Source organism: Phaseolus vulgaris, chromosome 8, assembly GCF_051622355.1.
Source record: "Phaseolus vulgaris cultivar YP4 chromosome 8, ASM5162235v1, whole genome shotgun sequence".
NCBI classification, from domain to species: Eukaryota; Viridiplantae; Streptophyta; class Magnoliopsida; order Fabales; family Fabaceae; genus Phaseolus; species Phaseolus vulgaris.
The window spans coordinates 55221062-55291440 of NC_143505.1; the positions used below are offsets into that span (position 1 = coordinate 55221062).

General features: G+C 30.8%; 9 protein-coding genes across 21 annotated transcripts in view; 4 read left to right on the forward strand and 5 right to left on the reverse strand.

The window, feature by feature from the left end:
* The first annotated feature begins 5903 nt into the window (after positions 1-5903).
* On the forward strand, positions 5904-11125 carry LOC137826678 (homeobox protein knotted-1-like LET6). Of its 2 annotated transcripts, XM_068632749.2 has the most exons (5): positions 5904-7059; positions 7225-7490; positions 7747-7999; positions 9985-10214; positions 10645-11125. In XM_068632749.2, exons 2-5 carry the CDS (start codon positions 7260-7262, stop codon positions 10840-10842), a joined length of 912 nt encoding a protein of 303 aa, XP_068488850.2. In that variant the 5' UTR covers positions 5904-7059; positions 7225-7259; the 3' UTR covers positions 10843-11125. The 2 variants fall into 2 exon arrangements, with proteins under 2 accessions (XP_068488850.2, XP_068488849.2); XM_068632748.2 differs by lacking the exon at positions 5904-7059 and having other exon boundaries at positions 7218-7490.
* Positions 11126-13060: 1935 nt separating this feature from the next.
* On the forward strand, positions 13061-14550 carry LOC137823331 (ribosomal protein L30 family protein). 3 transcript variants are annotated; one of them, XM_068628414.2, is made up of 3 exons: positions 13061-13284; positions 13890-14089; positions 14182-14550. In XM_068628414.2, exons 2-3 carry the CDS (start codon positions 13898-13900, stop codon positions 14311-14313), a joined length of 324 nt encoding a protein of 107 aa, XP_068484515.1. In that variant the 5' UTR covers positions 13061-13284; positions 13890-13897; the 3' UTR covers positions 14314-14550. The 3 variants fall into 3 exon arrangements, with proteins under 3 accessions (XP_068484515.1, XP_068484516.1, XP_068484517.1); XM_068628415.1 differs by having other exon boundaries at positions 13112-13284; positions 13896-14089; XM_068628416.2 differs by lacking the exon at positions 13061-13284 and adding an exon at positions 13664-13682 and having other exon boundaries at positions 13896-14089.
* Positions 14551-14767: 217 nt separating this feature from the next.
* On the reverse strand, positions 14768-19366 carry LOC137823330 (Major facilitator superfamily protein). 2 transcript variants are annotated; one of them, XM_068628413.2, is made up of 5 exons: positions 18833-19366; positions 18604-18727; positions 18296-18513; positions 17399-17946; positions 14768-15798 (listed from the first exon to the last, which is right to left on the reverse strand). In XM_068628413.2, the coding sequence occupies exons 1-5, from the start codon at positions 18833-18835 to the stop codon at positions 14925-14927; spliced, it is 1767 nt and encodes a 588-aa protein (XP_068484514.2). In that variant the 5' UTR covers positions 18836-19366; the 3' UTR covers positions 14768-14924. The 2 variants fall into 2 exon arrangements, with proteins under 2 accessions (XP_068484514.2, XP_090150321.1); XM_090294195.1 differs by lacking the exons at positions 18604-18727; positions 18833-19366 and having other exon boundaries at positions 18296-18525.
* A 6275-nt stretch (positions 19367-25641) lies between these two features.
* Positions 25642-26898, reverse strand: LOC137825378 (uncharacterized). The gene is made up of 6 exons (XM_068631050.2): positions 26845-26898; positions 26625-26683; positions 26310-26430; positions 26054-26224; positions 25891-25968; positions 25642-25818 (listed from the first exon to the last, which is right to left on the reverse strand). The coding sequence occupies exons 1-6, from the start codon at positions 26896-26898 to the stop codon at positions 25642-25644; spliced, it is 660 nt and encodes a 219-aa protein (XP_068487151.2).
* Positions 26899-27784: 886 nt separating this feature from the next.
* On the forward strand, positions 27785-31156 carry LOC137823685 (Tetratricopeptide repeat (TPR)-like superfamily protein). The gene is made up of 3 exons (XM_068628911.2): positions 27785-29527; positions 30318-30495; positions 30966-31156. Exon 1 carries the CDS (start codon positions 27907-27909, stop codon positions 29512-29514), a length of 1608 nt encoding a protein of 535 aa, XP_068485012.2. The 5' UTR covers positions 27785-27906; the 3' UTR covers positions 29515-29527; positions 30318-30495; positions 30966-31156.
* A 425-nt stretch (positions 31157-31581) lies between these two features.
* On the reverse strand, positions 31582-34285 carry LYK5 (Protein kinase superfamily protein). Its single transcript, XM_068628910.2, has one exon. It carries the CDS (start codon positions 33761-33763, stop codon positions 31781-31783), a length of 1983 nt encoding a protein of 660 aa, XP_068485011.2. The 5' UTR covers positions 33764-34285; the 3' UTR covers positions 31582-31780.
* A 1284-nt stretch (positions 34286-35569) lies between these two features.
* LOC137823688 (Calcineurin-like metallo-phosphoesterase superfamily protein) lies at positions 35570-39950 on the reverse strand. Of its 2 annotated transcripts, none has more exons than XR_016514960.1 (9): positions 39431-39930; positions 38345-38572; positions 38067-38188; positions 37720-37780; positions 37337-37477; positions 36921-37028; positions 36553-36795; positions 36214-36468; positions 35570-36042 (listed from the first exon to the last, which is right to left on the reverse strand). XR_016514960.1 is itself a non-coding variant. In XM_068628915.2 (9 exons), the coding sequence occupies exons 1-9, from the start codon at positions 39590-39592 to the stop codon at positions 35960-35962; spliced, it is 1389 nt and encodes a 462-aa protein (XP_068485016.2). In that variant the 5' UTR covers positions 39593-39950; the 3' UTR covers positions 35570-35959. The 2 variants fall into 2 exon arrangements, 1 of the variants encoding a protein (XP_068485016.2); XM_068628915.2 differs by having other exon boundaries at positions 36553-36781; positions 39431-39950.
* Positions 39951-44457: 4507 nt separating this feature from the next.
* LOC137823686 (endoglucanase 11) lies at positions 44458-48039 on the reverse strand. Of its 2 annotated transcripts, none has more exons than XM_068628912.1 (5): positions 47656-48039; positions 47325-47537; positions 46918-47118; positions 46383-46637; positions 44458-45300 (listed from the first exon to the last, which is right to left on the reverse strand). In XM_068628912.1, the coding sequence occupies exons 1-5, from the start codon at positions 47908-47910 to the stop codon at positions 44629-44631; spliced, it is 1596 nt and encodes a 531-aa protein (XP_068485013.1). In that variant the 5' UTR covers positions 47911-48039; the 3' UTR covers positions 44458-44628. The 2 variants fall into 2 exon arrangements, with proteins under 2 accessions (XP_068485013.1, XP_090150324.1); XM_090294198.1 differs by lacking the exon at positions 44458-45300 and adding an exon at positions 46103-46227 and having other exon boundaries at positions 47656-48023.
* A 15361-nt stretch (positions 48040-63400) lies between these two features.
* The window catches only part of LOC137823687 (nucleobase-ascorbate transporter 1), a 7121-nt gene continuing 142 nt past the window's right edge, over positions 63401-70379 (forward strand). The window contains exons 1-14 of one of the 7 annotated variants that reach the window (XM_068628913.1): positions 63401-63723; positions 65580-65677; positions 65776-65955; positions 67262-67362; positions 67445-67520; positions 68073-68132; positions 68216-68403; positions 68483-68579; positions 68860-68946; positions 69046-69104; positions 69200-69291; positions 69409-69486; positions 69571-69731; positions 69936-70379. The exon at positions 69936-70379 is cut by the window's right edge and continues 142 nt beyond it. In XM_068628913.1, coding sequence (XP_068485014.1) covers positions 63648-63723; positions 65580-65677; positions 65776-65955; positions 67262-67362; positions 67445-67520; positions 68073-68132; positions 68216-68403; positions 68483-68579; positions 68860-68946; positions 69046-69104; positions 69200-69291; positions 69409-69486; positions 69571-69731; positions 69936-70148 — 1566 coding nt within the window. In that variant the 5' untranslated portion in view covers positions 63401-63647 and the 3' untranslated portion in view covers positions 70149-70379. Of the gene's footprint in view, positions 63724-65579; positions 65678-65775; positions 65956-67261; positions 67363-67433; positions 67525-68072; positions 68133-68210; positions 68404-68482; positions 68580-68859; positions 68947-69045; positions 69105-69199; positions 69292-69408; positions 69487-69570; positions 69732-69935 lie in introns of those variants that run through there. The other 6 variants (XM_090294199.1, XM_090294203.1, XM_090294200.1 and 3 more) reach the window with 6 other exon arrangements.

Below are 70379 nucleotides of genomic sequence, written 5' to 3' on the forward strand. Positions count from 1 at the left end.
TACCACAGTATCACTTGTAAAGAATAAAGTTTGTGTTGGTGTAAATTCGAGCGAGGAAGTTCCAGATCTTGAGGCTGAAGAATGAGTCGAGAGGGCAGAAGAAAATTGGAGTCTTCGGCTTGGTTATGAATATGAACGGGTTGATTATAGAGTTTGTGAGTATTTTCTCGATATTGTTATACTTCAACCCTTCGTAGTTTTTTTTTGTCTAATGTCTCTATTTATTCTCCTGAAGCCATTGAGAAAATTATTTCTTCTAAGCGTTGTCGGACTATTGACAATGTTTGTCATGACCATGAAGGTAAAGGTGAAGCCTATGATTTTTTATTTTATTTTTATGAATGTCTTTTTACGAACATTCACGTCAGATGATCTCCACTCGATGAATTTCAAATGGGTATTTTTGTTTTTCGCTTTCTTAATGTCGCCCCTACTCAACTACATCCTAATAGTTGGACTTCCATGCAAACCTTTCGCGTTGTATGTAAATTTCTTTCCTTATCTCCTAATTTGTTTTTTCTTCATTTTTACATACAACACAAAAGACTTCCATAGAAGTCCAACTATTAGGATGTAGTTGAGTAAGAAGAAGGCGAAAAACACACATTTAAAATTCATGGAATGAAAATTTAACGTGCATGTTCGTAAAGACATCCATACAAATTAATTCACAAACTTCCATTCACGGTCATGACAAACATTGTCAATAGCCCGACAACGATTGAAAGTTATAAATATATATATATATATATATATAACTTTTATATATAATTAATTATATAAAACTTTTATAACATAGTTTCATAATATATAATTAATTATTAAAATAACATATATATCAATTTTTTATAACGTCTCATAATATATAGTTAGTTATTAAGATCATATTTATATCACCCCTTTATAACATATGAATTAACGTTTCATAATATATAATTGGTTACTAACATCATATATATCAACTTTTTATAACGTTTCATAATAAGTTATTATAACTTATTGTTAACATCATATATATCAACCTTTCATAGCCTACGAATTAACGTTTTATAATATATAATTAGATGTAAATATTTTAGGAATCAATTTTATAATATTAAATGAAGTTAAATTATACCTATTAGAATTTAATAATATCCTTGGAAGAATACATTCTTAGTAACAGTAAGTTTAAAAGCACTTATGAAACGTATATGGATATCCAATCCAGTATCTGTTGGAAGGGAATTATGAATCAGATTTGTTGAGAGAAGTTGACATTATTATTATATTTCTACATAATTTCACCTTTCATTCTGCCTTATTCTGTGGACCACATGCCATTGCATGGTTGGCTCAGAATAATCAAAGTAAATTCACTATAAACATTATCTAATAATCTTAATTTACGAAAAATACAAAAAAAGTCTTATAAAAATCATATAGGAAAACTCATTTAAATATACATATAATATAATAAACTATATTAAAATTCCTTGAAAAAATTAAATAAAAATTAAAAAAGTGAGTTTATAGTTAAAAATGAGTGGTGAATAGAAAAAACTGATAACTTGACTAATTAGATTTTATGTTAAATATTGTTATTAGTCAAAACCTTGACAAATGTAAGTTAATAAAGAATAGTTATTTATATAATTTTTTGATGTAAACTATAGTTTTATGTTAATCAGTGTAATGCTTAAAATATTGTAAATATAAAATATTAACAGTAGAGAAACTAATAGTTCTATTTTGGTTTAGAAAAATGAGTATAAATGCATATACTGTACAAAATGTAAACTTTTTTTATGTAGTTAAAATTACTGATAAAATAAATCACGTTTCAATGCAATTACTAATAATAAAAACTTTAACATTTATACTGTAAAATTAAGTTTTCATGCTGATTATAATACTAAAAGATATAAAATGTCTATATTTGTTGTAACCATAATTAACATAGAAAATTGATTTTTTTTAAAATTAATTATTGACTTTAATTATTATTTTCCTAACAAAATAACTAATAAAATATACAATTTCGTGTATAGAAACTTGCAATTTATCATAAATATTTAAAAAAATGTTATATAAACCTACCAGCAACACATGGATAACTGTTAGATATATTTTTTGAAAAATCACATATCACATGACATATACTGAGAAGATATAACTTTTTTATTTAGAGGTCTATATGTGTAATTTTGATAATCTTTTGATATCTACGTGTGGCAATTATAAAGGGGATCTGATCCAATAATTTTTTAAAAGATGTTTTTTGACTAAAAAATTTATTAAGTAAAAATAATTTTAAAAATAAAATAATTAATTATAAATTAACTAAATTAAAATTATTTTATAAATTTAAAAAATTATTAATATCTAAAATAAGTTTTTAAATTAATATTTAATTATTACTTATTAAAATTTTATTACTTATTATTTTATATTTTAAATTAATTTTATTAATCTTCCAAACATGTAGAATCTAAATATTAGTAACTAAAATTAAAATAAGTAATTTCAATAATAAAAATATTTTATAATTTTTATTAATAATAAAAATTATTTTAAATATAAATAATTTTTTAATTTTTAAGTTAATATCTAATTTAGTCAATATAAAATTAATTATTTTTTTATCTTTAATTTAATTATTATTTAATATTCTTTTTTAATATAAACAAGATAAACATCAACTTTAGATATGTGATTTTGGTCATCTCCATCTAAAAATGCATAATTTTTAAGTAGAAAAAGATTTAAAGATAAATGTTTTTGTAGCTTTAGGTTTGAAGGATAAAAGAGAAAATATCTATACTTTTGATCTTGATATAATGTGTTTTTATAATTTTTTATCATGTTATACATGATTACGTAAAATGAGTTTTTTTAAGATATATTTTATATGATGTGTTGTAAATACGATAATTATATGGGTTGGAAAATCGAAGTGATCATCTAATGAATTTATTATTGTTGATTAAAAAACAGGTGTGAAATTGTGAATTTTTTTTTCTCGACTCAAGATTTCAGATAATATTTAATTAGTGATTATCAAATTCTGCAGATGTGGTGGTGATTGGTGGAGTTGCAATGGTGATTGCGCCATCATGTGGGGCGGATTATGCGGGTCGGTCCATCATCTACGATAAAAAAATACGAGATTGATCCGTTAGTCCGAAAAAAAGAAATTAATTGACTTTTGACAACAATGACAATGACGCATTCTCCTTTGCAGCGTCGCCGTTAGCTTCTTGCGACTCCGCGTGGCTTGCGTTACTGTTTTCACTCCTTCTTTGCGTTAAAAAACAAAAAAACGAGTCATGAAAATCAGTCCGTATTTTGTATGTGGGGCGGGCCTATATGCAAGTCGCCCGCTTTGTCACCCCTAATTTTTAGTTTTTGTATTTTTTTCATTAAAAATATATATTTATTTATAATAAACAAATTATATAATAATTATTATTATAAATATAATAATTCTATTTACATTTTTTTCATCAAATAACTTGTATTTTTTCAAAAATTAATTGTTAAACTATATCGAATTATACTACTAATAATTTTAATTCATCCAAACTTATATAAAAATATCTAATATTTGATTATTTTATTGTTTTAAAGACAAAGATAAATTTTTAATATTATATTTTACACAATAAAAACATTTTCACAATTTTCACATCACACACTTTAATAAATTTTTCTTCCAATCCAAACACATTAACTTTCTTCATACTTTCATCTGAAATCCTCACACATCCACTTCTGATACTTCCAATCCTCAATTCAAACACAATCTTAAAAATAAAAAGAGAATAAAAAACTAAAAATATTAAACACAAAAATAAATATCCTAACAATATTTTATATGTCGATTTTATATTTGAACTAATGTGAAATATATTTTATAATTAAATCTTATTTTTTTTAACAAAACAAAATTAATAGTGTTACAATTTAACTAATATATTAATTAACATGGATAGGATTATATAAATAATGGAAAATAATAAATATTTAGATTTATTAGTAAAATAATAAAATAAATATTGTAAAATTATAAGGGTTAAACAAAATATCTCTTTTGGAATTATCAATATCTTATTGAATAAAACAGTGGAAACAATTATTGAAATAAAAAATTACATTGGAAGGAAAATAAACAAAAAAAAACATAATAATTCTTGCACATGTAAAACATGGCTGAAAATAAATTTTATACGTAAGTCAATGATAAAATAAAAGTAAAAATAATATACTAAAAGGTGAAAGTTAACGTTTTTCAAAATGTTTGCGAAACTAGCATGTGAAAAACGTTGTGGGGGGAGAAAAATTTCCATACATGTTTCTAAATGGAAAAAGTAAAATAAATAAGTTATATATATATATTTAAATATTTATTTTTAACCTGCACATCAAGTAATTTTAATTTTTGACCTTTCTTTTATTTTATTTTATTTTTCTTGTACCTTTTGAGAAATTAATCTCAATTACACTCTAAAACTATTATGAAAAGTTTGTTTTGTACACATTATAACGTAAAATAAATAAATTTTTAATGTAATAGAAACAGTAGTAATTAGCTGAAATATGATTTAAAAAATGAACTATGAAATACGAACTTTTGATCCAATCACGAGTTTATAGATAAAGTTAGCCAATTGAAAACTATTAACTTGTGTATTACATTGACAGAAATGGATCTTCATATATTATTATTATTATTACTATTAGTATTTAAATATTTTAATATTAAAAGAAAACATATTATATTTCACTTTTTCATGCCCTATATTCATGTCTGGAATGTTTAAGAGATACATTTATGATCTGTGTTGGATAAGGATGAACAAAATATGAGATTCTAAATGAATGAAAATGGAGCAAAATATAATTATTTTAAAAAATTAAACAGAGTAAAAATATGAGAATGATTTTCCATATTGCTTTTGTAGAGGATTTTTTTTTTGTTATTTGTATTTTTTATTTCTCCTGTTATCTTTCTTCTAACAAACACACTTATTTTTCATTTTTTATTTTTCACGGATTTATTCTCTTCTGGACCTATCTTCAACTGCACCAAACAAGCTTTAAATCTAAACAATAATTTATGATTTCATAACTCTTTTAATTTAATTTGTAGGTATAATGTATCAAAAACATTTTTTTAAATTAATCTTATAATATAAAATTCAAATTAATTAATTAATTAATTAATTCACTCAAATTCACTAAAAGTGTCTCACAATGGTAACTTTTAATATTTATAAATGTATATACTCAAATTCATCACCAGAATCTCTCATGATATATACACATGCAGTTTCTATCTTAACATAACAGTGTCTTATGAAGAAAAAAAGTGTATTACATCTGTGTTGTGACAGAAAAAAATTGTATACTGTTAACTGATAAAAATGATGTTTAGTATACATTCCAGCAATTAAGAGTTAATGAAGTTATTAAGAGAAATGATAGTTTAGAATTAAACGAGATAATATGATGATAAAATGTGTGAAATGGAGATTAGTAGATGATAAGTATATGCAGATGATTGAAAAGAAAAGAGCATGCACAAGCATAACACAAAAAATGTCAAATTGTGAATGATTGGTGTAGGGTAAGGCAAGAAACGCAACAGTGAAAAAACTGAAAGGAAGGGACGGAGGGAGTGTCCCACAAAGAGGGCAACATCTTATATAACATGGCCTTCTTTTGCTATGTGTACCTCTTCCAACCCACTTTTCTCCCTCTATATTTGATTAGATTGACATGACCCCTCTGACATAGGTGTGTCTCTGCATGGATTCCAATTTACAAAACGGTGTCGTCTTCCTCTCATTTTTCCCACCATCCTATTCCTATTCCTAGTGCCTAGCTAACATATACCAATTCCATCATAGTAAAGCAAAAGTGGTGTTTGTGTGTTGTATCATTGTATGCTGTGTGTGAGTGTGTGAGTCTGAGTCTGATAGAGAGAGAGATATTACATATAGATCAAAAAGATCCAATATCTCCCCAAAGGAATATCACATGGGTGATAGATGTCCATGGAATGGACGGTTGATGTTTGATTCCTTTCAATCACACCCACCACTACCCCTACAATTTCTAAAGCCAAACCAAAGACTATTATTATATTACTTTCATCACCAAACAACAGCTTTTTGCACTTTGTGTTATATTCTCAGCCATTAAGTTTTGCTAGGGTTCCAATCAAACAATCTCGCCAAAAATGTATACATATCAATCTACACAGTACTTATTAAAAGGTTCTTAGATGGTCACAGATTAATCCTTTTTTATATCAAAAGTTATTTCTTACTTCTTATACATATCTATGTGTAAATCCTGCCGATCTTTTCAAGAATATTTTGATACTTAAGCATGTTAAAAATGGAGCAGATATAAGTTAATTAAGAAGCATAGCTATAAGTACGTGCTTAGTACTACTAATATGATTAGCATAGATGATGATGTATTATTCTGTGATTTAATTTTTGTGAATGAGTGAAGCACTTTTTCTCTCTCCTCTATTCCATGATGTGAGTGAGAGATAGCCAACAATATAGTACGCATAAACAGTGGTGGTGCATAGACCTAAGAGGGTGAGTTTCACACAGATACATCTTTCATTGGGAAGGAAAACTCTGAGTTAAGTTGCAGAGACACACGTTAACCCTGTGTGTAGCCTCTGTGTCTCCACCTGCATTTAACACACAGCACTGGTAGTGTTTGAGTTTATGTGTGAGATGGAGAGAGAGAAAGAGAATGAGACTAAGAAGCAACACTGTTGATGCACAGAAGGAGGAAGGTAGACTACACATTCCCAAGGGAGGACTCTGAATCTGAATCTGATTCCACTACCTTTTACAGGCTATAGAGCCAAGAGCCCAAAAATCCCTATTGTTCTGACTGACTATCCATTTGGGTTCTTTGGAGTTTTCTACAAAAAAAGACTCAGATTTTTTAGCTTCATTTCCGGGAGTACTCTCTGGACAATTATATGCAGTGCTCTTTTTGAGAAAACAGTAAGGTGGGGACTAGGAACAACTGATCCAAGCCAAAGAGGTAGAGCTAGATACAGCTAGTGGTATTACTGTTAATATTACATAGTATTGTAAATAAATAAATAAATGCATTCTATATCTACCATGTGATTGGTTTTACAAAGAGAGACGAAAAGAGGTCATTCCTTTCAAGGGTTTAACACAACTTACTTTGTAACAATGATAGGGTTTGGAGGGAACAGCTGCAGTGAGCTTTCTGAGATGGACATGATGAACATGGAAACTAATAGGAAGTTTCTTTCTCTGCCTCTTAGTAACAATTCTGGTGCTCAAATGCGCAGTGATAGAAGAGTACCTGTCGCTACCAACAGCATCGCCCAGGATCATCACTACACCCACCACAACCCCACCGACACTTGCAGTGTGAGGGATAAAATCATGGCACATCCTCTTTTTCCTCGTCTCTTGTCGTCTTACCTCAATTGCCTAAAGGTGATGAATTCTAAATTCTTCTTACTTGCTACATATTCACATAAGTACTCGCTTCTTTCCCTTTCTTCTCAATACAAGTTATCCATATATGTATACGATCATGCACTCTTTAACTTGGAAACTAAAACTGCACTAACATCTATTTCTGTTTCATGGATTATGAGATCCAGACCTTCTGTTGTGGTTTTTCATTTCGAGATTCTTTTTTTATTTTCATGTTTTGCTTGTTTTGATGGCATGAGTTGAGTGCTTACAGGTTGGAGCGCCTCCTGATGTGGTGACTAGCTTAGAGGAGTCGTATGCCAAATGTGAATCCATCAATGCATCGTCAGGAAGGACAGGAAGTGGTTCCATAGGTGAAGATCCAGCCCTGGACCAGTTCATGGAGGCCTACTGTGAGATGCTCATTAAGTATGAGCAAGAGCTTACGAAACCCTTTAAAGAAGCCATGCTTTTTTTCTCAAGAATTGAGTGTCAGCTCAAAGCCCTAGCAGTTTCATCAGATTTTGGTGATTACCCTTAATTCATTATTTGTTCCTACAAATCTATCAGTACTGTAGAGCAATTATGGACGATTTCTTGTTTGGGAAAGTGGGTGCTGGTGAGCTACCCAGTGTGTCAGTGTGAGAGAAGATAATTCACTTCTTTTCCATCTTTTCTTAGTACGCGTGTACTTATAAGGGTGTGAAGGGTATTTCTTGTCTTGATGTTGGAAGCCAAACTAGTCTTTATGCTTCACCTTCCTATCAAATTATCAAATTGCCATACTCTTTGAAGAAGTATAATGGTTAGCTTCTATGGGACCACATCACCTCATCCTTGTACCCAGAATACCATGCGTGTGTGGCCTATGTGGAAAAAAAGTAACATGAATGATTTATAGCAGCACAGCCACGGATCTTTGTTTTACTATGAAATTACTAGAAATCAACTCTGTGGACAGGTTTTAGTCAGAGTCTAAATTAGTAGTGATGAATCGTGGTTTAACTTGCTATCCTTAGACTAGTGGTAGTTTTATGTGTCTCAGAATCTTTAACCCTCCGTGGAAAAATGCTGCTAGCATCGAAGGGAACGAGTTACTAGTCATAATTCTGATCTCCGCCAGCCATGTCTTTCAAAGCTTAATGTTGGTATTAAGTATCAATAGTTGGTTGGGTAATGATAACCAGAAGTTGATGGTGCAATTATAATGCCAATAAAAAAAAAGGAAAACCACACCTGCGTCTACTAGAAACTGTTTTTTCAGTAAGACTGATGTGATACCAAAAATTATACTTTTATCATATATTATCTTGTGAATTAGATGAAAAAGAGTTAGTCAAATGACCTTTCTCATCACAAACAGTGATTAGTTAAAAAAGAACTTGGTTTAAAACCTTTTACAGTATTTTTAAGATTGTTATATGGGTCCAAGGTCTTTGAATTAGGTCAAAAAGTTTGAAAAAGATTATGAGTCCAAATTACTGCTTGAGGGGAAATCAAGAAAATTGAGATTTTGTTTTCTTATTCTAATGATGAAAAGTTTATTCAAAACCCCAATGCTGCTTAAGTAAGTGACCCATTGATTGATAATCTTGATGGGTTTCCGGATTTATTTAAAGAGATTTTTCTTTTTGGTTCGTGTGACCTTAGTGTTATTCATCATTTCACTCATACTCAGTGAGTTGTCACCTCTTCTTTCTTCTGTTTAATTGCTCTCCACATTTAGATGCATGGCTCTCTCTTTCAAGACCCCTTTAAGAATTTAGTAGAAAAAGGAAACTCCTTGTCTTATCTGTTGCCATATGTTTTCTTGTCAATTAATTTGTTCCTTCTGTAGCTCAATTCTAAAAAACCAGTGTAAATATTATGTGTGCATGATTATTTTGTTATTTCCCTACTTGGTATGCTCTCTAGTGATGAATGATAGGGTTACATTTATAGTTATTGGTGAACCATATCTTATATATTATAACTTGTTTGAGTAAAGGTTGTATGCACTTTGAATGGCCTTCTATGCAGTTGTTTTCTAAGCAGGCTTCTCCATTTAGTATATAACTAGTTTGCAGTAAAGAAAATATTGTTAATCAAATTTAGTTCTGAGCATGTATTTAATCAATTCTTAGGTAATGCTTGCATTTTATATTTCAGAAAAAGAAAATATATACTTAATAGAATGGTTTGTTTAGCTTACATATGTTAGAGTTATTATACTATAATATTATTCTACTATTGCTCTTAATACTTATTAAAAAGCATACTTATTAAATGAATAATTAATATATTTAATATCTAGGATATATAAAATGAAAACGTTATATAGCAAGGGAATTGGTAATGAGATTTAGAATGATTTGATATATTATTCTTAAATTAATATTCAGTGTTACATGTCAGTAATCATGACTTCCATGCAATTTCTGATGTCAGTATTTGGTGATAGTTCTTGCATGAACTATTTTTACTGATAGTTCTTAATTTTTCTTCCGTTTTGTTGTGGCAATTTGAAATTAAGGTCAAAGTGAATCATCATCACAGAATGAGGTTGATGTGCATGAAAACAACCTAGACACTCAAGCTGAAGATCGGGAACTGAAAGTCCAGCTTCTGCGCAAGTATAGTGGATATCTAGGGAGCCTCAAGAAGGAATTTTTGAAGAAGAAAAAGAATGGAAAGTTGCCAAAGGAAGCTCGGCAACAACTGCTTGATTGGTGGAACCGGCATTACAAGTGGCCCTACCCTTCGGTAACTAGGCTCTACATCCTTTATAAACAATAATATATACCAGCAAAACTGTTTCAAACAAACTCTTAATTAATCATTGAAACTCACAAATTATTAGTCATTTATGGTTTTGTATTTTTCAACCAATGTTAATCTACAGTACAAAGTGCAGGTCTGTTAGAAAGAATGTGAGTGATGCTACTTCTTTCTACAGTATGCCTTTATAGTGTTGTACAACATAGTGAATAACTATTCATATCATTTCATTGCTTTGTTTCCTTTATATTTTCACCAAAATGCGGACACATTTGATAGTGCTGTAGCTTTTGGTGTTAAGTAGAAAACAATTCTGGCAATATAAATTCTACTGTTGAAACCTTAAATTGTTGTGTTGGTTAATCATAAGGTTTATTTACCATTATATGGTGAATATGATGGGATAAATTTGCAGGAATCACAAAAGCAGGCGCTGGCAGAATCCACAGGCCTAGATCTGAAACAGATCAACAACTGGTTCATCAATCAGAGAAAACGTCATTGGAAGCCATCTGAGGATATGCAGTTTGCCGTGATGGATGCAACTAACTACTACATGGAAAATGTTATGTGCAAGCCATTTCCAATGGATGGCATGCCCATGCTTCTTTAACACAATCCTCTACTATAATATCCAATAGCTGAGCCAAAAAACCCTATCTATTTTTAAGTTGTTTAGGTCTCCAAGTTGGTATGATATATGTCATGGAAGCGTGTTTTACCTTAATTAAATTGTAGAAAGCAGAATGAAAAATCTACGTTATTACTGAACTGCAAGCTTGTAAGTGTGCATGAATCTAACTATATCCTCTATTATCTACACTGTTTGTGGAGATCACTAGAGATTTCTGTATGTGTTTATTTCCTAATTTAATGAAAAGTATATTTTATTTTCATACGTGTGCATATATAAATGTACATGAAAGAAACCAAAAGGGTATTTATCATGAAATAGCAGTGTGTTTTTTTTAACAGCATATTGTCTTGTGTGTGTGTCATATTGTCTTGTGTGTGTCTATTCATCTATCAATATTCATGTTTATCACGTCACTTGGGGTAAGCAACACTAATGAAAGCTTTACCTGTTCTTTTTGTTTAAGTTTTGCAGTAAAATTTCTGGATAGACATGCCTGCTCATGATGTCTACTATGAGATAAATTAGATAATATGTTTGTGTTGGATATGTTGTGGGTGTACCAAGTTGGTATGTGGGTCCTCATCTCTTGTTGTTGCCTAATGCAACAAAGGTTTCTCATCCTTGTTGATTTGATGATTGAGTGTGGTTGTTGCTTGCAATAAGGAAAAAAAATTTGCACACTCAACATATGTCTACACCTAAAGAGAAATAGGAATAGATATATCAGTCAAGCAAAATGTGACCCTTTCACATGTTTGTGTTCCTGCTATTGGTATTATGTAGGAGTTTCACATGTGTTAAATGATTGATTCACATTTTGGAGAAAGTAGCAGAATAGCTTATTGGGATTCACATTTTGGATTGCAGCAGTTTAGTTGTGTGTGTGTTAATGTACTCATTATATTACTGCCTTAAGTAAAACTTGAGAACTCTGCAAAATAATATGAACGAAAAGTTTGGTATGTGCTTTCATTCATGAGCACATGCATTTGGTTTCCTCAGGTGAGTTTTTACGAAGTTGCTTTATGTAGTTCTTCAGGTAAAACGTGTTTATTTTTTTAGTTTTTAAATAATGCACAATTTCTTCATTTAACATTGAGTTATTGTTAAATTGTATTTGAAAATTAATAATTAAATAATCTTTAATCAATTAACTAATGAGTTTAATTTTTTAGAATCAAGAGTTTTAAATGTGTAATTTTTACCCTTTAATTTTATATTTTTACACTAACAAATTATGCAAAAAGTATTTAGAATATATATATAATAATAATTTAATACTCAGACACATTTTATGTTATTTCTTTATTTAAATTTATAAAAATGCGTGTTTCAAAAAATATACCTTTAAAATATAGTAGAATATTTATATAATTAATATAATTTATTTAAAAGATATTAGTATTGACGTATTTTAAACTAAATTTTCTAATTATTTTTTATTAGAAAGATCCATTGACATTTATTGTTAGTATTAAAGCTTTGTTAATTAATTATCAAATGTATTTATCTTAGTCTTTAAACCTATAACATTTTCCCTTCAATGTCACCCATCAAAAATATGTGCTGCTGAATTGAAAATAAAGAATATTATATTAACATTATTAATACATTTTGCATTTTTTTAGATGATATTCATGTTTTTCTAATTTTCTATTGTCTCAAGTTTATTGCTTTGCATTCTCGAGATGTATCTTTTGTAGCAACAAATAAAAGACATTTTATTTAATCTGTAAAAATATGACAGATAACAAGTAGTAGATTGATAGTGCCTCTGGTTCAGCTTAACTTCCTTACCTGACATAACTGCATTACTTGTTTGGAATTTAATATTACAATAATCGTAACTATTTCTTGCCATTTTCTCGTTAATTAAATATTGTTCAAATGGTTTATCACACACAAAAAAAAAATCTATATCAGGGGTAGGGACAAGAATTTATCATTTTTATTAATAACTAAAACATAGTAAAAAAAAACCCAGTATTATTGAGTTTTTACTATCGCTTGTTTTCCAATCTTCTAACACTGTTTTTAGATTTTTCTTTTTCTTTTTATTTAATTTTATTCAATTATCTCAATTGAATATACAGATTTATTAGTAGCTTAAAAATATTTAAAATTAATATAAACATTAAATTAAAATTTATTAAAAAAAAAATAACATAAGCGCTCTACATGCCTTGTCGACTTCTATTGATCTCTTTACCTTTGGAAGCAGCCACGGTGTGTAGGTTTTGATTCTTCTTTCCTCACCTCTGCTCCGCCACAACCGTCAGAACCTTCTTTCCTCCACGACAAAACTCATCCTCCGATTCCAAGATCAAGTTCACTCTGCAATACGCGTTCGGCGACTCCGATTTCTCCGACGCCGGCAACTTCTCTGCTTGCCTCAAGACTTGGAGCCGGGGTGGCCAGGTTACTTTTCTCCTCTCTTTTTTTTTTCTCGCATTTTCATTCTTTATCTGAAGCTATTCACCACTTAGCATCTAGTTGTCTGATTAGTCCGTTCCCTCTGTTGTTTCCAATTTGTTACAATCATCTTCTGCTCTGTATCTATGATTGAGTCTCCCTGTATTGCATACATTGAATGCTAGTTAATAACTCGTGTTTTGCGGGATGGGGGCAATTCTCTGAATTTAACCTATTTGCTTATTTGCCTACAACCTATTCGATGAAATGTCTGAGCTAATATCACTGTTTAAATATATTATTATCATCTTCATATAAGATATATATATCTTATCTTTCGTTCACTACTTTATTTGCATATATTTTGTCACACTTCAGTGGTCTCTTCGATGTAATCATACAAGGTGAGATTTTCTGTTCTGCTCACATAACGTAATTTCGAATGTTCAGTTGAATGAAGTGTGAGAACTTTGATTTTTTTTTACTGGTTTTTATTTAAGTCGGTTTTTATTTATATTTGTATTATAATTGTTAAATTTGGGTATGTAGTTAGAGAACGAATGAAAGTCATATTAACTTGATTTGTTTCTTAATGGTGTTCTGACTTTAAGCTGAAGGCATGAATGCATTCAAGGCATACAAGGCTTGCGTGCCAATTGCTTGGAGCCCAAATCTCTACATAACTTTGGTGAGGGGTATGCCAGGGACCAGGAGGCTCCATAGGCGCACTTTGGAAGCACTTCGCCTGCGCAAATGCAATAGAACTGTCATGCGATGGAACACACCTACGGTTAGGGGAATGCTCCAACAGGTTTTAGCACAAGATCTACACATCTCTATTTTCTGCTTGAAATGACTTGTGTCTGTGGATACTAACTTTGCTAAACATTGTAATTAATATAGGTCAAGAGGTTAATTGTTATTGAGACAGAGGAAATGTTCAAGGCCCGCAAGCAGAAGGAGGAAACGCACCGAGCTCTACGTCCTCCGCTGGTCATAAGTCATAAACCTCCTTCCCTTACTGATGCTTTATGAAGTCTACTGTGTTCTTGTGTTCTTGCTATTAAAACTATTGAATACCATTGTTTAAAGCTTTCGTATCCAATGGACAAAATTTGTTTTGAAGGTATGGTCATGGTTTGAATCTGTAATTTTGTCGTATTTTCTATCGATAACATTAGTCAAATTCAGGCTTCTGCTCATGAGACCTGCCTAGAGTGGTTCATTTATTTATATTTTCAGTCAGGGAATCAATTACATTTTATCTCTTAATTGCCTTTTTCTTTAGGATACAACTCACAATGCAGTTTGTCTTTTTTATATGCACCTATATTGACATCCCACTTTTGTTTTACACCCACTTAACAATCGTCTATACTATTATTTTAATAATTTTTCAGATCATTTAATTGTAATTATCCCTTATTTTATATATGTGCATATATATTTTGTTAAAAGCATTATATCAGGTGTTGTATACAACTCCGGGTCAACAGCAAATATCTGTCAATACTTAATAGTACATCGCAATTGTCCACGTTAAATGAGGTTGACACATCCCTCAAAATAAACAAATTCTTGGCATAATGTTTAGGTCTTCCACACTATATATTCGGTCAAACAAATTGAGATTTTAAGACTTTATCCTATGCTTCTTCCTTTCCATCAACTCCAACTATCACATCATTTGTACTCGCAAGCTCTTTTTCTGCACCGTTAGTAGGCTGTATGCCGTGTTGAGCTTTGTACTGATGCTTCGTTGCTAGAACAAGAAAAAATATATAATTCAGCACGCCTAGCACTGCAAGCAACCAATAGAAGTAATCTAGCCTTCCCTTGTTCAGATTGCTCCTTAACCATCTCTTGTTACTTGCCTTGTCCACAATTGACACCAGTAAGCTACTGACAAAATAGCCCATTGAAAGGGTAGATAGGAAAAGTCCAGTGCTCATTGATTTCATTCTCTCTGGAGCCTCCCTAATGAAAAATTCTAGTTGTCCAACATAGGCAAATGCTTCCCCCGCACCCACCAGAAAAAACTGAGGGACCAGCCAAAATGCGCTTATTGCAGTACTGTTTTTTACTGCATTCTCCCTCCTTTCTTTCTCAACAATTGCAGCAACCACCATGGCAACTATGGAGAAAGCTAGTCCAATTCCAACCCTCTGAAGACTTGTGAGCCCCTGGGCATTGTTTGTGAGTTTCCGAGATAAGGGGACAGTGAGTTTCTCATTTAGGGAGGTAAAGAGGAGAATGGTAATGATGAGAAAAGCTGATAGAGATCCTGCTGGAACTTCTAGAGATCCAACTTTTCGGTTCATGAATGTAGCTTGCTCAATGGTGAAGGTATTCATTTGAGAATAGATTGTCCAGAAGAGGATACATGTAGACCAAATGGGAAGTAGCTTGATTACCATTTTAACCTCCTCAACTTGAGTCACTGTGGAAACTATCCATGGATTTTCTTTGTTTTCATCCTTTGAGCTGTTCTCATCTAGAATTGCAGCTTTGTCGAGGAACCTATCGGACCAAGTGCCAAACAGTGAAAGTACCCGTTAGTTTATGTCAAATCCTTCATATATGATTTCAAGTATTGCTGACTAGGTTTGAATGGAGATGAACATCAATGAATTTCTCAGAATATTTATTTCACTTTACTACATCCCTAGGATTTGAACGACACCTTTATCATAAATTGTTCCTCGTGTTTTTGTCGAAGAATAAATTATGCGTACATATGCTGATTCGAGATGATAGCAAATTAAAATCGTATAATCCAAAGTTTGAGTCAAGGTTACACTTCGATAATTCAGTCTAATGTATGACATTTGGGTTCTTTTTTATCTTGTAAAATCTTTTTTGCCTTATTTGCCATCAGTCGTTACAAGTCGGTGCAATTCGTTTACAGGAATTTCGTAAATAGTTCAGAAAATGAATATAGAACATAGTAAAAAAGTAAAGTTCCAACCAAATTCTAGAAATTATGGATTGGTCATGTAAAGCTTTTCATAAATTAAAGCTAGTTTATTCATCAGCTAAAAAACAGGTTCGGAACAAGTTAATTAAAATAATTCCTACAAGGTCGCTTATAAATTAGTTCATCGAAATTGCTTTAACCTTTTACTTATCTTCTTTTTCTGTTAAAATTTATGAAAGGATGTCGAGTGGAGTAAAGGATGTAGCTCTTTAATGTATAGAATACGCATTCAATATCAATCTATTAGGATGGGCGTATGTGATAAAAATACGAGTTGTGTCTAGAAATGATGAGGTATAAAATTATTATTTTTCATAGTATTGTATTAAATATTTCGAAGATTTCACGCTTAAAATATAAAATAAAAGATACATTTAAAATATTGAAATAAATATTATATATAAGTTAAAAAATTTAATTGTATATATAATAACAACCATTGCACCATCAATATTATTTTGAAAGCTTGTGGCTTACACCTCTCTAGTAATTTATTTAAATTTATGTTCAAACTGTATTATTATTTAGTGTATGAAAAAATAATTGTATAAAGTGATTGTTTGAAAGGATGATAGAGAGCAGTGTGTCGATGGAAAAAGAGATCTAAGTCTGCTTTGTTATTATTGGAGTGAGTGAGAGAGATGTATCAGCATATCATTTTCTAGTTCTCGTAGGTGACAAAGATGGATGAAGAACAAAATACGTGTTCATTAGCATAACTAGTGAAAGTTTTCAAAAATCATTCTACCACATGAGTTTTGGTTATAAAAAGAAGAGCAAAACACTATTCCAACAAACGCTGCGTCTTTTTTCTTTTTCCAAATTCCTTTTTGACAAACTGTTCAATCAAACGTAATATTTGTCCTTTTCTAGAGACAACAAAAACACTCATGTTGTCCCAGATATTAATAGTAATAGTAATCCCGTGAAAGTAAGCAATCATTATTAGAACCACACAAAATAAGAACTTTTTTTGAAATTGCTGTGCAATAATTGAAGAGAAAGACCACCGTGTACAAATTATGAGGAAACTACGGTTACGGTTATAGTTATTGAAACCAATTTCTTTAAGGAAAAACTAATTTTTTTACACTTAATTAACCACATGATGAAAATGCTTGAAGAAGAGGATAGAAAATTTACCTGAACCTCTGAGTATGTGGCACCTTGGCTTGAAGATAACCATTGAGAAAGGAGGGTTGTGAAGGGATAGGAAGAGTCTTGTTCTTCCAAGCCAAAAACAACACTCTCCATATAACTGTTAAGGGGCTTCCTTGTGGCCTCTTGAATCGATAAAATGGTGTGCCAGCAAGCAAAACAGCAACAGCAACCAACATTGTTCCTGCTGAAATCCCATAACCCCACCCTCTTCCTATGTCGTCTTGCACATACACCAGAACAACTACAGAAAATAAGGACCCAATACTGATGAAGAAGTAGAACCTGTTGAAGAAAAATATCATCATTCTTTCCTCCTTCGGGTCTGTTGTATCAAACTGATCAGATCCAAAACCTGAGACATTGGATTTTATTCCTCCACCACCCACTGCTATAGTGTAAAGTGCTGCATATAGCAGAGCCAATTGTTTGCCAGAGGCCTGAATGCATTCGTGGTGTTGTTTTCTGATACTACTGCATGTAGGGGGCCTCATGCCTGGAATGGTAGTAGCCACAGTTAACAAACTCGCGCCCTGGTCCAAGACAAGTGACAAGAAAACTAATTGGTGACTTCTAGTAGTAAGATGATCAGTGTAAAAGGTTATTCATCCGATCACAAACTTTGATGAGTAACAACTGTATTAACTTTTGCCATCACTACTTTATAAGCCATGTTACCAATGGTTTCTGAATTTTGATTGTTTAACGGATTTAACTGAAAGTGTATCGAAATTAAACTAAAAAAGGTGATATTATTTGCACTTGAAAACCACTTCCTCTTAAGGGAAGGGAGAAAATTGGTTGCCTTAGTGATCTTAAAAGCCAAAGAAATGAGAGAATTAATTATTGAGTATATCAAAATATGCAAATCTTTTGACATACCACAGCAGCTATGGTTGCAGATATGGCAACAGTCAGGTATCTGCCAAGTTTGGCATCAGCAAGGAAGCCACCAAGAAGGCCAAGCAGGTTGAGAGTTCCCATAACATTGGTAACTATGGTGGCAGAATCAGCTGAAGGGAGATTCAAATCTCCAACCAAGTAGGTCACTAAATTCATGGCTATGCCCATCACACATATTCTTTCTGCCAGTTCAGTACCTGCACACAAAAAAAAGTTTTGTTGGAGCCAAATTAGGTTCAACCTTGAGAACATGACTCCAATTTCTATGGATTGAGATGAATATGAACCTAAGATGAGCCCTGCTGCTAGCCATCCTCCAGTTTTTGTCTTGTCTACAGGGTGGCCTCGAAAATCAACAGCAGCAATGCCTTCTGCCCCTTTTTCATCCTCTCCATGACTTGCAACAAGAACCTATAAACAGCAAGGTAAAAAAATGCAAAACAATCATTAAGGCATCAACAAAGTATAAAACAAGCTTTGAACAATAAACAAAGTTCTCAGAAAAGAAGCTAAAACCATGTTTTTTGTTGGAGGGTAACCGCAGAGAGTTGAATGCTGTGTGTGAGTGTTTCAGCTCCAAGACTTGCTAAATAGTAGTGGTGAGGAAATGTAGAGTTAGCTATGTGATGGCAAGGACGAATTTGATAAGAACTAGTTTAGAATAGGTCCACTTGATGAGATGAGTGGCCTCAAATGCTGAGTTTGTGTCCGCGTGCTTTGGAGTTTTACAGGCTATCCTTCGTTGTGTGGCTTAAGACCGTACTCGCCTAATGAAAACAACACTTGGAAAGTGATAGAACAGTATAGCCACTCCCAATGTTCCATCACAAAGTCACTTTTATAATGAACAACTGAAAAAGAAAAACATGTACTAACCATGTTCTTCAGATCCTCATGCTTGATCAAGTATTTTACCATGTCATACAAACAATCAATTGGGTGAAGGTTTTACTGTTGCATCAGCAAACTTTAACAAAGTGGTTTTAGTTGAAAAGCTTTGGTGTATGTATCTGTTCTAGAAGCCAGAGACTGAATGCATTGGTATACTTCATCACCTACTGTGTTACGCATTTTCTAAAAGTAACACGCTGAATATAGTAATGGAGAAAATGCTCCTTATGAATCTGCATTTACGACACTACACCCTCTTCAGTGTGTATAAATCAAAGGCAAGGGTCGTACAAAGTGAAATGGGACCAACTACAGTTACATAATCAAAACTTCTACATATGAGATTATGTGCACATGAGTCACTGAACTGTTGTCTGTTGGTAATTTTCATAAACAGTCGAAAATGCATGATTCTAGAAACTCTGCAAATTAGAGTCAAATTCATCTTTAAAGTTCAAGTCTAATAAAATACAGTGCAAGATTAAAAGAACAAAAATTAGCATTTGTTCTACAGAGAGAAAGGAAACTGACGAGAGAAACAAATGGCAAAGAAATGAAAATAGATAAATCAAAGTGCTTCTGCTTGGTTTGAAAAAAAAAATATTCTTATAAGATAAAGCTATTTATAAAAGAATTGTAATTTTCTTATCACAAAATAGGTATAACTTTGAATACCAAATTTTTAATAATTTTAAATATCGACTTAGAACACTAAGGAAAGCTCGAACTCCAATCATAAATTACCTTTATTAAAGATTTAATTTGTCTATTGGAAAATTTGTCTAAAGCTTCAATGAAGAATGATATGTTGGATTTCAACGTGATTTAGTTTTTTGGTATTAAGACTAGTGGTAGGAAAGTTCTTCGTCCTCTTCCTGTTAGATGGGAATTTCCTTCACCAGGTTGGGTTAAAATTAACATTGATGGGATTGCTAGGGGTATCTTGGTCTTGCTACTTGTGGAGGTATTTTTTGTGGGAGTATGGGAGAATTTATTGGTGCTTTTTCAGGATTTCTTGAAGTTCAGACTGCCTTGGTTGCTGAGTTTTATGGAGTTATACATGCTATGGAGGAAGCTCAAAAGATGGGACTTACTAATGTTTGGCTTGAATGTGATTCTGTCTTGGTTTGCGCTGCGTTTACGTCTAAGACTAATGTTTCGTGAATGTTTCGTAATCGATGGAATACTTGTTTTAATTTCTGTAGGACAATCAGGTTTAAGGTTACTCATATTTTTCGTGAGGGAAATGCATGTGCTGATAAGTTGGCTAATTTAGGGTTCATTCATAGAGAATCATTTCATTGGTATAATAGACTTTTATCTAGTCTGTTCTTAGAATTCTTTATGAATAGGTATAGTCTACCCATGTATCGTTTTTGTTAACATGTGAGTTTTGGTCTAGTCCCCCCCATATTTTTGTATTTTCTTTCTTTTTCTTTTTTTAATAATATTTTTTTCATGTGATGGCAGATGATTGTTGTTACTTGAGGTGTCAGCCTACCTGAGATGTCAAGTTGTATAGTGATGCCTAACATGAAAACTTTTATAAAAAAAAAATATCTGCTTTGTTTTTCTCTAATAAAATTTTAATTGAATGTTATAAAAGTTTTTAAAAATATTTAAAAAATTTAAATTGAATAGCATATGAATGGATCCAACAAAATACAGCATAAAGAACACTTCCATCATCGCTTGTTGAACTTAATAATTTGATTGAAGACACATTGAGATTCGCAATGTAATAAATCACTAATTTTAATTTTTTTTTCACTTAATTTTAAAAAATTCTTTTTCATTTTAATTTTTTCACTATCTCACTTTTCATCTCTAATGCTTAAAACACACATAAGTGTGAATTGCATCAGTTTATATCGTGAATCTATAAGAAGACAAAATATACTACTTCTAAGTTTCACATGAAAGTACATACTTAAATTAGGTTAAATATATTTTTTATTTTTTTACTATAATTCAAAATTATTGTAGGTTTCACATAAAGTATGTAGTTAAACTTAAAGTTAAATATATTCTTTTTTCTTTTTTTATAATTTAAAAATATTTATTATCTTTAGTGACTTCATGATATTTATAATAAAAATAATATTATAATACGTCATTATAAATTTGTATGTTATTTTAAAAAAAAATAACAGTTAACAATTTTGATAATTTTCTTACTACAAATGTCTATAAAATTTAAAGTTTAGATTAAAAAAAAATTCACCTAAAATCAGAAATAAAACATATTTAATCTTTAAATTTGATAACTACATTTACCCAAGTTACTCGCAAGAATCCCCCACTTTAAATTTGCATGAATTAACAAAAAAAAAGTCTAATTATTATTTAAATAAAATATTAATATATATAGCATTAATCGCACTTGAGATGTGACATGTTAATGCGACAATATATGATAAACTTGTGTGTTTAGTTTTGGTATGATTTTCTGAAAAATTCCATTGAAGATGATTGCATGGTGCGTGCAAGAAGCTGCTACTGCCATACGTGTCTGTGAAAGTGTGTGGATGAAGTGAACCTAAGCTGTTGTATGCAACAACAGACACCAACAACTAAAGATGAGCCTTTGAATGTTTCTTAATTATGATTATTTGTCACTTTCAATATTCATCCTCATCCAAAGGGCCACAAAAGAAAGTAGTGATAAGTTAATTTCATGACACAACACAACTTCAACTTCCCTCTACTATCTGACAAAGATGATAAGAACTTGTCTTTTCATTCATCAACTCTATTCTCACAGATATGAATCATGTACCCACATGCCACTAATTCCATTTAAAAAACCATAAACCATACTTTCAGCCTAATTATTAACAAACTTTAATATTATAATAACATATATTAAGATTTTAAATTAAAAATAAAATAAATATAGTTTAAATATAATTGTTTTGATGTTTTTGGTAAATCTTTTTTATTTTTTAATGATGTCAAATACCATCACTGTTAACAAAATTTAACTTCTCTCCTTTACAAGTTTTGGTCGACTTCATAACAGGTAAAAAGTTTTATGGTTGAAAAAATTATTTTATACTTTACTTAAATTGAATTTGACGATAATTGTGTACTTTTCTTATATGACCAAGTTTGTGTTAACATGTATGATTTAAATAATTACTAAAAAATATAGATTTCATATTTTCATAGACGAAATATTTAAGCCTTGTTGTTTTTTTCTTTCTTTCGTCCATATCCATAATATTTATTGTGAAGGTTTTATGTTGTTTTGGAATTCTGTGTAATTGAATGGACAGGTTTTTTGTTCAGTTTCATATTTTTCTTGTACACCTTGTTTAAATATGAAAAATTTTACTTTGTTCTTAAAAAATAATTTTGGGATTGAGTCATTTCAAAATATTTTTTTATATAAAAAAGCTTATAGATTCATTTTCATAAGGAAACTTTTAGATCGTATAATTTAAAAGTTATTTTTTTATATAAATTCTTTTCTAAATTATACAATTGGAAAATCATCTTTCTTTTATGAATTATGTAATTTGATTTTGAGTTTCAGATTATGTAATTTTTTTTAAAATTGTACTATCCAAACATTTTCTTTCTTGATTTCATTTATGAAACAACAAAGAAACAAGAGTGTCTTGACTATAAGAGTGCGACCATAAATGAAAAACAACAATAATACGAGGAAAATTTGATCTTTTAATAACTCCAGTAGGAGTGCAAAAAGATATTGAAAAAATCTAACTTAAAAAAGCCCAAAATTAGAATAACCACTTTATATTTCTACTAGGTTAAGGGAAAGATTTTATCTATAAAATAGGAAAGATTATATTTATGAAATATTATTAATATATTAATAAATAATTAAATAATTGTAATTTATATATATATATATATATATATATTTTCAATAAAGATGCATAGATATGTCTTATAGTGTTTTATATAAATAATTTTATACAACCTTAAATTGAAATATTTTAATAATAATAAATTTTACAACATATATATTTTCACCTAATACAATCAACTCATACAATTTGTAAGTAAAGAAATTTATACAATATAACAAAGATACTAAATTTATAAAAAATAACAAAATACCAAATCACAAAAAAAAAATATAAATTAAAAAACAGAAATATAATAGTTATAAATATTAATAATGTTTGAACAACCTATATGATTGTCCACATTAAGTCCAACCTGTATAGTTAGTATATACATTTAGTATGAATTAGGAATACTATACGTTTTAATGTGAATTAAGAAACTTTTATGAGGCAACACATCAATCTAATCCAGCAGAGCAGAATACATGCCTAAAAAATGCACCCTCATGAATAAATAAATATTTTTGTGGTTAAATTCCCCTTCACACATATCCCTATCTAAAAAAATTAACAGAATTCCAAATAAAGAGAGTGCATATTTGAATGCACATCATAAATTTATTTTAATATATCATATTTTAAATTCTAAATTAGCAAAAATTACATTTTATAATTAGAATTTTATTTTTAATTAGTTAGCGTATACATTTAGTATGAAGTAGGAATACATTTGTCTTAATTTTTGAAAATTACAATGATACTAAATAAATTGATATTTTACATTATGAATGAGAAGTACAGAAAACCATAAAAATAATATTGGTGCATATTTGAATATATGTGTGCACATTATAAATTCATTTTAATATATGATATTTTTAATTCCAAATTAACAAAAAATATATTTTATAATTATAATTATAATTTAATTTTAATTAGTTAGCATATACATTTAGTATGAAGTAGGAATACCTTTTTCTAAATTTTGGGAAATGACAGTTGTAGTAAATAAATTGCTATTTTCCATTATGAATAAGAAGTACAGAAAACCATAAAAAGAATATTGGTGCATATTTGAACATACATGTGCACATTATAAATTCATTTTAATATATCATTTTTTTAATTTCAATTTAACAAAAATTACATTTTATAATTTTAATTTTAATTTAATTAATTTTTAATTAAATTACATTTTATATTCTCCTGAATGCTTTGATTTATCATACCAGAGAACAGCTCCACAATGAACACATTGACCAACATAAAAAAAATCTGAAAATTTAAAAAAGAATCATAAAATTATTTTTCTATAATACACATGCTAAAACGTTATACTGAAACATTAGTTATATTAAGATGTACTTTGACCAAGTAATAATAATTTTCTAACCTTGCAATTCATATTTTGAATATAGTTCGCTTCTAAAATTGTTGTGTATATCATTAGATAAATAAGAAGAATCATATTTATACATGTGAAAGGCCTTAAGACTTACCTGTACTTAAAGGACATGAGGGTTGCCTATTCTCCAAGTCTAATATTGCATTATGTGAAAAATTACACTCTTCTCCATGGTTTGTATATGTTAAGTTTTTCTTTTGGGTTGTATATTGTGGGGTAACAACCATGACAGTTTTCTCTATTGCATTCTCAAATGAACTTTTGTACTCTCTATGTCAGAAACTGCATCCTATGTGTAGTTTAATCCATATGAAAATGTTGTTAACTTATTCCTTTGGCTTGTGGATTCTTGGTTGAAAACCATCTTCATTTTCTTTGTTGGATTGTGGCCTGATTTGTCACGAACATCTGCAATGTAGTTATGATTATTTTAATACATTAGTAGTAAATAATAATCAACAATGAGAATCTCATTTACTTGTTAGAACAGAATTTGTTTCTCCATAAGAAATTGTGGTTGTTTGAGGACTTTTTTTGCTGCAATTTTTACTGGAGTACCTTAAGAAATCAAGTCATCAATAACAAACTTCAATTCTATATTTAAAAAAAAAATTGACATATAAGTTTGGTAGCTTATATATGGCATATTTCAATAAAGTTTAGCAATAGCTGGAAAAACTATTCATTATAATGTCACCAAAAAAAGAATGTTTGAGCTCAAATCCAATATTACACTTGAAATTTCATTTATTACAACCTATTAATAAATCCATTACTTGGGTTAAAGTCATGCACTGCATAACACACTTGAAAGATACAAACAACACATTTGATTATTCACATTAATAATCAAATCTCAAATGATTTATACATGTTTGAAATATTGTATGAACAATCTTCAATCTTATAACAATGTCGTGAAACATTCTGGTTCTCCTCTGTAACTTTGTTTTCACAGAACTTTCAGCATACTCTAACAATCTTCATCCATTGAGGATCAAAACATACAAACCTACAAAATAGCAATACACAACTATACAATGAAATACATAACATGTCATATATAATAGTAATCATAATATCCTCAAAACATAAAATAGTTATGACATTGTTTTGCATAATATATCAAATCCACTACAATATTACATAAGTAAGCAAATTACTCTCATATCCTCAAAAGATCAAATGTCACATAAATTTTAAATAACATTTCACTTCTCAATTTGAACAGTTCTTTTGAATGTCTTGAGTGGCAGATTGTCATCTCCAACTTGCAACAATGGTGGAGATTGTCTCTTGAGTGGAGTCACTATAACACTGCCATTGCTCAAATCCACAGTTTGAGATTGCGACTCATTGCATTCACTCCCAAACTTTGTCAACAAATCCTGTTTCAATACACACACTTTCAGAACAAATGTTTTCAAGTAATACTATTGCCTATTAGAATTTATTTATACCTCTGTGATGTTCTCACAGGAAGCATCAGTTAATGCTAGCTTTCCTTTTCCTTTTTTTCCATCTTGATCATATATCTCCTTATCAAACAAATGGGGATTTAAACAAATCAGTACTTAATAAACATTTTATATTACAGACATTGTACAGTAAAACATAACTTACCAATGAACTATTATTGTCATTGATGAAACGTTGAATGATGTCTTCATCTACACAATTTTTTTTAACTCTAAAGGTTTGCTCAAACCTGAAGCCTTTATCCATTTTTGAATCAACCTTAAACAAAAGCTTTTTCTCCAATATTTGTGCAAATTCATTTGGAAGATTTCCGTTCTAAAATAAAAATGAAATTCAAATTAATCAATGCACGAGTTATATATATATATATATATAACATTTAAAGGTGTGCAACAATAACCTTATCATGGCTTTCAAACATTTCAGCACATGATTTACTCAGCAGTGAACTTGCTTCTATGTCAAAAAGCATGAAGGTTGTAGAATCAGTGTCATCTATCATACGAAGTTGCATTTTATACCTGCCATACAAATACAATATGTTCAACACAACACATTAATATTGTACTATAATCAATATTCCAGTAGATATCAATAACACATACTTCAAAACGTGTACCTAAGGGTGACCTTCATTACGTGTTTATTGCATTTTTCACAAAAAAACATTTTGGAGTCGGGGTAAACTGCCTTGTTACAGATGCATGCAGTATACCACCAATCATCATCATCCACAACATGTTTTATAGTTGCAAGAACTATGAATGTGTTGACCTGTTTCAATAAAATGTAAAAATAAGTGAAAACAAAAGACAAATAAGAATTTAAAATATATAATGACGTTTACTTCTCTACAATCTTTCAACCCTGCTATGGTGTTCCTAGTGGTGGTTTAAAGAAACTCATCTTCAGGAGTTTGCTTTGAAGATTCACACAGTTGGCTGAACCCCTGGGATGGAGACTCCATTGTTTCTAACATCCTTTACCATTAAAAACAAATTATAATACATTAAAAAAAGCTTTTGACCAATATCAAATAATGATATTTCTAAAGTACCTCTTTTTCAACAGTAATGCTTCTTCAGTCAGTACATTATATTCCACTCTTGTGCAATCAATACAGTTCTGAACATAGATGTTGTCTATATAATAAAAAATTAACATGTAAGAAAATTAAGAAATCAAGACTAATAACAAATAATAGAGATAAGATACTTTGATTCATCCAAAATGATACATTTGAAGAACTTGACTTTGGCAAATTCTATAGATATGACTGCATTGTCTACTTCCCCCGTTGACAGAAATGCATTTAACTGATCTACATAAGTCTAAAAAAGGGTGCATTGAATCCTAAAACTATTCTCACAAAACAGAATTCCAATTATATCTGCGTTAAACACTACTGAAGTTAATAACAGAAAACTTGTATTGAAAAGATACCAAAAACTAGCAGAAAAACCAGCATGTTTGTATTCCCTCAAATGTTATAAGTATAGATATAGATACACCACATTCTGAATGAAGACTAAGAACCGTGACAGTTGATTTTCTTAACTTTAATTTATTTATTTAATAAGAATACGTAAAATGATGACATAATAGTTAGTCCATTACATATGGATAGTTAGTTCATTTTTTATTTTCGTATTATTAAACTAAAATTTAAATGCTCACTCTTGTATGGTATACGCTTAACAAATATAGGTTATTTTATTTATTACATAAACATTTAACAATACTAAATATTTATTTAAAAAATTAAAATATTTTGATCGGATTCTCAGTTCTAGATAATTACCATTTTAAAAAAAATGTACAAATGGCCTCAGGAGCAAGGCTTTCCTGAATAAATAGGCGAAGTAGTTGAAAACGGCGTCGTAATAATGTAAAGACACATGAAAGTTTGTAGTTTTAGGTTTCATTTTCAGTGAAGAAGAAGAAGAAGGTGGTGGTGGAAGAAGCATCACTTTTGCACATTCTCAAGAAGAAGAAGAATGTGGACGCGGATAATCGCACGAGCAACACGTGCCGTCCCTGGTGCTCGCAACTGCTCAGCAATTCACCAACGCATCTCTAACCCTATCTTTTTCAAAATCCCAAAATCAACTTTCCCTCAAATTCTCAACAACCCTCGATTTTTCGCCACCGATTCCACACTCACCCTCGATGACGAGCTCTCGCCGGAATTTTCAGAAAACGGCAGTGACAGACAGCGCGTAAAAGAAGGAGACGCGTACGAGGTTGACGTAGACAAGTTGGAGAGTGTGCTGCGTCTTCTTGAAATCAGTGCTGATGGGTCCTTTGAGTCGTGTTTGGATGACATGGATTTAACCCTGCATCAGCAATTGGTGACAAAAGTAATCGAAAGTCCGCTTGTTTTGGGTGAGAATCTGATAAGGTTTTTCAGATGGGCATGGAGTGAGAGATCATTGGAGGTGACCACCCCAATGGTGGAGTCTCTTGTTTTGGCTATATGTGGAAATGATGTGAGGAAGAAAGAGGCGTACTCGCTGTGGGATTTGGTTAAGGAGATTGGAGAGAAGGAGAGTGGAATCCTCAATGTTAGTATTCTCAACGACTTGATACTTTGCTTCTCGAGGTTGGTGAAAGGGAAGGCTGCATTGGAGGTGTTTGACAAATTTGAGGCCTTTCACTGTGTGCCGGATGCAGACACTTATTACTTTACAATCGACGCGGTTTGTCGGCGGCGTGCTTATGATTGGGCTTGTGGTGTTTGTGAGAAGATGGTTGATGCACAGGCATTGCCTAATAGCGAGAAAGTTGGTGCCATTTTGTCTTGGTTGTGTAAGGGCAAGAAGGCTAAGGAGGCCCATGGAGTGTATGTGGTGGCAATGGAGAAAGGGAAACGGCCACCGATGACTGCGGTTAGCTTTTTGGTTGCCAAGCTCTGTGGGGAAGATGAAACTGTGAAATTGGCTTTGGAGATGTTGGAGGATATCCCTGAGGAGAAGAGGAAGCGTGCGATAAAGCCGTTTATGACGGTTGTTCGGGCATTGTGTAGGATTAAGGAAGTTGATAAAGCCAAGGAGTTATTGGTGAAGATGATTAAGGATGGGCCGCCACCTGGGAATGATGTTTTCAATTTTATTGTCACAGGGTATTCTAGGGCTGGGGAAATTGGGAAAGCTGTGGAGACGATGAAGCTGATGGATAGTAGGGGTTTGAGACCGGATGTGTACACTTATACTGCTCTTGCTAGTGCTTATTCAAATGGTGGGGAGATGGAAGAGGCTAGGAAGATCTTGGCAGAAGCGAAAAAGAAGCATGTTAAGTTGGGCCCCGTGATGTTTCACACCCTGATTCGTGGATATTGCAAGTTGGAACAGTTTGATGAGGCTCTGAAGTTGTTCTCAGAGATGAAAAATTATGGCGTTCAACCCAGTGTGGATGAGTATGAGAAGTTGATACAGTCTCTGTGCTTGAAGGCTTTGGATTGGGAAATGGCGGAAAAGCTACTTGAGGAAATGAAAGAGAATGGTTTGCATCTCAAGGGCATCACGAGGGGTTTGATTAGAGCTGTCAAGGAGATGGAGAAGGAGGTTGTCGAGGTTGAGAGCATTACTGCAGTAGCGGAGACATAGTTCACTGTTTCAGGTTATATGAGTGGCCTGGTAGTTGTAACTTTTTTCTTTATTAGCATACTATTTTGATAGGAAGTTGCAGTCTCAATGCAAAAATAATTGAGAGGAGAAAATTTGAGAAGTGATTGTTGATGTGTTTGATGTTTTTAACCTGCACTTTTTATTTATCGTTTTATAATATTGAATTGAGTTGGCCATGTTTCTTATCCTTCTTTCTTTTGCACAATGTTGTGATCAACATTCTTTTTTATTGCTCTTGATGATATAGGATTACGTTGGATAAGAATCAATTTGCGTTGGATAAGAATCAATTTGCATCCTTCCCTCTTCCGACTCACACTGACACATGAAAATTGTTGCATACTAGTTGAATACATAGACTCGTGAGGCTTTGTGGCTTACCATATTTTATGTATTTGGTGGATCAGGATTCCCTTTGATTGCTAACCAGAAAAATGACTATAGTAGTACTTATGTTACTTGTTTCATTGACAGGAAACAACTTTTAGTTGATAAATACCATATGTTGTAGCAACCCGTGTTGTGTAGTGTTACTTCCCTACTACGTTCATTTGATCCTTTCCTAAGTTGTTGCTTAATTGCCTTGGTTTTAGCCCACGAGGAGGTAAACTAAATTCTGTTGAAGAAAAAGAAGGGATAATACAACTTTGGGTAGGCTAAGAAGTATTCAAAAGTAGAAGCAATTATATTTTTTAATTGAAATAACTAAGTAGCATCAAAGTCACTGAGTTTGTTTGCATATTGGAGATAGAAATTCTTCTCAATTTTGATGTTTTGGGCAGGTTTGATCAAATAAAGGCGAAACTGTGGTTTGTTAAATTGGGTATGGGGCTATGCGCTTAGCATTCTGCATCCTGAATTTTCATATTCCAAGTCAACAAGCATTGACACGAAGTATCCAACCAACCACATTTTCTCCATCACCAACTGCCTTCCTCAGTTGAGTTAGCCTTTATTCAGGTATATGTTAAACTGTTTTTCCAATTGCAGCTCTAATCCAGCTGTTCTTGTCTTGATAAAACAGAAAGAATATTTATTGGAAAAAAATTTACTACCTCTTCGTTTATCTAACAAATGTTAGACATTTAAAACCTACAAATAACTGGATATTCAATTAATATGCAAGTTGAATCAATTTGAGATTAATCATATATTATATAAAAAGGCTTCTAGGTATATAATGTTTTTTATTACCTGTTCAAAGTAGATGCTAGCCATTCAGTTAATTTGACTCTGACAGTCTCCTCCGAAATTGGTCTTCATGTTGTATGATTGCATTCTTTTTCCATCTAACTATAGACGTTGTTCCATCTTAGCTAGGACTATATCTGCTGCATTCGCAACGTGTTCATCCTGGTTTGGAAGGACCAAGACTTAGGTATTAGATCAATGATATGGAATACCCTAATTTTAGCTCTCAATTTGTGCAGGCAACTTCTAAAGTCGAGGACTTTTACAAATTGTTACCTGAAACTCTGTTTTCTATGTTCTCAAAGCACAGCTCATGTGCGACTAAAATGTTTCTAGAAATGAAATCTGACCGTTTAGGACACACTTTGGGTTTAATTATGAATACCATGTAGTTTATGCCCTCCAACAATCAATTTCTGTTGGTAGAGCATGTCCGAAATGTCATTCTTAAGGAAGAGAAATCAATCAATGAGAATTTCGTTCAGCAGGAGACAACAGCACAACATAGAGAAAGCAAGAAACAGATCTTTCTGGAGGCTCAATTGACATTCAAAACCAAAACGCTGGAACTCCGTAGAAGTCAAACAGTTAAAAATTGAAGTGACGAATCACCTGTTGGGTATATAACATCAAAAACACGTTTTGTTTGTTTAATTTTATTTTTCTATTACAAAAATTGAATAGGTAACTAAACTCAGGTCAAGGAAGCCCGATCGAATAGAAATTAAAAGAAAAATTAGTTCCCAGATCATACGCAAACAAATTACGTTGTCATATAAATATGAAGAAGCCGTGCATCATGCACTCAGATGCATATAAAATATATTACACGAAAAGAAATAGAGAATAGACAAGTTGAATTATTTTCAGTAGTCGTATTCGATATCAATATCATTACAACGCCATTTATTCAGTCACCAAGTATGTTAAAGAATGAGATGTTGAAATGTGTAAGTGTGGACTTCAATTTGGCAAAAGTGGCCGAAGAAATCAAATTGAAAAAACTCTTATTCCATTGAAGCAATTGGCAATACCGTAACCCCAAGTTCCTCATCTATCTGCTATCAGAGATTTGGCTGACAGATCTAGACCGTTCAAGCTCATCAGACGGATCCCAATCCAACGTAGAGGATTGAATTTTGGACAAAATCATGAAAACCTCAGAAATCTGTGGCCTTGAATTGAGGTCACGAGCAACACAGCGTTTGGCAAGTTCAGCCATGGAATAAGCCAGTTCCAAAGGATATTCATCTCTGAGATTTGGATCCATGAAACCTCGAAGTTTCTCTTTAACGTTCTCTCCTTCAAGCACCTGATTCACAGTCACCGACAGCATCTGGTCCCCAGATCCATTCTTATCCCCACCAACAGCCTCTCTCCCCGAAAGAAGCTCCAAAAGCACAACCCCAAACGCAAAAACATCCATCTTTGGAGTAATCAAACCATTCTCAATATACTCAGGTGACATGTACCCTTGAGTCCCCACCACATGCCTTGTCAATTGAAATCCCCCATCATCCCCTTCACCCTCCACCGTTCTCGCCAACCCAAAATTCGAAACCTTTGCCCTGAAATTCCCATCTAAAAGCACGTTCCCACTCTTCAAATTCTTATGCACATGAGGTGGACTAGTATAGTTATGAAGGTAATTAAGCGCGTCAGCAACATCGTGAGCAATATGAACCCTCTGCACCCAACTCAGACACACCGAAGTCTCGTACTTCTTACTACCACTATGAAGACAATCCTCGAGAGAATCATTCTCAGCAAACTCGTACACGAGATAGGTGTCACCTTTGTGAACACAAAAACCCGACAATCTTATAACATTGAAGTGGTTAATTTTCTTGAGAATGTTGATCTCACCCGACACATCACCTTTGAGAATCTTAACCGCAGCATAATCACCCTTGAAAGAAGCCCTATAAACTGAACCCTTGATTTTGTTCTCTTCACTGAAGAACCCCGTAGCCTTCTGCAACTCCTCAAACTTGTACACACTCAACGACTCAATCGCGTAACGAATCCCTTCCGAAGAAAGAGACCACGACTGCGTCGACGGAATAGTCATTTCTTCGCTCTCTTTGTGGGTGGGGCCCGAGAAAGCCTTCGCCGCTGGAGTCGGAGATGGCGGTTGTACCCGTCTCTGCCGATAGAAACAGAAGAAAAATAGAGTAGCGCAGAGAAGCAGCACCACAACAACCCCAACCACTATTCCGACAATGACCCATTTCTTGGAAGAGTCCGAATCTCCGTCCGCCGCCGGAGGCGGCGGCGACGGGGAGTCTTCCGGGGGAGCCGCTGCTCCCATGAAATTCGTCGGAGGCTCTGTTTTTAAAGGAACTGAAATCGGTGTGAAGTAGAAAATAAAGGAATTTGAAAGCTCGTTTGCTTCAATGATGCTCTGTTCGTCAACACCAAAGATTTCAGCAATGGAAGAAACCGTTTCTCCTTGAGAGACCAAGTAAGTGAGCAAGTACTTGAACCCTGCTTCGCTCTGCTTCTGGGTGGGGCAGGCGCACCTGAGAGGCACGTGGAGGTTGAGATTGGCGACGAGGTTTACTGCGCTGTAGTTGTTTTGGTCCATGAGAGCCTGACACGTGGTGAGGGACTGGTAGGTGTTGTTGGCGATGGAAAAGTATGTTTCGCCCAGTGTTTTGATGGTGTAAGAGGCGTTGTGCTGATAGTAGAGGCCGGAGCAGGAGCAATTGATAGGGACGGTGATGAGGGTGTCGATGGGGATGGATTGGACATCGGTGATGTTGTTTGCGGCAGCGATGGCGGCGGTGTTGGAGTTGAGGAGGTAAGAGATGGAGATAGGGGTGTTGTAATCTGGGAGGGAAGATTTGAAGGTGAGGTAGGACGTGCATGATGGAACACTGTTGCAGAGGTTGCCATATGTGGCCTTGGTTTCCTGCTCGGAGCAATTTAGTTGTTTGTTGTTGACGTACTCTTGTTGGGATTCAGATTTTGGGATGGATGAACAGAGGAGGAGGAACAGTGTTACGGCGGCTGCGGACCACACCACTGTGGCCATTTTTGCGTGGTGAAGAAAAAATGAGTGGTTTCTTGGTTTGGAGGGTGTGTTGAGCTTAAATTCAAAGAACGCGTGAGTCTCTGTTATCTTTACGTTCTAAGCCAAAACCGTATGGGATGGGGTGGCGACCCAGTCAAAGTCGTTTTCTTTTCAAAATTTTCCACCTTTGAAGTGCTGTGCTTATTTTTACTTAGATTCACATTAAAGTTCACTTTGAATAATTGTTCTATTGGGTAAAACATTATTTTAATAATGAGCTGGATTTGTTTGTAATTCTTCTGAAGGGTGTGAAGTGTGAACTTGTCTGGTTCTTTCGGTTTTGATAAGACATAGAATTGTAGAAGAAGGAAGACAATTGTAGTTTGACTTGAGACCAAGTGCAAGATTCCATAGCTTATGTGGTTGGATAATGTACCCTCCACACACGCTACTAATTTTTTAGCTTGGAAATGGTACAACATGAAGAAAATTGAAATGAAAAAGAAAAGTGTAAAATAAAATTATATAACAGGTAGAAAAAAGAGAAGAAAAAAATGTGACAGGTGGAATTCAACAACAGAACAGAGGCTAAACGCTAAGAAAAGCTTATATATGTATATTTAAAATTATATTTTTTATATTTTAAATAGTGGTGTTCCAATTATTAATTGAGCACATGAGTACAATCTCAAATGCAACTGATAATGAAGCTTGAGGAAAAAGAGAGGAAGTTGCATTAAATAGACTTTGTTGGCTTTAGGTTAGGTTGACTTCCTGTTGTTATGGATGATTAAGGAGATTGAGATTAATTTCATTTGTTAAATAAGTCAAAAATGGTGTTTTTTTTATAACTTAATTTTTTCAATACTAATAGAAAACAAATTATATATAAATTATCTTAGATTTTTATTAAATTTTTAAATTTTGAATTATTTTTAAGAATAAGAAACTTGAGTTTTTTTTCATTTTGTCTTTTTTGGCGGATTTCTCTTAAGATAGGTTATAGTTTTCAATTTGTCATGGCCTGTTTTTTATAAACCAAAGGTAAAATGGATAAAAAGTTCACTCATTTTATCACTTTTTTATGTTAGAATTTTTTTAACACAACATAAAAAAAAAAAATGATATAGTTACTTAAAAAATATGCATTTTTTTACTTGAGATTAACTAATTTAGATGTAATTTGCATTTTTAAGATTAGTTTAAGAAACTCCTTTTTGGAGTGCACGATACAATTGCCGTAAACAATTTAGGAAATTTGGTTTTAGAAACTTTTATTTTACACAAATTAGTTCGCGGAATAAGCTCTCTTTTTTCCAAGTTAAAATTTCAAAAAACAATCTAGAAAAGAACAAAGCAACAGATACATGCATCATGTCTGTAAATATGAAAATTGTGTTTCAAACATAATTTTAGTTTTTCATATGTTAAAATAAAAAAATGTAAAAGTCATATTTAAAATAAGGCTTTCTTATATTATTAAACATAATTAAACTATAAAGTCATGTTTTGAAGCCCATTCTGTTTTTTTTTCTTTCAAAAACTAGTCTACTTTTTGTGAAATTTAAAAAAAAAAATTGTCATGGCTATGGTAAAAGAGGTCCTCTTTTTCTTAGCATATAATTGTGTAATAAACTGATCCAAGTATACCCTCAATTAATTCATTTGCAATTTTGTTTTTCTTTTCTATCTCTTTATGTGTGTCAAAGTGCACAGCAATTTTGAAAACCCATACTTTTAGAAAATAACAGAACACAAATTTATGAAATACTAACAGATAAATCAAATAAGGCATCAATAAACTCACAAAACGAACCTAAAAACCAATTGGTTTTAAAAACTGTTTCTGAAATAACTTCTCCCCATTCAACAATCAAATTCTCATCCAAAACAAAAACAGTAGGGATATTTTTCTCATAACTGCTGTTTTCATCTAGTTCAACTGACCTCTCCCTCAATTCCAGTTTTTTGTCTTGCACCACCCTTCACAAGCTATCAGAACAACCTTGCTTAGATACATTTTAAAAGCTAAACAATTTCTGAAAATATAAATCAAACACACCCTAATTGTCCACATTGATAAAGGATTATTGATTAGTGGAAACAGTAGAAGAATTCTATACATCTTATTCACCTATAACCACGGATGTTAAATCTACAAAATGGAGAAGAGATAACACATGCTCATTTTGCTGACAGTGTATGAATCTACTTGCATCAATCGTGCTTTCTTTTGCAGCCTTCTAGTCTGAAAAGTCTGAAGCAAGTGTAAACTAGCGCTAGGAAGGCAACAAGAAACACTGCAGCAAAAAAAAATGAAAATATCCCTTGAAACCGGCTGATAGTAAGCAAATTAGTGAAAACAAAGAAAACAGTTAAATTTAATCACCATACTATAATACTAGCATGTCACATTAAAGGAGTCAAAGGATCACTTGCTATGCTAGTGGTGGAACTTAGAAGTGACTTACCAATTAAGGTGCAACAGAACAGGATCGCCAGGCGATATCTTACAAACCATGGCAGACTAACTTCAAGGGTGCAATGCTTCTGATTATCATGTCCTGCTTTTGCTCTGTCAAAACTCTCTGAATTTGATAATTGCAATTCCGTCAATGAAACATCAACACCTGTAACCGTGATGCTCTCTTTATCCCTGACTTTTAGTTTCAGAGTCACTGGGTGAGAGTCCCAATCTATTTCAATAGTTCCAAAGTTTGGCCGACCTAATGAAAACCCACATTTGAAACATCAAAAACATGAAAAGCAATATAAATATCCTTACCCAAAAATAAGAAGGAAATGTTTACCATATATACAAGATTTGTATCTGCAGTGCTGGCCCTTTACTCTCATTGTAGATGGGGTCAACAATGCTACAAATCTCACAAAAGAACGCAGGAACGGTGGGACAACTTCCTCAACTGATTGAGTAACCCCACTTGAGGTTACATCATATAGTGGATAGCCCACAGCACAATCATATCTCGTGATTTCCCCAAAGTGAACATCTCCACTAATAAAAAATACTCCAGCTCTCTGCATAGAAAAGACTAATGAGAAGTGAAATGAGTACTCACTACACCAACGTAAATGATACCAATGTAATTCCCTTCAACAACAAAGATGTAAAACATAGAAAAGAGAAGTATAATAGGAATGTACTGAAATTTATTACCTTACTATCAGCTATTAATTTAAAAATCCGGTCTCTTTCCTTTGGAAAACGACCCCATGACTCCATTGCAAACAACGGATGAATGGTTGCTGAAAGATTTGATATAACCTGGCATAAAGATTAACTATATAATGTAACACGAAACAAACCACTGCAATCAATACCAAAACAGGAATGTACAAATGATTTCTTATTAGTAACATAATTATATTGAGATCAGCAAGATTTTCATTAGAAAAGCACCCAAAGCTAGTAGAATATAGAAAACAACTTTCGAAGTCAATAAAATAATCGCTTCCTGTCAAATTTAGATATACACTGTCAAAAACAGGCATAATAGTTGATAATATATATCATGTTCATTTTTATGAAAATTTTTTATCAATGTCTGGCATTATCAGTAGTAATTGTTGTACCTGAATAGAAGATCCAATTATGGTAAGAGCCGTTGCTGGACCCTTGAGCTCTTTCTCCAACCACAACCACTGTGAATTCCCCAAAATGGTACCATCACTTCCTACAGGGTCTCTGTGATATCTAGTATCTAAGAGTACAATCTGAACAGTTTTCCCCAATCCACAGTAAAAGCAGTATTAGCACAAGATGCGCGCTTAAAAGTTAAAACACAATTTAAAAGCAACTCTCAAGTCTTGCTATTGACAAAAACAAAATGAGTTTTTTAACACCGTGTAGGACATTTAAAATGATTAAGTAATGGCTACCATCCTACCGGGGGGCAATACTATAGAAAGAATTTCATGAATTTGAGAAAGAATATTATATTACATTTGGTCAATACCTTGATATCTCTACCTACAGGACCATACGTATATGAGGCATATACACCAGCCTGTTTCCGCCTGAAATGAGAAGATAGGGTAAGCATCTAAATCAACATCTGCTTCCTATCAAAATTTGTGAATGGGAGAATACGTGATCAGCTAGACATGCAAACCCATCTTCACTCTCCGTGAAGAAAAAAGAGGTTTCATAGGCAATACAATCATAAGTGTCATAGTATTGGAAAACTACCCTCGCAATCAAGAGAATGATTCAATATGTTAGACGGAATAAATCAAATAACACAAAATGTAGTATTAAGATCAGTCCAACATGATAATGCAGCAAAGGAGATTATCCACCCACCGTGGGCTATCTTGAGGTTCATCCAAGAAATCAAGAAGCAACTTCTGGTTAGTGATTTTTCCTAGAAATTCTTTTCCTGCGTCATTTAATCCATAATCGTGATCATCCCATGTACCGATTACCTATTAACAAACCAAATGTGAAAGTCAGGCCAAGGTACGGATAAACATAGTCACCATTTTAGTAAATCAACCCTCAGACGTTTCAACAATGTGCTTTCAATAAGAATCTCAACCCTCAGATGACAATAACAAGTAGAAAATCTTAGAATGAAACACCTTAGCATTCTGATGAAGTCGAACATATCCAGGACTAGACTTAGCCTTTTCATATCTAGCCTTCATTTCCTGCTCAGAGGAAGGAACAAATCGTGGAACATTCTTCCACGGCCCAACAGTCCTTTCCCGTCCAAATATTTTGAAAGGGCGTTTGAAGTCCCCGTAAATGTTATCACCCAGCCATATAAAAATTTGGGGACGGAAATCCACCACTGCATCCCAAATGGGCTGGCAAACACACGGCATACACATATGTTAATGATCTGACATGAAGAAGTTAACAACATCCTCAAACCGTAGCAATTAAAAACCTAAATAATAACAAATATTAGGATTTTAGCCCAAAGCTGTCAAACAAGAAAGTAATGGACGATTGTAAACCCAAACTACAACCAAAAACAAGCACCAAAGTTAGCTCTGCGATTTCTTGAATTTAGTTGCAGATGAAAATACAATTTGGATGGCTTGATTAAGAAATACTAAAAAAGACCATACAGTATCATTATGCCTAGTACAACATAAAATAAACAGTTGTCTAGTTTTGGTTCAGCATGAAAGATTTTTAGTGGTATGTGAAATACACCATGAATTGAAATTGTCTACTGCATAATGAATTTTGAATTCTTCTAAAATCGGGATAAAACGGAGTTTCACATGCATCTCACTCTTCCCTGAAAAATTATACATTCATTATCATCCCCACCAAGAATTCTTACAAACAGGGAAAAGGTTCCAGAATCCACGGAAAATTATAAACAGAAACAGGGTGTGTTACTTGTTACATAAAATTAATCAAATTTATTTTCTTCACAGAAATTTACATAATTGTTGTTGTTGTTATTGCTGTTTCTTTTTTAAGTGAGTACAAAAGAACTGCAGTTAGCTTAAAGCTGACGTAATATTGGGACTGCAACAGCATGTTAGTACAAGAATTGAGACATCGTGGTTGAAACAAAGAAACAGAATAATTAGTATATCAGTTCCATTACACGACACTGCAGCACGGGTAAAAATAATACAAAGACAAGACAAAACAAGAATAGAAAGTGGAAAAAATAAAAAACAAAATAGGAAATTTTTTGAAACCTGTGGAGCGTTCTGGTTGGAGCATGATCCGAAGGCAATTCGAGAGACTTCTTGTTCCTGCTTCTCGTGACTGTCGGAACTGGTAACGGTTACTGTAACGCTGACCATTCCGATCAAAACGACGGCGTTCCACCACCGCCACCGACGTTGATCGATACCCATTTGCCCAAAAACCACAACTTCGAATCAATTCTTTCTCAAAGATCATAAAAAGGGAACTTTCTCACGATTTGAGACCAATGGCAGACACAAAATGAAACTTTCGGTTGTCATATAACCAAATTATTTTCTCTTTTTTATATACACTTTCCGATAATAAATAAATAAAGACAGGATTGAATGAAACAATTTTCAAATTTGGAAATAAATATACGTTATTTTTATGAGACAAAAACCTCTTTCTTTTTTCTGCAAGAGACTGTCGCAAAGTCACGCTTTTACGTGATCTTTTCAAGCCAATTTTTTTTTCCGGAAGAGATAGTCACAAAGTCACCTTTTTCTGTAAAATTAATACTATTAGATTGGAAATAGTTAAGTATGTTCTCAAATATCTTTTAAAATTTATCATTAATCTTTATTAAAAAAAATCTGACTTTTCTAAAGTAAAATATTCTCACTTTAGTGCTTTTTTTTAATCGGTTAAACTCAAACTTTGAAACTTCATTTAAAAATTTAAATTTAGCTTTACTCAAACTAATAATATAATCTAAAAATAATTAAGCATTAATATTTTTAATAAATGTCCATAATTTTCAACTTTTGATTTAATTTTATTACCACATCTTACTTGTGTAATATTTGTTTCTTTAATCATATATTGTTAGCATGATAAATTTATTAAATTTAGAATGATTATTCTAAAAGCATGTTTTGAACTGTTTTTTATTAATTGAGAGGATCAAACTTAAACAATTTTTAAGTATGGTTTGCATGCACTTAAACATAATATTTAACTCTAATCAAAAGATTATTTATATTAATATAAGATTTTAGATTCTATCTCTTTAATTAAAATCTAAGATTTAGGGGAAAAAATTTATAGTTTTCGAAAAAATAATAATATGTAAGTGGTATTTATAATAGTGAGTTCTATGATAAAGTTTAGAAATTCCTCTTAAATTACGTGTTGGTGTCCGATACCGATACTCGTATGACACTTATAGAATACGTATCCTTGAAGTGTCCAATTCAAAAAGTATTTGTTGGATTTCTGACAATTCTAGTACAGTTCTAACATAATTTTAAAAAGGAAAAATACATTAATTTTTTAAAAACTCAAATTTATTGTATAAATTTTTATTATGATTATAAAAATAAAAAAACAAATCATTGTGAACATCTTTTTGCTTCAAAAAAATAATCTGAAACATACTTATGCACATAAATTCTTATTATCAATTTATATAATTTATAATTTTATAATATATAGATTTATGTCCCCATATCGTACATCTTAAAAATTCATGAAGCAAATTGTAATTAGGCAATTCAATTTCATTGACATTTGACAAAGCTTTTAGTAACATCACCATGTCTCTCTCTGTCCACACCACAGTGAAGCAATTTATTTGCCCCACTGATTGATGATGATGGAGTTTGCGTTGACTGTAGTTGACCACTGACCAAACATGGAACCCATTTATCCTATGTCCTCCAAAAGCATTCCTCAAAGCCAAGAAATCTGGTCTTTTTGCAATGAAACAAATCCAATGTTATCACTTTCAATAGTTACAAACCTTAGCTTCCACACACAATTCATATCTCTATCCTCTCTCTAATATGGCAATACCATTCATAATTGAGGCATCTTTTGTTCATATGCTTTTCTATTCACTGATTTTTTTCACGATTTATTTTGTAAAAGGCACCTGAATTTATATTTAAGACAGTGAAATAGTTAAATCTTTATGCATCAATAATAACTTTGAATACGATGTATGTTTAGATAATCATTTTGATCATTCGTTCGTGCATGTTCTATTCAAGATGAAACATCTTTTGCTGTACTTCGATATTCGTAAGAGTGACAAAATTTGGCAAGAATTAATACAAAATTTCTTCTTATATTATCCAAATAAAATTTGAAATTTCATTGAAAAACAAACTTCATATGATTAGGATATGATATATTTTTTAGAATGAGATACATTAAACAAATATGGAATTAGAGAAGGTTCAAATAATATTATGTATATTAGAAAGAAAAAAAAGTAAATATTGAAATAGATAAATTTAATAAATTTTTCAAATATACCTAAAAAGACTCAATTATATCGAGAAAAAATATAATTGATAAAATCCAACTATACCTCAAGAAAAACGAACTCGAGAGAAATTTAAATAAGAAAATGGATGAAGTAATTATTGAAAGGGTAAAAGTCTGAGGGACAATTACAAACACAATAACTCTTCAAGAATTCATGACACATATATTAACTTCTAAGCAAGAAATGGATGTTAATGAATAAAAAAAATACATTGTTTTATAATGTATCTTCTCAACTTTCTATCCTTTTTTCTTTTTACTTAAATTATTTTTTTTCATATACTTTTATTTGATATTTTATATTAATCTTTATTTATTTTTATCATTTATATAATGTGAAACGTTTTATTAGTAAAAATATTTTATTTAGTACGTAAATATATTAAAGTGATTTTTATATTTATACATTTATTAGAAAGTCAAATGGTGTTTATTAATATTAGTATTTACTATTTTCTTGAATTTAAATATTTATATCATTCTAGAAATATTATCATTTAAATAATTTTTCATGGTTAATCATAAGTTGAAAATTAAGTTATTATTATTTTTCGTTAAAAAATTCATGTTTTTTACCTCAGTCAACCAAGTATCATCACTACTAGAAAATTATTAAATAAAAATTAATTTAGAGACAAAAAAATAATTAGTTGATACATTGACTAAATTAGATACTATGTTAGATACTAAAAAAATATTGGTATCTAAATTAGTTTTTATTATTGATAAATAGTTTCTAAATTTGTATTTAAGTAGCTACCAATGTTTTAGATATCAATTTTTAGATTTTAAGTTGGTAGATAAAACTTTGGTAGCTAATTAGATATCAATTTAAAAAGTATTTATCAATAATAGAAAATAATTTAGATACCAATAATTTGTTTAGTCTCTCAAATAATATCTAATTTAGTCAATGTAACAATTAATTTTTTTATTATTAAAATTTATTTTTATTTAATGATTTGATTGTAGTGCATATTTAACCATTTAAAGATGTATTATCACCTGCTATTCAAACTATATGTATGTTCTTCCCATCCCAACTTCAAATGCTTCATCTATTCAGCATATTAATAGGTTAAGCTTGTGTAAATACACCATCTACAGTGGATTAAGGTACGTTTTTTTATCAATTTTACTATACATTCTTAACATATAGTACTTACTTGATTGTCGAAGTACGTCTTGCATGTCAACTCTCGATCGAGCGTTGAGGAATTAAGGAGAAGGAGTCTTGAAGTTTGAAGGAGTGAAGTACTAAGGAACAAGGGAGCAAGCGAGCGACCGACACCGAAAAAATTGTTACAGTCGTTCTTAGGTACTATCTAGGTCCACTTTGTCTATTCAAATACAAGTTCTGAAATGACTTTATTTGTAATGACATTGTTGTGGCTTATGCAAGTTAACCCGCTTCACCCATTCCTTAGCTCGTGCAACTACGGGTTATGCAAGATAGTATAAACGGGCCAATAGGTTAAAATACTCAACCCACCCCTTATTTTTGTTGGCGGGTTGACAAATTGACCTGCATTGCCTTTCCTATTCTTAAATTATTGTAGGAGTTATAACGTGCAATTTAAGAGTATTAAGAGGGGAAAATTACTTAAGATGTTTTTATATTAGTTCATCTCCTAATGTCAACTATATCCACATTTCAAAATCAACTGATCGGGTGTTACTAAGCAGATTAATTATGCAAGATACAAACGAGCATTCTTTCTTACTCGTAGCCACATCTTCCTAACCCTTCAAGTATTCTTTAACAACTAACCACTTGATAAGTTTCATATTTTAATAATATTTCATATTAAAAGACATACACTCATGGATATTTATTGATATCCTTAATTTATTAATTTAAACATTTTTACATATTTTATGATTATAATATGAATAAAAACGATTTATTCCTAAATTTGTGTTAATTTCATAATTTTAAGGAAAAATGGAGATGAAAAGGCTAAAGGAAAATAAACCAAATGAAAAAGGAAAGTTGGAACATTAAGAACTCATTCAAAATTCGTTCAAAACTCGCCAAAGCTAGATCACTCCAAAGGTTGAATAAAGTGAAACTACATGTTACATTACATACACAATCTAATATAGGCCTTAGAGATTCAAACTCCTCCTATAAGATTTTAAGGTCAATATAAAACTCAATTACATTCCTTTCTCCAGGTTTAATGAAGTGGATTTCTTGGAGTAAATCAAATATTCTTAAATGATCACCTTTGGAGAACCTTTTTCTCTTAAATCCTCCTAAAGATTCTTAACAATGTTAATATAGATAGAGTAGATAGAGAGTACAAATGATCCAGAAAAGAACCATGACATTGCACGACTTCACTTTAATATAAAAATTACTAAAGTCATGTTATTCATACACGATTTCAGTTCAAATAAGAAAAAACATTAATTAACATTAATCAAAGTCGTGTGCGTCAAACACGACTTCTCTTCTCTCATTGAAGTCATGCTAAACTAGTACAATTTTACTTTCACAAACCCAAACTTATGTCATACATGCACGATTTTCTTCTAATAAAATTGTATCATGCTGACACGACTTATAATTTGTCAATTTCAATAATTCTTTTGTAAAATTACACCAATTCAGTTAAAGAACATAAAAGACAATTGATTTTATCAGTTTTTTTTTAGTAAATCAAAATAAAAGTGTGTCGTCAAAGCCCACTAGCATTAATGCGCAAGAATGAACAAGAAGCAGATGTCACTGGAGAAATGGTATTAATATATATGAGATAAAAAAAATATAGACTTTTTTATATCTATAATGTAAGTACATTTGGGGCCATAAAATCTCAGTCAAACTCTATAAATCACTCAGCAATGAAGAAAAAAAAGTAATTGAAAAAGAGCTGGTTTTGACTTATTTATGATAACATATAGTGTATTAATAATTTAGTGTATATTATTTGAAGGAAGCAACCAAAAGTGAATTACAGTCATGAACTGTTTTGTGGTTTTGTATATGCAAGAACTTTGCAAAAACACCAACTAAGGGAGCAGTATTGTATGTGCATGCTTCAGTCTGCATAAAATTGTTCCTGCGATCCTCAAAATTGTCTTGCCCATCAGGCCCTCCAACCAAAGCCCCAACAATAACATTAGGATTAGGTTCTTGGCTACCATACCAATTATCATACCCTTGGGTACACCCTATGAACCCTTTATTCTTTTTGTATGACACAATCGATGCCCCTCTGTGGTGCACCCTTTTGGGGTACTTAGGGCCATACCCTACTAAATAGCTCATGTTCACTGGATTAGACCCCAAAATGTAATCAACCTGTGATTTAGCAAAACTATGAATTTCTTCATGATCCACTCTGCCCCCATCGCAATTCACCTTTTCATTTGTGCTCTCAAGGAAATCAGAGTATGTTGAAAGCAGAAATGCTGCTGTTGAAACATATTGCATGTTGTTCCACTCTCGGACATAGAGTAATCCACCTGGGGTTCGTTCCACGTTATCCTTGCTGTCGTTATTTTTGTTGAGACATGAGCATATGTAGTACTCTGCTTTTGATCTGTACTGTTCAAGTATATCCCTGTTCTTCTTCTCTTTTTCTTCTCTTAAGAACTGCAAAACATGAAACTCTAGTTAGAGTAAAAATTCTTGGTACATTACTACTATTTAACCCACTTCATGCTTGTTGACATTTGATTCTAAGTTAATCATTCCTTCACATAGATTTCATGTTCATCCATAATCATTTTTTTTCGATGTTCAAATCATACTCTGTGCAGTGTAACTTTTATTCTCACCAAAAAAGTGTACACATGGGTGGGGTCAAGTCTAATTATAAAGTTCAACAATTTAATTGAATTCGGTCTTCATTAGATTAAATTTGGTGTCTTTTTAAATGATCCAATGCAGATTATAGTATTCAGTTTGAATATGATTATGTGTCCTCAAAAGACAAAATCCCTTAAAATGATTTTTGGTTTTTAAAAGAACTCGCATGGGATACAGAGAAAGACGTATTTTGAAGTAATGGGTTGAGACAAATAAAAATATTTGAGAGCAGTTAATTACTTTATTTATTTTCATTTTATTTTCTTTAATAATATTTCAAAATTAAAACAATTTTATTTGGACCATAATTTTTTACTTATTTAAGAATCAAAAATTAATTTCATCTCTTATTATAAAAAAATCAATGTCAATCTTTTAAAAAAAAAAACTAAAAACTTAATATAAAAACTAAAAAAACAATTAAGAGTCCAGTTAACTTATTTTTGATGTGTTTTATTTTGTACCAAAGGGGTCCAAAGGAGGTCCTACCTCATTATTGACTTAGAAGTATTTATTAAAAGGGTAAAAAAGAGGAGGGGGTAGTGAAGTGAAGTGAAGTGAAGTGTTGAAGGGTGTGTGTACTTACGGTTTCTAACATTGGGCTCAACCATAAGGCACACCACTTTAATTGCACTCTGTTAAAGCTAAAGCAGTAGCTGCACATGGGTTTGTGCTTGGATACACTAGTTAGTTTTTGTGCCTTTAAAAGCCCTGCATAATATACTAATTAATATACCTTAATTGGTGCATACTCCATGATTTTGATTTTTTAAGGTGAGAAAAGAAAAATGTAGATAAAGTTATGGGAGAGTCACATGGGAGAAAATGAAAATGAAAATGAAGTAAAAGGGTTTTGTTTAGTGAACCTTTGAGAGCATGAGTTGAAGACCAGCATATTTAACATCCCAGCTGAATTCTGAAATGGACCAACCAGTGCCACCAAAGGTATGAGCGTTGGAAAGAACGTACTCAAGATACGTTTTGTTGTCGGTGGCCTTGTACAGCCACGTGGCAGCCCACAACAACTCATCCATGTATCCACTCACCGACGCATAGTAGCTCTTTACCACTCCGACACTACCATCATAATTTCCCCTATATTTGTCCCCAAACTCGAACAACTACAAAACACACACACAATAAATACACCATCCATTCAAACATCCAATTCTCATTTTTAAATAATAACTTCAAAACTGTTCTATTACCAACACAACACTCCTTAATCAACCTTAATTTCTCCTACCCAATTATTAGTTTTCGAACTCAGATTGTCACACAAAAGTTCCTCCTACAATTATTATTAATTATGGCACCTAGTCAAAACCTATCAGTAAAGCACAATCAATCAACTTTAATTAATTAGCACACACAGAATTGGCTAATCACTCACTAACTCACCTGCAGGGCATGGTGCAGAAGCAAGTGAGAGTAATGTGCGTTTGTCTTTCTGAACACAATGGATGCAGCTGCCATAGCTGCTGCAGTCTCTCCGGCCAGATCTGAACCGGGATTCTTCTCATCGATCTTAAATGCTCGCCGTGAAGTTGTCATGTCCTCTGGCCGTTGCCAACAATAATGGTCAGTGTCACCATCACCCACCTGAAAAAGATCATTAATGTCAGATTCCATTCAATCTCCCATACCAATGCCACTGGGAATAATGAATTGGATTCAGTTGGAAGAGATGATACGGCAGCCAGAAAAATCTTAAACTTTTGGTATACTTGTTTTTTCGTTTTCAAGAGACTTTCTTTGATGACAGTGCATCAAAATCCTTATAGATTTTGTCTTGGATTAGTTAGTACCTCAGCCCATAGAACATTTGGGCTAGTGTGAGCTTTGATGAAATAATCAGTGCCCCATTTGATCGCCTCCAATGTGTGTTGTAATTCACCTGCCTCTTCAATCTGTTGCCTGTACTCTATGGCACTCCATGAGAGCATTGTGATGGTGAATGCCATTGGTAAACCAAATTTCACATGATCCCCTGCGTCATAATACCCTCCCACCAAGTCCACCTACACACACACAAAAAAGAAAGTGATGAGTTTGAGAGGGAATTTGGCATAGGAGGAAAGTAAAAGACAAAGTTTGATGAGTTGTGGCATGTGGGTATAATTGAGAATTTGGACCTACCCCTTCTTCCAAACCATCAGTGAGGCCAGAATGATCTCTCCAAGTGACACGCTGATTGTAAGGTATCCTCCCAGAGCGTTGTGCTTCGAAGTAGAGAAGACTCTTTGAAAGGGCATCAGCATAATCAAAAGCAGTGGTGGTGGTGGTGAAGAAGGTGGAGAATAAGAGGGTGATAAGACAAGAATGGTGTACTAGGAAGGGGATGTAGGAAGTTCCAAAATGGTGTTTCTTATGTGGTTGTGTGTCCATCTCCATTGCCTTGCCCCCCTTCCCTCCTAGAGATTTTAGGAGTGGAGGGAATTGGTAAAAAAAAAAGGTGAAGACTCACAACACTTGAACCCAAAAGGGAGTTTGAATTGTGTTTTAAAAGGCTGAGATATGCCTACGATCTAGCTAAAATAGGGTGGGATCATTTTGGTAGGGAGCCCCACAAAATGAGAACGTGAAACTATCCCCACAATTTTTACTTGTTTCTTGTACACAAGGGTGAATTCTGCAGCACTTGGATGTGCCTCTGTTGTCTGCCAAATAAGGAAAACAAAACCATACTCTGTTGACTCTTGTTAAAATTCCACTGTCATTTCATGCCAACTCCTCCTATTTCCCTCCATTTACTACCAGAACACTTTTTTTCCTTTACTTATTTCAGGATGCTTCCATCTCTAGCTGCTATTTTTTTTTCTCACTTTCAAATCAGATATATTTTTAGTATTAACTATTATTATTATTATTATTATTATTATTATTATTATTATATGATGATGAAGGCTGAAAAGTTTGTTAGATTTTCTTAAGTTAATAAGTTTACCTATTTAATACTTTCCATTGGATATTTTCTCAATTTATTTAAAGAAGAGTTACAGACATTTTTCAATGTAATAGTATTTTACTTCTAATTTAACATTTTTCAGTCAATATTTTCAGGACACTCATTATTCCGTCTTTGATGATGAGTTTCAAAGTTTTTTGAAATACAGGTAAAATAACGAAATACATTATTAAATGTTTTTTATTACTTTACACCATCAAATGTCGTTTGCCTTTTTTTAAAAAAATATACTAATTATTGTGTATCTTCAGTTTTTCTTATAAGATTAATTATGCTACATTCATGAGCACACGATAAGAAGTTCAAGTAGCATAACGTTTTATTTGAAGAGAAAAGTGTTGGGTTAAACAAGTTATTATCATGTAAATAATTATATGAAACTAACATAATTTATTAACATATCATAAATTATTTTCAGATATTTATGTTAAATTAAACTCTTACTAATATATTTAATATTGTTACTCATACATAGACACCTAATAAAAAACTCATTTTCTATTTGCGTTATTCTTAATCAATGTTGTAATAAATGACTAATTCAAATCTCTATGCTAGCTGATATCATTTCAAGCAAAAATTACTTTTAGAAAAATTTACAAAATTAGAAAAAATACAATTATTTTAAAATAAAAGTAAAAATGTTATTATAATTTTATTTAGAATAAGAGTGAGTATTGAATCTAGGTACGACTTGTGAAATCCGCAAACTCTATGGTTTACAAAACAAAACTATATTTAAAATATGCAAATAAATATATTTAACTATTGAGATTTAGAGTCGGCATAAGATTATTTTTAAAGGTGGAATTTAGATTATTCTGAGATCTTTTCTTTGGTTCAATTAAAGGTTTGGTCTTAGATCATTTCTAAATTCCTTTCTGTTTGTTTTTCTTTTTTTTAATTGATGTCTTAATCTTTTAGTTTGTCTTTCTTCACTTTAACTTGTTGATTGTCCTTGTCTTTGACAATGTTCGTTTTTTAGTAGTTGGTTGGAATGTGTTGTGTTATTAGGGTGTCTCTGTTTCTTTGTATATGGGTTGAATCATTCCTGAAATGATCCATATGTATATATTGTTTATTGCTGATAAAAAAGCTATTGAGTCCAACTCGTTTAGTATGCAAATTCTACTGATTTCATTGGTAGGCTTAAGACAAACTCGTTACCGGTTTAATATAGTTTTTTTTCATTTTTTATTTGAATTTGCATCATTTAAAAAAAACATCTATTTAATTAATAAATTTACTTTTTAGTTATGTTGTGATGAGTTGTGGGAAAAAAATGAAAACATGAACATTAAAAAAAATGACAAGTTATATCAAACAAGAATTCAAATGTTAATGGAGATGTCTAAATCTATGTATTAGTTCATTGTAATTTTATATAATTGAATTTGTTAAGAATTAAGACTATAAAAAGTCCTCGAGTTGGGTAGCTGATATGAATTTATCATTTAAAGATTAAATTTCTACTATAAAAATATCTTTTGAAAAAACTTAAAGAGTATGTGGATTACTGTTTATCCACAAACTTTACAAGATAAAAACAATTGTAAAAAATTATTTATTTTCTCAAATGGAATAAATTTGACCCATTTAAAAGACAAATTTCTTACGTCCAACCTTAAATCAGTCAAAATAATTCGTAACTCAATCCTAACAGTGTGAGAATATTAAAAGTATGATCAAAAGTTAATTAGAAATTCTGATCAAGTCTAATATTTATTTTTATTAAACTTATTGAAGATACGGAGATCTCACATATATCAGAGATAAAAATATTTTATAATATATATATATATATATAAAAGTGAGTGTAAATTTCACTTTATAAATAAATTTTATGAAGTTGAGTTAAGTTTAAAATTCACTTCCTAATATGATATCAGAGTTATTTAGAGATTCAACACCAACTAGCCGTTATCAGTATCAGACCACTCATAAATATATAGTCTCACACAAGTTGACAACCTCGGTGTGAGAATGTGTGTTGGAGATTCCACGTCGACTAAAAATAAAATATTTTTATAATGTTAAGTTAAACCTAAAATCAACTAAACATGTGATTCACATAAAAATAAATGAGGAATTTGGTATATATTTTATTATTTTACATATATATTCTAGTGTTCATGGATGAAGGTATATATGAATAACAAAATTTTAAAATAACAAGATATAAAAGGTATTAATTTCATTTAATGAACTACCATCAATAACTTTATATAAAATGTTAGTTTTATTGATACCATTAAATTATAATTATTTATGTAATAATAACTAGATTAAAAAATATTTGTTTATTGTATGAAGATAGATATTGAAGTGTAAAGTTTGATGGATAAAAGTGAGCAATATGATGGTTTATGAGAAAAGAGAGAGTGCGGTTTGGTTAAAAAGTGAGTGTGATAGAAGGAGGAGGTATGAAGAAAAAAAAGAAATTGTAGAATGAGCATAAAAAGAGTTTTGGTTGAAGAATGGTGTAGGTAAGTTATTGTAAATCAGGTATTATATAACTATCTAAATGGTATTATATAGCTGGTTTGGGTGAGAGTAGATGTTGAGAATTAGAAAAATCGTAAAGAAATTGGAGTCTTGGAGGATGCGAAGAAGGGTTGCTAAGTAGGCTTCATAAATGTTGCAATGTGCATATACACACCCTGGTCTATTTCTTATCTTTCTAAATACTTAACACGTCAATCTACACTAGTTTTAACCTCACCAAAAATCCTTCTTTAATGGCTAAAGTTGGTCAATTTCTTATATCAAAAGCGATTTCCCTGCTATTAAAAGATTGCGTTTCGCAAACCCTTGCTACAACCAAGAATCAAAACTAAGCTTATGTGTGCGATACAAGCTTCCTCGACATACAATATCTTTACTCAATCATTGTTAATTTCCCTTTCTTTCAATCCTTTGTTTGTTTTTTTTTTATATATATAAAATTTGATCCCAAAAGCTTGTTAATCATATCACACTCATTCTATTACCCATCTATGTGTTCTTAGAATTTATTCGATATCGAATATCCTTTATGGAGTTGCTCTTATCTTCTCTTCAATTTTAGTCTTCCTTATAGGTCCGAGATGGTAGGTACTTCCAAAGATATTCCAACGCTGCTTAAATCAGATGAGGTATATTTAACTACTTCAGTACAGAGTTTAAACAATCATTATCTTTCATCATGTGATCCCTCCCTTATTTATACTTTTCTAATTGGTCTTATATTGTCAGTAAACCCAATAATAATTTAATTATGCTTTGTAGCTTTTAATTAAAATTAATATTTCTAACCTATGATTTGACGTGATTGTTGCTTTTGTCAAAAGGTCGTTAAATCATCACGGGTGATCGATTACAATTTCTGGTAGAACACCATATTTATTTATGTCTTAGACAAAAAATACTCTTATTTCTTCTAAAAGACAATACAACAAAAAAATAGAAAATGGTAAAATCTTAAATAATTTTATCTTATCTTTATTTTATGTTCAAAATATTTAAGAAAAATATAATTTTAATATTTTATTTATATTCACTTAACAACTATTTTATAATAAATATTATATTATAAAGTTGTAATTTGATGTTATTGAAGAATGATAGTGTGAAACTACACCTAATATTTAAATCTCACTTTGAACTAATTCCGTAAGACACGTGTTTCAGGTTGAGTGTTTTAGAAATAATCACAAAACTCTAAAATAACAATATCAAATAAAAATATTAAATGAAAAAATAATATTGAATAATTGACACGGTAAAAAAAATTACATTTACATTTACATTTACGTTACGTGATTACTGAACTCCTAAAATTTACAACTCTTAAATAAAAATTATAATATATATATATATATATATATAAGTATTCAATTAAAAAATGATATTTTTTAAAAATATAAATAGTCTGTGTGTATATTAACAAATTACATTTACATTTACATTTACGTTACGTGATTACTAAACTCCTAAAATTTACAACTCTTAAATAAAAATTATAATATATATATATATATAAATATTCAATTAAAAAAATGATATTTTTTTGAAAATATAAATAGTCTGTGGGTATGTTAACGTATAATGAACCGTTGTTAAAAGATTGCACTGCTAAAAGTGTCGAAGCCGTAATATCAAAATAAAAGTAGATTGATATAGCCGTGTGTTAATGTTTTCTTTTTATCATGGTCTTTAAGTACACATCTTTTAAACGGCTTCTAGTAAAAGGTTATGAGATTAAGAAGTTTCTTGGGTTAAGAATTTTTCATAAAACATTATTCATTATTAAATAAAGATTTTCAAATATTATAAATAAGTATGGAAGTATCCCATTAAAACTCAAGATTCAGGTTAAATAGTTAATAATTTTCTTCACCAAAATGATGAATTTCTAGTTGAAGTCATAGAATGATCGTCTTCAATGTTATTAGATAGTAAGATCATAATTTTAAATTTATTATTCAAATTAAAGAACACGGAAGAAGAGGTTAAACATAACATCAAATTACTATATCAAAAGATATATAATCTTCACAAACATATATACTTATAATAATAATAATCCAAACGTATATTTCTAAAATAAATTGGATTTGTAAAACATTTTTTTATACATAACAAAAATTAAAAACTCGCATAATACACTACTATGCGAGTCTTGCTATTAAGCCTAAATAATAGGTCCAAACACAAAGAATCTTAAAAAAAATAAGTGTTTAACTACGTATATAAGCATCGATTCAAACGGAATATAGTCTACAAAAATACGATGATAATTTTGTAAATAAAATTAATATATACGCAACGGTTATAATTACAATTGTCACATATTGGAAACAAAGGATATAGAATACGTTTTTTTGACTATTATTATCTATTGTGAACACTATAGACTACGGCTTTTGTGGTATTTGTCGTCTATATTACAGTATTTTATACAGATTATGATTATTAGGTCATAATCGTAGTCTATATGATTTTTTATTTTTCCCTGCAAGTATTTTCTCCTTCAGACTTTCTTTTTCGTTGCTCTCATTGCTTATAATGTGTTTTTCTTATTGTGTTTATGTTGTTTTTTTATACTTTATGTACTTTCTTCGTTTATTTTTCTCCGTTGTAAATGTAAAACAAGTTGGGTTATAGAGTTTGAAATTATTGTTTGTCTTCACCTTGTCATCATAATTGTGCACCACCTCTGAAGCTCCTAAGCTCCTCTACAACCCTGCTCCATTACCAGTTCAGTAGTTTTAAGTTTTTTATTGTAATTTTCATCATTATTATTTATAATGAGTTATTAATTAAATTAGTAAGAGTATACAAGTTCCCAGATAGTTTTTGCGCCGCTGTCACACACACTAATAGGTGAAGAAAGGATAAAAATCACTACAATTTATGGATTTACATATTGTAAGCCTATGCTTCTCTTCTGCGTTTTAGGCGAAAATTACCATCGCCTAAGAGGTATAATTAGAAAATGGTTCAAGCCATCGTCAAATGACTTTAAAAACTGTTGACTAAAGACATTTTTATTTTGCAATAGTGACAAAACAAACAATTAACTAAAGTGTAAATTAATTACCTTATCCAAACAATAAATATATAATACATATTTGAATTTATATCCATTTATTTTAATTTTATTCCTTATAATTAATCACTAAGATATATATAAAACATATCACACCATTAATATTATTTTAAATAATGTATTTAAAACAAATAAAATATTTTTTTATATGGAGGGGAATCGTTTGAAGGAAGAATTTCAATTGAGCAATATTCAATATCAACTCTCCACTATTGAAAATAAAAATTATTATTATTTAAATTACATGTTTCATTACTTAAATAACTCTAGAAAAACTTGGACGTTATTATAAGAGATCGTTGATATGATTTCTCTCTATCAAACTATCATTTACCACTTGAATAACAAATTGTTGAACTAAGATACTAATTATCAAAATTAAATTGTTATTTTCATTTAAATAAAAAGAAGCACTTTTCAATATGAACCGAGTAGAAACGATAAAAAATTAAAAATATAATTCAAAGGAAATAAACCTTATTTATTTGTCAAATGTGTTCACATGTATAAAAATTAATTTCGTCGAATAATCTTTGTGGATATAATATTTCTCATCTCTTCAACAAAATCCATAATACTTATTCCCATATTCAATTAATATTAACATTATAGATAAATATCTAATTGAAAGTTTAATCCAACTAAATATTTATTAAAATAAATAATTATTTTCAAGTTAACAATAAATCAGGTGGGTAACTCCACTTATGTTGAAGTATTGTTTTCTCAAACAAAACACTAAAAAAAATAAAGAAAATCATAACTTATTTAAAAAAAAAACTCAGAAAATTGAAGTAATAAAAAAAGGAAAAATCTACTCAAATATAAAAAATCTAATAACTCAATTTGACATGTACTCTATTATCTTTTAAATGAAATGCTTTAAAAGACAAAAAGCAACAAACTTCCGTTTAAAATACTTGGGGAGAACTTACAAATTTCTTTAATTTAGAAATTAAGGTATTTAAATAAATATATTTTATATAAATAAACTTAAAATAATTAAAATGTTCAATTTTTTACCTATAATATATATATATATATATATATATACGTATAAAAAAAATCCTTACACCAATACATAAACTTATAGGTGAAGAAATGAAATTATAATAATTAATTATTAAAAACTTCTGATAGTTTCATTTTTCTTTATCAAAATTTTATCATTTGTTACTATTATTATTATTTCACTTCACTTTTGTATTCTTTTAAATTTTTAATGTATGAATTCATAAAGTTTTTCTAAAATATTTAAAAAATTTAAAATATAAATCATCAAAATCCATATTTCTAATCATATTTTTAAAAAAATCATAAATATAACCTTTTTACGTAATCTTTTAAAATTTTACAAGAAGTTTTAATACTGAAATAGTCTTATTAAATTTCAATCCAATGCAACTCAAATGATTTCAAAGTTAATGATGACTTTGTTACACATAAAAAATGTGAATTTAATTTAAAATGATACTAAGTTAATAATTAGCAATTTAATTTTTCATAATGTTTCTTTGAACTAAATGCATTCCCGCGTAGTCCGAAACGAAAGATAAAAAGAATGAATATAAAATGTTTGAGAACAAACAAGAAGCTCATGATGATTCTTTATCATACCAATCAACGAAAGATTAGTGGTAACAGCACAACAAACATAATAATTACTCTCGAATCAATAAAAAGCAACATTAATGATAGCATTTCAAAATGGTTAATTGTTCATGTTGCTCAAAAACTATTTTTTATAAGTGAGAAAACTAGTAAATTTTAAATGATTTTGATTTTTATATTTAGATATAGTTATATAATTATTTTTCTTATTTTATTCCAAATTTTTTGGCTAGTGCACCAATTTCAACATTTTATAAGTAAATTCTCAACTTAGATAACTTTTATTTTAGTTTTTAAATTGACTCAAACGAAATTTTTTTTAGCAGTGTCTCTTTTTTAAGTTATTCACTTGGTTGTCTTGTCCATTTATTTGAGTGGAACATTAAATGTAGCATGCTCCCATGTCTATATAATTTATGTATGCAAAAATTATTCTAAAGAGTTTAAAATTAGATTTGGCAAGTGTTACTTCCTTGAATTTTACGAAAACTCGTTATCATATTAATATGTGTGAATTTAGCTTTTTTAGTCGTATTAATTTCTAGTTCAATTAATAGGATTAAATATAATCTCATATGTGTATCTTAAATTATTTCAAATATTAAATTCCTTTTCATTTTTTATAAAATACCATAGACGTTATTTTAAGACCCATTTGGTAAAAAGAATGAGATAAGTATTTTATCTTACTCTGATTATATTTTATATGTAAGAATATATATGATTTTGTTTTGGTTATTGAGATGCACCGACAAAATTGTTTATTCCACGCTGCAACATCCAAATGCTGTCATTGTTCCTTCCACTGTCTCATTTTCCATCACACCATTACCCAATCACATATTTGGATCTACCCTAAATTTCTCTTTTATTTTTCCTATTTCACAACAACAACCCTAACAAAACGTGAATTTAATTCAGCTTCTAAGAAAAACGTGTCTTCTTCCCCAGACACCACTCTGTTTCATTGTTGACAAAAATAAACCACGAGTTTTATTCGTGACTTCTCTTTTGATTAAATTAGAGAGTGAAAAATGAAGAAATGAATTTGAGATAATTTAGAGGAAAAATAAAAAAAAATTATGACGTTTTAGATTAAGGTAAATAAAGTAAAAAGTATAGAAAAAGTTTACACATTTATCTTTTACATATGACATTGGTGTCATGGTACATATAATAATAGGTGAAAGATAATAAGGTAAAAATCAACATTTTCTCACTAAGTATTTATAAATTAGGGGAGAGTCTTTCTTCACTTTCTTTGTTTTTTTTCTCTCTAATAACCACAAACACTTAGATGCAAACATGAAGTTTTCTTGCTTTTTAAATCGGGTGAACAGTAATCACTCATATCTAAACAATGCTTTAGTGTAAAATGTAAGCTATCAATGATAATAAGAAAAAGTTTTAAGATAATTTTTTATGTATCAATTTACTACAAGAAATTCATTAAATAACAACTAAAATTAGAGATAAAAAATAATTAGTGATTATTAACTAAATTAAATATTATTTTAGAGATTAAAAATTATTTATATCTAAAATAATTTATATTATTAATAAAAATCTATAAAATATTTTTTAAATTGATATTTAAATTAATTTAATAATAATAAATTATTTTAATATTGATTACAATTTGATGATTTTCTTATAATATTTATACTTGTTTTATTCTATACACATCTTAAATATCAAATATCAATTAAAACAAATTAGACTTAAAAGTTATCACTTAATATATTTATACATGTTACCATTATGTCATGAAATATTTCCAACATATTAATGTGATAATTATATAATAAAAATTTTAAGATTTTCTTAATTTTTTGTTAAGATGTGATGATTACGAATATAACTTTCAATTCTCAAGTATCTGAATTTTAACTGCACAATTATATTAGAATTTAAATCATTATTAAGTTTTGATTTAATTAAATTTAAAGTATTGGATTAAAATGAAATATATTATACCAATTAGGTAACTGATACCGAATGTATGGTCATCAATGTAAATTCATCAGATATTGAAGCACGTCCGTGCAATTAATTTAAGAGAAGAAATAGAAAAAGATTGAAGTTGAAATAATGGAATGAGGGAAGATAAAAAGTACGTAAGCATAAATGAATAGTTAACTAAGGTTCAGCATGACAAGTACATAAATGGCGTGTTTATCTCCTTTCTTTAGGTATTGGAAAATTGAAAATGAAGTTGTAGTGGTTTTTGGTTATTAAGCAGAGAATGAAAAGTGATAGAAGGTATATGCTACCTATGTATCGTTTTTGTTAACATATGGGTTTTGGTCTAGTCTCTCCGTATTTTTGTATTTTTTTTTTTTCTTTTTTCTTTTGTTTAATAATATTTTTTTTCATATGATGGTAAATGATTGTTGTTATTCGAGGTGTCAGCCTAGCTGAGATCTTAAGTGGCATAGTGATACCTAACCTGAAAGCTTTTATTTAAAAAAAAATGATAGAAATGAGATTAGGCGATGTGCATGTGTTTAGAAGGTGACGGTGAGGAAGTTGGTTTGGTTGTGAATTGGTCCACACGTAAGACAGTGGCTTTAAATGGGTTGGTTGCGGAACAGACCCAACTACGTTAAGACTAGTCGGTGCATGCCACAATTTTTTAGCTCTAAACTCAAACTGTGTATGTCTGTAGGCCAATGCAAACCTATCATCACATGTACAGAGTGGTCCAGTAAACCACATTTTTGTTTTCTCAATGCAAAATTTTTATTTTTGCTTTCTAAATATATTATCACGGTCATTTAAAACTTATTTTAAAGTTTTTATTAGACTTGTCACATGTTATTAAGTTGTTCTCATCCATCATAAATATGTAGTTTATATATGAATTGATAAGTGAGTGTAATCTTACTATTATTAGTGCAAAAAATACATATAACAAAAAAATACATATAACACTTATTTTGGAAGATATATAACATCAGTTTCATTAAATACGTGTAGATTTCAATAATGTAAAATGTTAATCACAAATAATATTGGTTATAAAAAAAAGTATAATATGTATTAAAATTTGAATAGAATACTAAAAAAATATGTGTTTGAGAAGACACATATAACATTGGTTAAGAACCATAACGGTATTATATGTAACCTCGGTAGGTGACTCTGAAACACATATAACATACCACTTGTAACTCTCTCACAGTGATATATGTGTTCCATAATAAAATAGTGATGTTAAATATTACACTAGTTCATTTATCCAACCAGTATAATATATTTTAAATATTTATAAAAATATCATTATATTTTTATTTATATCAATTGTAGAAGACATTATTTGGACTAGTGTAAGAATGAAATTTATAAAATAATTAATTTTTCTATAGTTCAGGTGGTGTGCAATTCAACTGCATAAGCTGCCTCTCGAGCTTTAGCTCTTTTTTAGAGTTGAGTAGGTAGCAATCTTTGTAATACATTAGTCTAAACCTTTATATACTAAGAAATAAATCTTTGTTATTCATAATACTTTTATCTTAAACAAAAGTATTAACTTTGTAAAAGTGTGAAGTGTTAAATCCCTAAAAGAATTAGGATTCTTATTATTAATAAAATTAAAAAATACAAAAACATTATAGGAATATAGTCTATGACAAAGTATTTAATAAATAAATTTCATTCTTTAATTTTTTTATCAATAGATAACAATATTTAATATATTTTTAATGATAAATTTTTTGAAAAATGACAATCAAGAATATCTTATAAAAAAAAAGCAATTTGCTTTAAAAATATCATTTATGATAAATTGTAAATATGTAAAACTATTTTTAATATATCTTTTACACTCTTACGCGTTCACATTCAAAGTGAGGCTCGCTCTTATCCAAATAATATGTAACGGACGACTGTTGAAGGCATAAAGAAACCCTGCTCTCACCATTCAAACAGAGGCGCTTTCTTTTTATACCTTCGTATTATCTTCTTCCACCTCCATTGGGTGATAAAATTACCAGTTTATTCTTAATAAAAAGTAAACTCTGCAACATCCTTCTTCATCTGCACCCTCTATATAGTCACAATATTATTTTCTCTTGCTTTTTTTTTCTTTTCTTTTGGAGAGCACTTCCACATCCCATTTCTTCTACATTATCTCCCAAAGATACAATTCCGAAATACAAATACGCTATGCAATGTGTGGCAAATTCTCCATCCAGTACATACTTTCTCACTTCACATCCATTTTGAAGGTCTTTTAATCTTTTTAAAAAATTTAAACAATGTAGCATCTCTCATTTTTAAATAATCTAAGCTACACCTCAATACCTCCTTTCCAATAGTAGTGTTGGAAACAACAGTTTCCATCATTTGACATATTTTAAATTATTGCATAAGATAAATTCACACATGTTTCTTGTAGTTAATTTTTTTTTTCAAACAATATCACATAGATTCTATCGAGAAAAATAATCATTGTTGCACTTGCAATGATTTCATAAAGTGAACTGTTATTGCAATCTAAAACAAATTGTGAACCATTGTTAATGTTGTATTCTATTTTTGTACCTTGCTTATTTTTTCCCCAGTGATACAATAAAGGAACGAAAACACATTACCACTAATAAACATCACAAAATCTACCTCAATTACCAACATTCACTACTAGTCATTACAACCTACCAACAACCACCAATTGAAAACGAAGAAAAACACTCTCCACTATACTTAGAAGAATATTGTTGAAATTAAAAAAACATGAAGGTGCATATAAAGTTATGGAGATGTAAGAAGAATTTATCCAATATAATATGCTAATCCTAAATAAGAAATTTGTATTTTGAATTAGACAATCCAAAATATATAAATTTTGTATTATAGATTGTATAATAAAGAATATACAACACAAATGTTAACTCTTATGTTAACTTTCAAATTTTACAATCCATAAAATTTCTGAATTTTACACTATCGAATTAAAAAAAGTATCCATGAAAAAAAGCACTTTTAGGATTTACAAAATTATGAAGGTGCAAAAAGAAATGATGAGGCGCGGAAGAATTTTCCTTCAACTGGTTACAGAAGAGAGCCCATACTCTTCTGCAAAAAAAAAGCACTTATAGGATTTACAAAATTATGAAGGTGCAAAAAGAAATAATGAGGTGCGGGACAAATTTTCCTTCAACTGATTACAGAAGAGAGCCCATACTCTTTTTTGGCCCATGACTCCATTAGTATTTTGGACCAAAAAATTCATTAGTAAAATCATTGTTTTAATATGGACTCATAAATAAGTTTTTTTTAATTGAAAAATATTTATTATATAGGCAATTCTTTTTAATTTTAATATTGTATGTATAAGGTCCATATTAAAATAAAATTTTATTAATAAAAAGCTTTAATAAAAGTAAATGTTTTCATGGACATTTTTGTAAAAAAAATATTGTATTGTGAAATTTAATATATAATAATAAGTTAATAGAAATACATTAGTAATCGTGTTACATGAGCGTTCACCAATAAGAAAGAAAACAGGTTGAATAAAACTTGAAAATGTACCGTTAAAGGGTAATTCAGTAAAAAAAACAAAGCCAAAGCTTTCTCTCACTTTTATTTTATAGAAAAGTGATTAAATTATTCCAACTAATTTTCAACCTGACTTTATATATATATTATCAATATTTCATATTTAAAATACATTCACACAGTTACCATACAGATATTGAAAATTACATTTCAATAGTTTAATGGAGTAAGAATAGTTCATTAGATTTGTTCAATAAAGTCTAATAGAAAAATTCACTTCATAATATTAATTATTTAAAACATGAATGAAATCAAAATATTTACTTTTATTAAAAGCTTCATTATTCAAAATCATGAAACATATTTTAAAAAATAAAATATCATAAATATTTACTATTTATTATTCAAATACAATCATTAATATCTCAATTCCTATTTATTCATTACATCCACATTTTATCACTAAAGTATACATAGGACACTTAATTCATACATCATCACTTAAATATAAGTTTTTTTTAATAGCATTACTCGATTAATATTGATTTTCCCTTATTCAAATTATGAAGCAACACTTATACGGTAAGATATATCATTTAAATGTTATTAGAATATTTAAATGTACATTTAAAGGAGAGAAACTTGATTTTGTCTCTTTTTCACTCAGTGTTTGAGTACCCAAATTCTAAGAAAAAAGAAAAATATTTGTTTTTCATTTAAGCCATATTCATCCCTCAAACTATTAATCATGGATTAAAAAAAATTATATTGTTTGAGTAACTAAATTAACATTTATACATGATACTCTGTCATTAATGCTATCTTACAACATTCAATGACATTATGTTTGAATGAATATCACAATGTAGATATCTTGAAAGTATCATTTTTACCGGGACATTACTAAAATTAAAATTTAGTTTTATTATTAATTGAATTAAGACAGATTTTCTCTTATTTTTCAAAACATTTTTTTTCTCAATATTAATGTCTCAATTCAATTACAATAAAACGTTCAATTTGTTCATCAATAATATACCAAGTTTACGTACTAACTAGTTATTTATTATTTATATAAAATAATTGCAACATTCAAGACCGTATAAACCTTGTTTAGAAAACAATTACAGATAGGTATCTAATCCAACAAAACGATATATTGTTAAAACATAACTAGTTTTACATTAATTCACTAATAGGTATCTAACATGCTTTCAATTTATGTAACTTCCCTAGTCTCTTAATACTCAGTTTTTCAAAGTTTCAGATAAAATCCTTAAAAAACCTAGTTCAATAACCTAATATATTACTATACATGTACACTATCCATATTAATCTATTTTAATCAAATTTTAAATAATATAACACTAAAAAAAATTCAAATATAATTAATTATTATGTTGACTAAATTAGATATTATTTTAAAAATTAAAAAATTACTGTATTTAAAATAGTTTTTATTATTAATAAAAATTTATAAAATAATTTATATATTAGTATCTAAATTAGCTATTAAGATTTTAACAACTAATATTTTAGAATTTAAATTAGTAATTTAGAATATAAAAAAGTAAATAGCTAAATCTTGATAATTAATAACTAAATATCACTTTAAAAGCTATTTTATAAATTTTTATTAATAATAGAAACTATTTTAAATATCAATAATTTTTTTAATTTATAAAATAGTATCTAATTTTATTAGATAATATCTAATTATTTTTTTATTAATTTTTAAAATTAATTCATGTAAATCTATATGTTAATTGAAAATATAATAAACTAATCTTAATTTATTTTTATAACTTTTAAAATTATGGAATAGAATATAAAAAAATGAATATTAAAGAGATAATTTTTTTAAAAAATAAAAACAAATTAATTTTACATTATACATAGCTTCTTAATCTTATAAAAAGTAAAATGAAAAGTCACTAAAAATATATTTAATTTGTTTGGAAGTTTTGAATTTGATTGTATGCATGTGAATGTGAAGAGGTGAAGGCAAAGGTATATGAGAAACACAAAATGTCGAATTTAGAATTTATTTAGGGCAACAAAATGGTGCTTCTGAATGGCTTCCGTACCATTCCAATAGTGGCTAAAACAGTCTTTTTGAGAACCAAAGGACATTTCAGTGAGGCCACTTCTGGAGTTTGTGGGGACCCTTGCATGCTTCACTGTTTTTCAGGAATACTTTCGTAAACCATGTTGCTTTTTTTCCTAACCAAAAAATAATAACTAGCTTATTCAGGGTGTTACACACTTGCACTTTCCCTTCCCATCATTTCACTAATTAATATTAATGCTTTTCTTCACTTTATTATTCTTGGATTGCACTTTACTTTCTTCTCAATTCTTCTTCTTCTTCTTCTTCTTCTTCTTCCTCATCAACCTTTTCCTTTTCTTCTTTCCCCATACCTATTTCTTTCTCTTTTGTATTCATCTCAAGCTACAACAATGGCAGACATTACCCATCTCCCTATGGAACAGCTTCAGGACCTTGAATGCTGTCTAGACTCTAATCCTCCCTGGGGTATGTACTATCTTCTATATTTTGCTCCCTCTCATTTCTTTCTCTTGTTTTAATATACGAATATAAAAAAACTAGTTTTTGTGTTTCTCTGTACCTTTTCAAGTTGCTTATCTCACTTGTCACACATATTTTTTCTATTCTTTTTCGTCATCTTCTATTGCCATCCGGCAAAAAAGGGTGTATTTTTGTGAGCAAAAGTGGGTGCTTGTTACATATTTGGTTTTGAACTTTGATGATCATTTGTGGACTGAAAACAAAGGAAGAAGAAGGTTGTCTGTTTTGAAGAACAAATGACAATGTTTTGTGTTTTCTAAAACCGTAGTTACAAACCCAAATGGATGGGATAGATGAAATGATTGAAAGTTTTTTTTTTTTTGGTCTTGAAGCCATTGCATGGGCTAGGTTTTCTTCCATTTGGGTTTGTTAGTTTTGAATGCGTTGCTTCAAAGAGTGTGAGACTAGGCTATTACTTCGGTTCTGGTATTATATGGATTGAAAAGTTGAGATTTTTATGTTATTTAGATAGAGTTGAGAGTTTGAAGTTTTCTGTTTTTTGGCCTTTTTCTTCTGGGGTTAGTTAGATTTTAATTTGAGTGCATTATTATAGCATTCTCGTTTTTAAATAGAAATCTTGATATCGTTGTTTTTCGTCTTCATTTTAAGTTGTCTTTTAGCTATTTGAAATAGTGATCACTGTTTCTAAGAAGGCTTTTAATCATGACCATTATAATGTAATTACCACTTTGCCCCACCTCTTCTGGCGTGGTTCAAGGAAAAAAATGGTTACTAATAACGATCGAATAAGTGGCCCTACATATTAATTCATAACTAATATGCATATTAGAAAAGTGTTGGAGTAGATAAGTCTTCGTCAAATAAGTGTTTTTTTTGTTACTTTTTTATTCGTAGATAACAGCGTAACTCTATTTATATATATATATTCATCTTCCTAAAAACATGGTGGTTAGTTATTTTTTCAATTTTTATATGATAATGAATCACAGAAAGAACATTAAGGCATCCTTTTCACAATGCAATTTATACAAAAAAAAATCCAAAATAAGATGAATAATATTTCTTAGAAGTTAAAATGACTTGTTAAGCCGGATGATAATGAGCCAAAAAAATGTTATGAGTGATATTTATAATAAACGCAAGTTAACTTTATTCACAAGAAAGTGATTTGAAATGTTAGAGAAGTGTTTAGCCAATAGTAGGCGTTGCTCTCCTGTGTTGGAGATTTGTCTAGTATATGAGAAAAAGAAAGAATTTTTTATGTGACACCATGGAGGGGTGTCCCACATGTATTAAAGGTATGTTTGAAACGTCAACACATAGACACACCGGCTCACTTTATTGACTTGTGTTCAAGTAGTGTATAAAAAAACAAGATAGGGGTATTTGTAGATATCATAGAAAGAAACCCTGCACCAAATTTTCATATATCTGTGTGTGAGAAGTGTAGTTAAGTTAAAGAGTTGAGGATGAAATGCACAGTATACATATAGGTCTATTCTAGTGAGAGAATGCATATGGATAGGCTTCATAGATCCAATAATAGTCACTAAGGTAGATATCATCTTAGAATCTAGATTTTGGGTGAAACTCAATTATATAAAATTGACTTCTAAGATAAGGCCTGCATGTTTTGGTCATGTGTCTAGATGATGTAGAATCTCCACCAGAATCCATGCGCAAGATATACACAATTTTGGCATGAAGTTTGTCTTCTTGTTTTGTAATCAATGGTTTGAAATTTTGAATTGCAATTTAGATTGTGACCTGGGGTATCAATGTTCCCATTTTCCTTTACATTTTCTTTCTTGTTGGCTCACTGTGAATTTCTTGTCTTGCAGCTGAAGCTATCCTACTTGCATTTCAAAATTATATATTGATGTTGGGAACAAGTGTGATGATTCCTTCATGGATTGTTCATGCCATGGGAGGAAGTGATGTATGTTGAATTTCTGCTCATATGTAAAACAATTATTGCATTTCACACATTTATTGCTGATATTTACATGTTCGTGATTTGGATATTGATACCACCAGGGTGACAAGGCACGGGTGATACAGACACTGCTCTTTGTAGCTGGCGTTAACACACTTCTCCAAACGCTTTTTGGAACCAGATTGCCTACAGTAGTTGGAGGAGGTTCATCTGCATACATATACCCAATTGCTTATATTATCACCGACTCATCATTACAACAAATTAGTGACCCTAATGAAGTAAGTTTCGTCATTCCCTTTCTTCACCACTGTTAGGTTCAGAGGACATTACATTTTTTTATTTGTAACATCTAATCATTAGCAATTAGCAATGATAATCCTTTGTCCATAATTGATTTTGGGACCTGCAAACCTTTATAAGCACTGAATCCTCTACGGGAGCTTCCAGACTCAACATTCCTAAGCACATAACCAAGGATTTATTATTCTCAACAAAATTCAATTATTGTTCTTAAGTGAAACATACCAGGTTTAGTTGTAGATAGGCTAATTATTGATCACTGGGAAAATCATCTATTTAGGTTTTACCAACTTTGCTATATCCACTTAGTATGAGGTTGTCAGTGAAGTTTAAAGTGAGGGCTCACTTTTTGACATTCTCTTTCTAACACTATAGTATTGTTTGAAATTTTTTGGGACTCACCTAGTGGACCCTACACATTCAATGACTCTCACATGAGTTTGAGTCTGAGTAAATTTCAAACAATAATAAATAGCGTGTTACTACTTACTAGCATTTCGTCTAACATATAATATTTTTGTACTCAATTATGATTAAACATCCTCTGAATGTGTGGACTTAATTTTGGATAGATGACAGCGGTATCCTAATATAATTTGGGGATTGATAGGAGACCGATATACTGTGAAGGATGAACACCAGGAGAAATAGGCAGTGAACAGAGAATCGAGAATCATATACAATTTCTAATTGAATATATTTGATTGGTGAGGAGGAGTGGTTAGAATGGGGGTGAGGGAGTTAAGCTTGGAATAAGGGAGAACTTTAGGCTATCTCAAATACCATGGACTAATACGTGGTATTTCATCTTCTACTTCTATATCACCTAGATCAGAGTGGAACCCTACCATCTACCTGTTCAATGTTGATCACAATATTTCTTTTGTACTGGTTTGGTTCCTAGGAGTTGGTATCAAAGCATTCCACCACATCTCAACTGCAAACAAGAGGCACAAGGTCGTGATATCAGCATTGCAGTGTGGTTCTGGGACTAGTCGATGGACTAATATACAGTCAGCTCAAATAGGTGCTGGGCTGTGGAGTGTGGCGGGATGTTAGGTTCAGTTGGGAGATATGACTCCAGTCTCACATTGGAACTATGAAATTTTATTGTGTGGTTTATAAAGCCTTGGGCATCTAATTACAATTACTAGCTTTTGTTGTGTGGCTCTCCTAATGTGTTCTTATTAAGGAGCAACATAAATTATGTAAACTTTCATATAAATCCAGTTAAATTTCTCTTTTGTTTGGAATAAGAGATTTTGCGATGTGATTGCTTTGCAGAGATTTATACAAACAATGCGAGCAATACAAGGAGCTTTAATTGTAGCATCAAGTATTCAGATAATCCTGGGTTACAGCCAAATCTGGGGACTCTTTTCAAGGTTACTAGTAACATGTGACATGTTTGAGTTGAAAATGTCTAAATAAATTTCAAGCATTTATTTTTTTGGATCTTCTCTCCAGATTTTTCAGTCCCCTTGGTATGGCACCTGTAGTTGGATTGGTTGGATTAGGATTATTTCAACGTGGATTCCCTGTGGTAGGTGTGGCTCAAATCGCCATCTTAATTGTGATGATCTCTGTACTAATTTTTTTGACAAATGGTCTTCTATTGACACAGTTTATGTGAATGCAATGCAATATCAACATCTAGAACAAAGTTTATTTTGAATAATGATAAACTGTAATATTTAAGGAACTTCTCTAGAATCCAATCTTTGAGGCTGTTACCTATTTAAGTGATTCCAATTCAATATTGATTTTTTATCCTTCTTTTCAGCATATATGCATTGAGGGCTTTCTCTACTTTTTATCTTCAAATTATTTGGTAGTAGCATAATTATTAATTTATATACAGAGATATTGAGAACATTTTCGGTAGCAAAATTCTTTGATTCACCATGTTTACTATATTTCTGAATTATTTGATAATGGCATAATGCGTTATTTTATTTGCATGCAAACATTGATGGCATTTTCTTCATCAAAATCTTGTAATTGGCCATGATCTCTCTATAAGCTTGATGATTGCCATATTTTTCATACCATGTTTATAAATTTACTCAATGTTTTCTATTATCATCTTTTTCAGTTGGGGGATTGTGTAGAAATTGGTATACCAATGCTGTTGTTGGTAATTGGTTTGTCTCAAGTAAGTGCTTTAACTAGAAATTTGTGGTGTGCATCAAATTATAAATCTTTTCCTAAGACAATCAAACTTGCTATAAAGTGCAGTATCTAAAGCACGTGAGACCATTTAGAGATATCCCTATCTTTGAACGTTTTCCAGTGCTGATTTGTGTGCCAATTGTTTGGATCTATGCTGTTATCTTGACCGCCAGTGGAGCTTACCGACACAAGCCAGACACAACACAAAATAGTTGTCGAACAGATCGAGCTAATCTGATATCTACTGCCCCATGGTGTGTGAAAAAACATGTTCTAATTTCTTTTGATATGTTTCAAGTTGCTGACTTCGTAGGTTTCTTCATGTTGTACTAGGTTCATGTTCCCATATCCTTTCCAATGGGGTCCACCTACATTTTCTGCTGGCCATTCATTTGCCATGATGTCAGCGGTTATTGTCTCAATGGTAGAGGTATTTATTCTCATTCCTTATTATTTTATTTTAATTTTTGGATTGACTTGGTCTGTATAGCTTTATTGTATTTATGTATGTGTTCTATCCCAGTGCATGTCATCTGTTGATACAGATTGACATTTTGAAATTTCGCCTAGGGGTCTTAGGTCCCCCAAAAGCCTCACAACGAGTTAAGAAACAAAACACTGATACAATCACCATATAGTCTCATCATCTCATGATATTTTTTGAATTTTCAACAATGCATTGACATCTTGACATTCACTTCTTGTTGCAGTCAACTGGTGCATATATGGCAGCATCTCGACTAGCAATTGCTACTCCTCCTCCTGCTTATGTATTGAGTCGAGGCATTGGTTGGCAGGTTATTAAAACTTCAATCTTGTGAGCAGTTATTAAAAGTTTCAATATTATAGGAAAGTTTATATGACTGATTGCTGGAGGTGATCTCTATCTTAACCAGGGGATTGGCGTCTTACTTGATGGTCTCTATGGATCAGTCACTGGTTCCACTGTTTCTGTGTAAGTCTTTATCTTCATTGAGTTTTAACTTCAATTGTGTACAATCATGTATCTTTCTATTGTAGCTTGATGAGCATCATGGCTGATTTTTCTAGGGAAAATGTGGGACTCCTTGGACTAACCCGAGTTGGAAGTCGCAGAGTTGTTCAGATTTCTTCTGGCTTCATGATATTCTTCTCTATTTTAGGTTGGTAGACACAAATCAAAGATTGGCCTGGGTTACACTAGAAGTAAACCGACAATGCTAGAATAGATAGTTTCACTTATGGTGTTTTTTTTTTTCTTTTTCTTCAATGATGTGTAGGAAAATTTGGAGCTGTGTTTGCCTCTATACCCTTCCCAATTTTTGCTGCACTGTACTGCATTCTCTTTGGCCTAGTGGGTATGTCGTATACTCTAAAATGAGATTTCATTGCAATGCATTACTCTTGCTCCTCAATTCTCAACTACTTTCCCTTGTTTACAGCTTCAATTGGAATATCATTTCTTCAGTTCACAAACCTGAACTCCATGAGAAATCTTATTATCATTGGTCTCACTCTGTTCCTTGGGATATCTGTTCCTCAATTTTTCAATCAATACTGGACTCCTTCACGACATGGCCTTGTTCATACTAATGCTGGATGGGTAAGTTTACTTTTCTTCAGCCAACTAATATTATGCTTTATGAAATAATATGTTACTGTCATGCTCTCTCTTTTCAGTCTTCCTCTAAGAAATTTGAACTTTTGAATTTTGTTTTGGTTTGTAACCTTGTTCTTTACACTTGTCATAATCAAATAGCCGCTTAGTAGTTTGCTTGCTCTTAATACAAAATTTTCATCTTTGCAGTTCAATGCATTCTTAAATACCTTATTCTCATCACCACCAACAGTGGGTTTGATAGTGGCAGTGTTGCTTGATAACACTCTTGAGGTAGAAAGGTCAAAGAAAGATCGAGGAATGCCATGGTGGGTGAAGTTTAGAACGTTTAAAGGAGACAATAGAAACGAAGAATTCTATACGTTGCCATTCAATCTCAATAGGTTCTTCCCACCTACATGATCTTAATGAAGATTATCAGGGTACATCAGATTTTCTTGGAGTTGCATGTTCCAGCATTCATGAGGTAGGACTAACAAAAGCTACTTTTTCATTGACTACCAGCCAATTTTTTTGTGGACCCCATGTGAAATCGTGGTCCTACAACAGTTAAGGATTCTAAAGCATTTGGTCCATGTTCAGGAGATGCAATAATTGCTCCTTACTGATGAGTAATGAGTTGTTTCTCGATGT

Excerpts from the sequence above, each read along its gene's own strand:
- LOC137826678 (XM_068632748.2), top strand. The coding sequence starts at position 7,218 with ATGATAGGGTTTGGAGGGAACAGCTGCAGTGAGCTTTCTGAGATGGAC. Across the intron at positions 8,000-9,984 it reads AGCAGTTTCATCAGATTTTG|GTCAAAGTGAATCATCATCA; the intron begins GTGATTACCCTT and ends TTTGAAATTAAG. Across the intron at positions 10,215-10,644 it reads ACAAGTGGCCCTACCCTTCG|GAATCACAAAAGCAGGCGCT; the intron begins GTAACTAGGCTC and ends ATAAATTTGCAG.
- LOC137823331 (XM_068628414.2), top strand. The coding sequence starts at position 13,898 with ATGAATGCATTCAAGGCATACAAGGCTTGCGTGCCAATTGCTTGGAGC. Across the intron at positions 14,090-14,181 it reads TTAGGGGAATGCTCCAACAG|GTCAAGAGGTTAATTGTTAT; the intron begins GTTTTAGCACAA and ends TAATTAATATAG.
- LOC137823330 (XM_068628413.2), bottom strand. Across the intron at positions 18,514-18,603 it reads AGCAGCAGGGCTCATCTTAG|GTACTGAACTGGCAGAAAGA; the intron begins GTTCATATTCAT and ends TTTTGTGTGCAG. Across the intron at positions 15,799-17,398 it reads CCACATACTCAGAGGTTCAG|GTTCCTCGACAAAGCTGCAA; the intron begins GTAAATTTTCTA and ends TTGGTCCGATAG.
- LOC137825378 (XM_068631050.2), bottom strand. The coding sequence starts at position 26,898 with ATGGTAAAGGATGTTAGAAACAATGGAGTCTCCATCCCAGGGGTTCAG. Across the intron at positions 26,684-26,844 it reads TCCCAGGGGTTCAGCCAACT|GTCAACACATTCATAGTTCT; the intron begins GTGTGAATCTTC and ends TTATTGAAACAG. Across the intron at positions 25,819-25,890 it reads CCTGTGAGAACATCACAGAG|GATTTGTTGACAAAGTTTGG; the intron begins GTATAAATAAAT and ends GTATTGAAACAG.
- LOC137823685 (XM_068628911.2), top strand. The coding sequence starts at position 27,907 with ATGTGGACGCGGATAATCGCACGAGCAACACGTGCCGTCCCTGGTGCT.
- LYK5 (XM_068628910.2), bottom strand. The coding sequence starts at position 33,763 with ATGGCCACAGTGGTGTGGTCCGCAGCCGCCGTAACACTGTTCCTCCTC.
- LOC137823688 (XM_068628915.2), bottom strand. The coding sequence starts at position 39,592 with ATGGGTATCGATCAACGTCGGTGGCGGTGGTGGAACGCCGTCGTTTTG. Across the intron at positions 37,781-38,066 it reads GAACCTCAAGATAGCCCACG|GCGGAAACAGGCTGGTGTAT; the intron begins GTGGGTGGATAA and ends TTCTCATTTCAG. Across the intron at positions 37,029-37,336 it reads TAATTGGATCTTCTATTCAG|GTTATATCAAATCTTTCAGC; the intron begins GTACAACAATTA and ends TCTTTATGCCAG.
- LOC137823686 (XM_068628912.1), bottom strand. The coding sequence starts at position 47,910 with ATGGAGATGGACACACAACCACATAAGAAACACCATTTTGGAACTTCC. Across the intron at positions 47,119-47,324 it reads CAAATGTTCTATGGGCTGAG|GTGGGTGATGGTGACACTGA; the intron begins GTACTAACTAAT and ends GATCTTTTTCAG. Across the intron at positions 45,301-46,382 it reads TTCAACTCATGCTCTCAAAG|TTCTTAAGAGAAGAAAAAGA; the intron begins GTTCACTAAACA and ends CATGTTTTGCAG.